Source organism: Protopterus annectens, chromosome 9.part0, assembly GCF_019279795.1.
Source record: "Protopterus annectens isolate FY-2018-M chromosome 9.part0, PAN1.0, whole genome shotgun sequence".
Classification (NCBI taxonomy): Eukaryota; Metazoa; Chordata; order Ceratodontiformes; family Protopteridae; genus Protopterus; species Protopterus annectens.
In genome coordinates, this window is record NC_056743.1 from 68252586 (window position 1) to 68324674 (window position 72089).

The window sequence follows — 72089 nt, forward strand, 5'->3', positions numbered from 1 at the left end:
ATTATGTTTATCCTTCTAATAGAAGACAAATGGTGCAATATTCTTGTTTTTAACTTACAATTAGTTTTTCCAACATTAAAACTCGGACATGACTTGCAGCATGCCAAGTAAACCACATTCTCTGTATGGCAATCTGCATAAAACTCAAATGTGTATTTTTTGTTTGTAACAGGATGTATAAAATAATTTAAACCATTCACATTTGAACATGCTTTGCAATGGCTACAGGGAAAAGTCCCTGTTTTCATGTGTGCAGAGGAAACACTGTTAGCCGCCTTCTTATTTTTCAAACTAGGTTCTATGTATAACATGTCTTTCATATTACTATTTCGCTTGAAGGTAAATCTAAGTTTCTCATCTAAAATATCCTTCAAGTGATTGTCACTTCTTAGTATCTTCCAGTTTTGCTTAATAATATCACATAATCCATGCACATTGTTACTATAACGTAGCATTACCTTGGGTTTGTTGTCATACTTATTAGATGGCTTCAACTCATCTCCCTGCTGTTCTTTATTATCAGAAAACCATGGTCTAGCCCTGGCTTCCCTGTTAGATATTATACCATTCTTAGTTTTTTCTAAATTTTCCTTTGAATACCCCTTATCCTTAAGATGTTCATTTAACACATCATCTTCTTTGTACAACTAATTATTGTCTGTGCACAGCTGAGAAACTCTGCATCCTTGCCCTTGCATAATATTATGAAAAGTATGCCTAGGATGCATACTACGTGCATTCTAATAATGATTTCTCCAGCATGGTTTTCTATGCAAAGTGGTGTTTATCACACCAGTTACATTTTTATTTAATGTGACATCTAGAAAGGCAATGGTCTCATTGCTGTACTCTACTGAGAACCTAAGAAAATCTGTAGTTTTCTCCAGGTAATCAACAAAGTTTAACAGTTCCTCACTGCCCTGTGTCCACAACAAAAAAAATATCAACAAATCTGGCATAAAAATTTGTTGAATTCTTCCATAGATGTTCACATTTAAAAATATTTTATCTTCTCAGAAGGCTAACACTAAATTAGCATATGAGTTGGCACAGGGTGTGCCCATGGCAACACCCTGTATCTGCCTATAATGTGTTCCATTACAAAGAAAGATGTTGTTTTCTAACACCAATGCTAGTGCTTCTAGGATTAAAGTATTGGTATTCTCATCATATATATTAACTGCATGCAGCACCTCTTTCACTGCCTTCAACCCAAATTCATTTGTGATGACCGTGAACAGACTGTTGACGTCCACGGTTACCATCAACACATTCTTCAAATCTAAAGTTTGGCAAGCATCATACAATTTTGATAAGACTTGTGCAGTGTCTTTCAAAATTCTAGGAAAATAAACAAGCAGATTTTTCAGTTGTGCATGGCATAGTTATTCCTGACTCTGTCATTGTGTATGGCATAGTTATTCCTGACTGTGTCATTGTGTATGGCATAGTTATTCCTGACTGTGTCATTGTGTATGGCATAGTTATTCCTGACTGTGTCATTGTGTATGGCATAGTTATTCCTGACTTTGTCATTGTGTATGGCATAGTTATTCCTGACTCTGTCATTGTGTATGGCATAGTTATTCCTGACTGTGTCATTGTGTATGGTGTAGTTATTCCTGACGCTGTCATTGTGTATGGTGTAGTTATTCCTGACGCTGTCATTGCATATGGCATAGTTATTCCTGACTCTGTCATTGTGTATGGCATAGTTATTCCTGACTATGTCATTGTGTATGGCATAGTTATTCCTAACTGTGTCATTGTGTATGGCATAGTTATTCCAGACTCTGTTATTGTGTATGGCATAGTTATTCCTGCCTCTTTTATTGTGTATGGCATAGTTATTCCAGACTATGTTATTGTGTATGGCATAGTTATTCCTGACTCTGTTATTGTGTATGGCATAGTTATTCCTGACTCTGTCATTGTGTATGGCATAGTTATTCCTGACTGTGTCATTGTGTATGGTGTAGTTATTCCTGACGCTGTCATTGTGTATGGTGTAGTTATTCCTGATGCTGTCATTGCATGTGGCATAGTTATTCCTGACTCTGTCATTGTGTATGGCATAGTTATTCCTGACTCTGTCATTGTGTATGGCATAGTTATTCCTGACTCTGTCATTGTGTATGGCATAGTTATTCCAGACTCTGTTATTGTGTATGGCATAGTTATTCCAGACTCTGTTATTGTGTATGGCATAGTTATTCCTGATGCTGTCATTGTGCTTATTCATTACAATGATGTTATGCTGTGGTGTGTTTCGTTGTCATGTATTGTACTGTACTGTATTGTATTGTGTGAGTTTGTGGTACACTTTTCCGGGCTTTCCCCCTTTTTGCCATTGTGGTGTAACTTTGGCGATGGTATTTATAATTTCAAATAACAGGAACCAAATGTTTCATCATTAGGAAAAGTAGGGGGGGATGCAGTACAGTTGTGTGAGTGAAAGCAGTGAGATGTGATTCGGGCAAATGCAGTAAGTACATCTGACCTACTAAAAATGTGATTCTGCCTTTCATGTATAGACTTAAAATTTTATATATAATTAAGGTCACATGTATGCATAGAAATGTTAAAACAGAAGGCATCATCAGGTGTGGGTCATGTGGACTACTATATTTTACAAGAAGTCTGTAGCAAGTATTTTTTTGGTTGGTTGTTTGCCTGGGATAATTCACTTGCAGCATGGGTAACTAATAAACACTAGTGTAACTGAGCGACTCCCTCTGTATCACAGTATTAAAACATCTGAAAACTTGAGCTTCAGGACTACAGGATAACACTCAGAAGGAGATGATAGCCTTAGGTGTGCTTCCTATGTGACTAGAGTACAATGTTCAAAGAGATTTTATTTGGTCTCAATGACTTCCACTAGAAGACACTTCGGAAAGGTCAGAGCAGTCTCTGTGAATAGGAGCTTCTCTGTATTGATTCATAACTTCCTCACCCTCCTTTTTCATAGCATGCTTATTGCTAATGATCATCTTCCTTCTTTCAAAAAATGCTACTTTCCAGTTCTGAGTATTGCTGTGAATTGTATCAGTTTTTCTGTCAAATAATGTCACTTCTGCCAGTTTTTTATAAAGTACACATTGAATTATTTTTTTTTATATTGGCAGAAACAGTTTTTTTTTTCTTTTTCATCCCTGTATAAATGTCTACCACATGTATAATCTATCAAATGTGGGACCTCCAGAACTGTGCGTGGGTGAGATCATACAATCAATGTGTAAATGAGTACTAGTATTAGTAAGAGTGTTAATATTACTAGTAGTGTTAGTAGTAGTATTAGTATTAGTACTAGTACTAATATTAGTATTTGTACTTGTATTATAGTAAATGTTTGGTAAGGGACCCCAGCAGCATTGCAGATTATTTGAGAGCATCAGTTCATCAACATATATTGGCAGGTAACACTTAGCTGATAGCATAAACCACTAGAAATTATTAAAAAATACTCCCTCCTGTTGCAGTCTGCTACAGTGTTGAGCCACGCATGAATGATTTAGCAATTTCATATGTTTACCATTAACTTATTACATGTGCCCTACTAATGTTTCACTGTTCTGTTGATATGCTAGCCATTAAAATGTGCATATGATTCTTCAGTTGTCCTGCAGTGTCAAAAATAAAGCCACTATTTTGAATGTATGGTAGAGCTCTCCTATTGCATTTTAAAAATGTATATAATAAAAACTTCGCTGATGCACTATCAGCCCCCCCATGTTCACTACAAGATGGATATATGTTCACCAACAAGCACGTTTATACTTCCAGCCTGAGACTACTGATCACTACATGCAGGGAAAGACAAACAAATGGATGACGTCATTCTTTCATGACAACAACTATGTGTAGATATGTAACATGCCTGGATAACTACTTAGAATCATCCTCATATCTAAATAACTTTTTTCTATCCCAGATATGTGCACACTAAACAGGGATGCAATTACCACACCGAACTCTACAATATCAGCACTTAAAGCACCATAATCAGAACAGCTAAAATACACAAATAACTCAGATGTGAAACATTGGACATTCTACTGTCACAAAAGCATTGAATGTGTCTGTTTAATATATTGTAATGCTGTTCACCAGTTCTGTCATACTTGCAGTAGCTGCTCATTCTACCTTTTCTTAAAAAAGCTCACCGACACTGATGTAATTCTTGTGCTGTAATGGGAATATGTCATCAGAAATTCATGGATATTGATACAGGTCTCATGCTCTAATGTGCTGTTAGAAATTGTAACAATATTGCCCTTAGGCACATAGCTCATGGTTGAAGACACCAAGGACCATTTTGCTTATCCAATAAACAAAGAATAAACAAATAAATAAATAAAATCTAACATCACTTCAGTGACATTTAAAAAAAAAAAACTCTTCTGTCAATTTTAATTCCATCACCCTCTGTATCTGACTTTTATATTGCATCTGATTTCTTGCTAAGGAAATTAGTCCATAAAGTAATAATTCTGGCCTTAAAATTAATACCCTCTAACAAAAAAAAAAGTCAATCAATCAATAAATAAATAAACTATAGCATCAGCAATAGTGCTGCAGAATATGTATTTGAGTCCTTAATTCCCACAGGTATTAGTGGTGGTGATGTAAATGTCTATGAATGTGCATATTGAAAATAAGTATTTTAACGCACTTAAATATGATGGAAATTCTTTAGTCCACAAAGCAACAACATCAAAGTCCTAGGAAAGGTAGGGATGTCATCAAAGTCATTGTAATGTGCTTTTATTTTTCCTGCTCCTCTAAATGGCATTGATTAGGTATGCTCTAACCTTTTCTTTTATGAGCAAATCATAGTAAAACTAAAACACATATAAGCACAGAGGTACAATGTTTTCATATGAAAATGGCATATGGAAATATAGAAAAACAGGCAAACACACATTTGTGTGTGTGCCTGTGTCTGTGTCCATGACATGATATTAAATATGTATATAACTTATATTTTTGGATGTATAATACTTTCCCATCAGCAATTATGTATGCTACAGCAACTTTGAAACATTAGACAGAGGAACTATTTACATCACAAATATAAAAAATGTATATACTGACAAAAAACAAATATAAAACAACTTAACAGATAATCCATTGTCTAAGCACAGTAATTCCCTCTAGAATAGGTATTATTGCAGACATAATGCAATATTTCTCCAATAACAACCACAATGTCAGGCATTCCTGTTTGATACAGCTGTTAAAATTATGTTTATTGAATGTTTTACAAAATAGAAGACAAAAAGACAAAAAATAAACAACAGTAAATGCAGTCCATAAATAAAGTACTCTTCAATAGTGAATTTCAAGCATTTAAAGATTTGTAAGCCGCATTCAAGGAGTAAGGTAAAGAAATTTCATCAATGGAAATTTTAGGAAAGAGAGCTATATCAACTTATAAAAATATTAAGTTATTTCTTTAAGAATTAGAGATATTATAATGCAGTAATCTGAAAGATAAGAGCAACTATTATATTCTAGATTTAAGAAGAATGACAAAAACGTTAACAGTATATATGACTTCTAAGAAAAACATCAAATGCAATTATTTTCTAGCCTAATCAGACTCCTTTTAAGAGTGGTAAAGTATAACTACCACTGCAAAAAGATACAAAGGGATTGTGTCTAGATCTATAGATAACTCACAAACTATAAGGAACACATCGACAATAAGTATAAACAAAACAGCTTGTTCCTCTAAGCGTACACAGTTCCACACCGACACAAACTGAGAATAAAACACTTATTTAATACAGGTAAAATTCAGTTGAGCGCTTTCATCTAAATTATATAGACTTCTTCAGAACAATTCTAAAACAATACCCCTTTGAGGGCTTTATGGATATATGATCATTGAGTCCAGGGGGGGTAGAGGCGTTTAATCTGATTTGCCATCTGGCCTCAAGTTCAGCAAGTTTCTTTTTAATTTAATGCATCCACCCCTTGGATTCTCCTTGGCCATATCTAATATACCAAAGTAAAACTCATTACAACCATTGGCCTGGGCAATGTGTCTCCATAATGCATTCTTAGTATCTTGCGTTTTGATATTATAACAATGATCATATATCCATAAAGCCCATCTTAGAGAATTTAGCAAATTAATGAAGTAAAGTGGAATTTGAAACTGTATATAAATGAACTTTAAACTGTACACAATGGTTTATTATATATATAAGATAGAAGCTTCATCAATATTAACCTTAAATTGGTTCAATAGTAGTAACTATTTTATTGCAGTAACGTATTAATGTTTATTGATTAAAGTAAAAATAAGGATGGTTTTATTTGAACATGCACACTGGCACTTTAAATATGAATTGCTGAAATGACGTGTAACTTGATTGTTTTTTAAAAAAAGTATTTAAGCAAAGGGGTATTGTTTTAGAATTGTTCTGAAGAAGTCTATATAATTTAGATGAAAGCGCTCAACTGAATTTTACCTGTATTAAATAAGTGTTTTATTCTCAGTTTGTGTCGGTGTGGAACTGTGTACGCTTAGAGGAACAAGCTGTTTTGTTTATAGATCTATAGATGTCGTTATGTTTTACTCTGCCCTCATTGGTCAAGTACTTGAATATAATGCCCTTTTTGGCATGTATCTGTCCAGATACATGCAGCATCTATAGCACTCCCAAAGATAACTTTCTAAAAGGATACAAGGGCTAAACAGTATGTGCTACATGGACCAACTCAAAGCCCTGTCATTATGGTCAGTATCCTATGCACCTCCAAGAGGTGATCTATGTATGGATTACTAGGTATCCTCCAACCCAGTACTGATGGATTTACTGCATGTAAGCAAGTAAAATGACAACAGAAATACTAGTCTGGGGATCTGAACATCTTGTGCAACAGAACAGTTTCTTCTTCCCATACTGTAGGCTGTATCCCCATTATATGACACATCTTGGCCTGCTTGCTGTACTGTGCCTGAATATTGCTGATCTCTGGCTGCATTTTATTTTGAATTGAAGCTTTTCATTTAAGGTTTGATCACTTTTATTTTGTATCTTATTCTTGTATTACATTTTGTTTTGTTTTAAGTTTTCTGTTCTGTTGGAGTTTTAGGAGGTCTTGGCTAGAGTCATTTAAAAAGTTAGCAAAGAATTCCTTTGCAAATAGTGAATAACATCAGTTAATTAGTGGGAGGAGCTGAGAAACAACATTGCTCTTTTAGTTAGAAATATCTCTGTTTAGTTGAAGTGTTTGTTTAGTGGCCTACTTGCTGTGCTGTGCCTGAATATTGCTTATTTCTGGATGCATTTTATTTTTCCCTCCCACCCACTCAGTTGTAGCTCTGTTCTTAAATTCGGTGGCTTTTAAGTTGCCTGCCTCTACTATAAATCTTATTTTGGACACTCCTCCCAGTCCCATCTCATCAGCTTATTCTACCGAGTACAGAGAAATCATGTGGGAAGGCCCACCTCTTAGTTTCTCAACCCTTAATTATCTTCTCTTTCCTCCCTTCCCACTTAACCTAAAAAATTGCACTTTAGCTGCTTTTACTGTATTTGTGTTTCTTCCTAAATTATTATTTTATTTTGCTTTTGCTTAAAAATACTTAATTGCATTTATTCTGCTGCATTTATTACTGCTTGTTAGTAGCCTGATTAAATTGTAACTGTTATTCTAAGCCTTTTGGTTTAAGCACTTGGGTGTCAGACCAGTTGTTTTACATTAGGAAGGTTTGTGGTCTACACTCTTGTGGCAGGGGAGGTAGCTTACATCCTTCTAAGTTAGGAATTGCTGGTTGAAGGCTTAGGTTGCCTATTATTTAAAAAGTGTCTTAATTCTGGCTTAAGTACTTGGGCTTCAGGCCAGTTATTTTACATTAAGAAGGTTTGCGGTCTACACTCTTGTGGGAGCAGAGGGTAGCTTCTTCCCTTCTGAGCTGGGAATTGCTGGTTGAAGGCATATCGTTCCTGCTTATTTGAACTGTTTTTTTCTGAAATTGGTCCACTTTGTTTGCTGTAGCATAGACTAGATTCAGACCTGCAGAGTTTAACTCTGTTTGTTAACTAGAATACTAAACCAGGGCATCTTTTGTTGGAGAGGGTTCCCCTTCACCCTAGTCACAGGTGTGTGCAGTTAGAACTCACCTGACTGAAGGTTGTTGGAACAGGGCTCAGTTTTGAGCTTTTTTATTGTTCAGTTGGTTAATTTGTTTAAATCGGTTTGCTCTCATTTGCTACATAAGCAATTCCAAGCCATCTACACATCTCTGCAAAACCTAAGTAGAATTTTTCACTACATATTGCACTTTTGAACTGCATTTTTTACAATATCTCTGCTTATTTGAACTTTTTTTTTTAAATTGTCGCACATTGTTTGCTGCAGCATAGATTACATTCAGACCTGCTGAATCTAGTTCTGTTTGTATAACTCAAGCACTAAACCAGGCAATCTTTTGTTGGAGAGGGTTCCCCTGCACCCTAGTGGCAGGGGTGTGCAGCTAGAACTAATCTGACTGAAGGTTGCTAGAACAGAGCTCAGTTTTGAGCTTTTTTATTGGTTAATTTGTCTAGATCATTGTTTCTCATTTGCTACATCGCACCGTGTTTGTGCATCATGCACTGCCTCATAGCAGTGGGCACCATTGGTAATTATAAATGCAAACATCTTTGCCTGCAAATTTTTGCTTAGAATTGTTAGTGCTCCATCAGTGAGTTTTCGTGATTGTCCCTCACTGACAGGTGATACATTCAGTGAAGCTCTTCAGGTACCAACACAGATCCTACCACTAGCCCTTCATCATTTTTGTCCACTTCTCCTGTCCTCTACTTTGTGTTTCTACCTGTCCGCGCCTTGTTTTCTAACTACATCAACTTATTTCCCAGCTTCTCCAGCCAGCCTGGTTGACATGGGCATCTTGAGGCAATGTAGCAAGCCACTTCTTTTAGTCCACACAAATTCATTATGTGAGAGATGCATCTATATCAAGAACCTAGAATCCAAGCTCTCTCACTCACTAGTAAGTCCATCTGATAATAAGCAGGTTGTCAGCATGCACGCCTCGCCTCCTGCAACTACCAAACCAACAACACATAAACCGACATACGCGGAACTCCTTATAAGAAGCTTACCTATATATTAGAAACCTCCCAAACACAAGCACGCTTCACATAATACATCCTCTGTAGAACATAGTACACATAATATATCACACACCAGTGTCAAATCAGTCTAACCCCTAAGGCATAACACAAAAACAAACATAATTATAGGTGACTCAGTTGTGAGACAGATCTCCCCCTCACCAGGTTGGATAAGAAAAAGGTCACATCCAACTGTCTGTCAGGTGCCAGAATCCACCACATCACACATGCACTCAAGTCTCTCAACAGTAGGCACTGCTATGACTCTGTCATCGTCCATGTTGGGGTGAATGCTTTGAGATGTACCTCACTAGACTATATGAAGATAGACATGACTGAGATGCCAAACTGTGTGTCTCAGGCAGGTATGTCCTTAGCATTAAGTAGCATTTTACCTTTGCCTGGGATAATACCTCAATATAAAGAAAAAAATATTGACTTCAACAATTAGCTTAGTTCCTGGTGTCATTCAAAGGGGATCTGGCATCTGTCAGCCAGGGATGACATGGTCAACAGATCTCGATGCTTTGCCAAATGGTCTTCGTCTGTCACCCCTGGGATTTCAGTTACAGGCTAAGGCTCTTCCCATCCCCATAGTGTCTTTTTTTAGGCAATGTCACAGGAACAAAATTCCCAACTTAAAAATACCCTTTAAAAACTACCTCAGGGTTATGCTACTAAACACCAGGAGTCTAAACCAGAAACTGCACTTATTGGAAGCAGTCCTAACCCTGGAAGATGTTGACATTTGTGCAGTCACTGAGACCTGGTTTAAGGCTGCAGAGAGCACCCCAGCTATACCAGTTTACATTTCCTTCCACATGTTCAGACCACAAACTGAAGGCATGAGAACTAAAGGAGGTGGGGTATCAGTATTCATTAAAGATAAACACACCTCTAGATTGGTTAAACAGCTCGATTCCCTTGAATTACTTCAGGTGCAATTGACTGTAGGTAAGACCCCTCTTCAGGGCATTGCCACCTATAGGAACCCATGACTCAGGACATCCACTCAGCCTATTTGGATCTACTTGAGTCTATCAAGATGCAACCAAACACACTGGTTTTTGGTGACTTTAATTACCTATGCATAGACTGGGTAAATTATACGTGTTCTAACTCACTTGTCCAAAGGTTCCTGGACTTTGTTAACTCCAATGCCCTGGATCAGCTGGTTAACACACCACAAGGGACTCAAACATTCTGGAGCTGGTGCTTACCAACATGGGAGACCACTGCACCACCCCCAGTGTTTAGCCAGTCCTGGTAAGATCTGACCACAAATCAGTCTCATTAAAAGTAACTATAAAACAAGACCCCCCCTTAGCAACAACTAGACTAAAAACTCAAAGATCAATTACAATGTGATGGTATAAATAGCTTCATAACCCCCCCCCCCCACACAGATGGAACAGACACCTATGTTGAGTTATACACTAATGCCTTATACAAACACCTGTGCAATTGTATTGACTCAGCAGTACCTAATAGAACCAAAGCAAGATCTTCAAGGAAAACAAACCTGTCTGGTGGACAACTGCCATTAATAGGCTATACAACAGGCGAAAGAAATTGCTGTCTATGGGTAGGAAGGAACGGTCTCAAAACTGGAAACACTCCATCCTCAACAAGCAAATAAGACTCCTAGTGAAGTCCTCCAAAGTTAACTACAAATCCAAATTAGCTTCCCTTACAAAGGATAACCACTAGGCATTCTTTATAACCTTAAAGGTAAGGCCCAGATTTGTGCTGAACTTGTAGTTAATGGTACTACATATATAGAACCTGTGGATATAGCAAACTTGTTGGCTGACAGGTTCAGTGAAAACTTCACTCCCCTGTCCCCACACACACATCCCAAACACATGTCCCCTGCCTGTGATAACCCCCTGTACTCCCTTATCAGTCCAGTAATAAAGTACAATGCTCCCTTTGGTATGTTTATTTCCAAACACCTGCAGCAAATGGTTCCTTATGAAGAAAATTCAGGGTCTTCAAATCTGTCTTATGTGAGCAGACTGAAATCCGTCACTTTATTCTGTGTCATACAGACTGCTCAGAGGTAACCTGTGCCTTGCATAGAGAGCAATCTCTGACCCAGCTTTGATGGAAATGCTGCACATTTGCAAGTCAAATGGCACATGGTCACTTGCTCAAAGGACCTTAACCTGGTATGTGACATCAACAGAACTTGCTGGAGAGACAGATTTGTCTCACAGAAGTTGCCCCACCTTTGGAACAAGCTTCCTATTCATGTTAAACAAAGCCCCTCATTGGCCCTATTTAAGTGCAGTTTGGACAACTGGATGGGTAACTGGAATTTCACCCCAGGAGTTCTACCTTTGCCCCTCTTGGGCAGGGACAATGGGTACTGATTTTCGTGTCTGCTTCAACCAGACACCCTTAAGAACACAGGTTGAACCTGGGTGGCTTGCAAGAGCCCTGAGGCCATTAGCCTAGTAGCCTCCTCTAGGCTTGCAAGAGCCCTAGAGCATTAGCTTAGTAACCTCCTAAGATCCTATGACCACTGCAGATTTACAACAGTGCTATACTTACCATCTGCCTTCTCTGAAGACCTTTGGAGAATGTCAGTGTGTTATTTCATGCAGAGCCTTCCACAGCTGCAGTGAACTTTTTTAAACACCCTTATTGAATTATCACTTGTAACATAGGCAAACTCACATATATGTGAAAGAAAACAATGTTAACTTGTTCACAGTCACAAACATTATACAGGATATATAATCTTTTGTACAATATAATCAATCCAACATTACATAAATTGGATAATTCCTTCCCTTAAACCTCCTTCCTCATCCAAACATTTTCTGCATGTATTATTCCCCCAATTTCCATTTGTTCTATGTAATTTGCTCCTACACTTTTCTAAAGCTTCCGTTTCTAGTTATTTTATCTCTGTTACATTTATTACTTCAAATACAGTTGGTTTCGATTTTGATTTCCATTTTCTAGTAAGTGATTTTTTGGCAGCCACCACAATTACACTTAACAAGATCTTAAAATGTAGAGGCAATTCAGATCCTTTATGTGACGCCTGTGCCCTGCCCAAGCAATCAAAGAGCCTCAATCCTCACCACTAACACCAGTGAGGGGCATCTCATATAATAGGGAAGGATAACAGATACACACAGTAAAGTGCAATTTCCCTTAAAAGCACACAGAGATCACAGTCACTCCAGGGCTGGTCACTCCCTTGCTCTCCACGTCCCCAGTAAGACTCCGCACTGGCATAGCTATAGGGTCCAGATCTCAGCCTAGTGGGCAAGCTAAAACCTTCAGCACAGTCTCTGTCCAACCAGTGCTTCATGTCCCTGCCCATGTAGCTGACACACACACATGCACACACACTTTGAGAAGAGGTTATACAACCACACAGACACTCCTGGGGAAGGCTGGCACAGGTTCTCGAGCTGTGCCCCTTTTCTTCCCAGTCAAAAAGGTAGTACCACTTGCCACCACCCACTAATATTTATCAGCTACTCAAAGGCCCTTAAAAGGGTGTCCAATTATTACTGTGCAGTATTATTATTCAATTGGTAGTATAGCCCAGGGCTAAAGCTATTAGAGTGGCTTTGTACAATTTTACCAAAGGCATGCAAGTACTCTTAAGAGCTTAAATTATCTCTACAAAAACTGCCACCATTGAAAGGGTTTCAAAATATTTAATAACAAATAGTCGAAATACAAGACAATACTTTTTACTACACAGTGCTAGTCAAGCATTCAGAGATCACACAGAGATGCTTAAAATAATTCAGTAGTACAGTTCTGACCTCACAAAAAAGCACTTAGTCTAATATTTCTAGTTTCTAGCTATTTCTAAGAGAAAACACAAATCTAAGATAGACTTACATATAGAGCAAGACAGTGCTCATGCGTTGGATGGTCAAGACAAAAATGCTTAATGCTCTCTGATACTCTCTGTTTTTAAAATCACATTCCTGGTTCACATTACATCATTCTTCACACTTCCCTGGGTTCCCAGGCTAACAGGCTACATTCTTTAGTAAGCTCACACTAGGTCAGGAAGCAAAGCCATTAAGGATATTTATGCATGTAAATTCTGGCTATTAAATCTGGCCTTAAAACAATAGCAAGACTTCCTTCACTTAGACAGGCCGGAGACAACTTTAAAGATCAAAGACAGTCATAAAATGCTTTACTTATCTTCCTTACAGCAGAGTGCACTGTTGCTACATTTTTTTTAGTTCTACAAGTAACACTATTTTTACCATTTAAGACAACAATGCTGTGGTTTACATTAATATTTACAGATGACAGAATTATCTCCAAGATTCCATCTGGCTAGGCTGGCAGCCTTCATCTGTCTTCACCCAATCTTCACATATCCCCCCCTTTGAGAATTCAAGCTAATTTTTCAACTGACCCTTGAGAAACACTGCTTGAGGGGGTTAGGTCTATCTGAATATACCTTACTCCATTCCCTATCTTGAAAGCCCATCTACATTGGCATTGCTAATCCCACTGCAGTGCTGCACTGACATATCATGTGCTTGCAACCCTAGGCTCCATCTTAGCAAATTGGCCTTTTGCTGGCTGGCTCTGTTCTTCCTTGTCAGGTCTGTGAGGGGAGCAGCTATGGTACTATAACTTGGGACGAACTTTCTCTAGTACCCTGCTGTCCATAAAAATGCCCTCACCTGCTTTTTAGTAACAGGTGCAGGTCATGCCTAAATGGCTTCCACTTTGGCAGGTTCTGGCCTTATCTTACTACTCCCCACTCTATGTCCTAGGTAGGAGATCTCTGTCATACCCACCTGACATTTGCTCGGCTTAATGGTCAACCCTGCTCTCTGTAGTCTGCCCAGCACCTCCCTGACATGCTGAAGGTGCTCTGGCCATGAATGGCTGTAGATGGCAATATCATCTAGCAAGGACAAACCATCCTGCTCCTGCTAGGATATGATCTACCAGCCTCTGGAAAGTTGCTGGGGCATTCTTCATCCCAAAGGGCATCTTTGTGAACTCATACAAGCCAAAAGGAGTGAAAAAGGCTGACTTTTCTCTAGCACTGGGAGTCAAGGACACCTGCCAGTAACCCTTGGTAAGATCAGTGGTTGTAAGATACTTAGCCCCACCCAGCTGCTATAGGGCCTCATCTGTCCTAGGCATGGGGTAAGCATCGGACTCTGTGTGGCTATTTAATTTCCTGTAGTACACACAGAACCTGGTGCTGCCATCCTTCTTTGGTACCAGCATCACTGGGGAGGCCTAGGGACTGTTGGACTTTTGAATCACCCCTAGTTCCAACATCTCCTGTACCCCATCTCTCATACTCTGTTTGACTCTCTCAGGCACTCTATAAGGGGCCTGCCTAATAGGCCTTTGGGGTCCTGTATGTACCTGGTGCTGCCCCAGGTAGGTGCACCCTGGTTTCCCAGTGAACATGTCCCCAAATTCCTGCAACACTGCTCGGATTTCTCGAACCTGGGTAGGAGATAGCTGCTGGGACATTGCTACACCTTTCACTGAGGTGTCAGTCCGAGCCTCACTGAGGAGATTAGTCCCCAGATTTCCCTCAGCCTCCTCCTGCAATCCACTGCAAATGCTCAGCACAAGGGCTTCCCTATCATGGTAAAGTTTCATCATGTTAACATGGTACAATTTGTGCCCCTGCCATCTGCCTAGCAGTTCCACCATGTAGTTAACATCACTTACCTTTCTTACCACCTTGTAGGGTCCCTCCCAAGCTGCTTGCAGTTTGTTGTGTCTGACAGGAATGAGAATCATTACCTGCTGCCTCACAGCATACTCTCTACCTTGAGCATTCCTGTCATACCACACCTTTTTCTGTTGTTGAGCTTCTGCCAAGTTGTCCTGGGCCAAGCCCATGTGTTCCCTGAGCCTTGTCCTGAGCTTTAGGACTCCTTGTGAGACTCGCACTCACCTTCCCACTCATCTGGAATTAAATCTAGAGGTCCCATCACCCTATGCCCATACAGCAAGTCAAAGGGTGTAAAACCTGTGGATTCCTGGGGAACCTCTCTGTAAGAAAACAACAGATGGGGAAAATATTTGTCCCACTCCCTCTTAAACTGATCTGCAAATGCCCATAGCTTGGACTTGATTGTAGAGCTTAACCTCTCAACAAGATCATTAGTCTGGGGATGGTAGGGGGTGGTTTTCATGTGCTTCACCCCACAGGACTTCCACAGACAAGCCAGCAGATCTGAAATGAAATTGGCACATCTGTCAGTTAGTATTTCTTTGGGGAAACCTACCCTGCTGAAAATCTCTAACAAAGCATTTGCAACCTTCTCTGCCTCAATGGAGGACAAAGCCACTGCCTCAGGGTATCGTGTAGCATACTCCACTACCACTAGGATATACTTTTTCCCTGCGGAACTTCGGGTACTCAGAGGACCACAATATCCATAGCTACCCTCTGAAATGGCTCCTCAATCACAGGCAAAGGCATCTAAGGAGCTCTCACCTTGTCTCCTGCCTTGCCTACCTTTTGGCACTGCTCACAGGTCCTGCAGTACCCTGTTACATTTCTGGAAATTCCAGGCCAATAGAAGTTCTACATATGCCTCTTTGTATGTTTTATGCCTATATGACCTGCAAAGGGAATATTATGGGCTATGGCTAGAAGTGCTAGATGGTAGGCTCTAGGCACTGCCAACTGCTGTACTCTCTCACCTTCTAGCCCTCCCTCAGGGGTCCACCCTCTGTATATTAACCCTTTGTCCCAGTATACATATTCCCCCTTTCCTTGAGAATCAGGTGCCTCCCTAGCTACCTGCCTCAGGCCTTGCAATGTATGGTCTGAGAGCTGAGCCTGTCGCAACTCTCTCCTTGTAACCCTTCCCAGCTCCCCTTCTAGTGGCTTCCCCTGCTACTGGCAGATTCTGTTGGAGCAGTCTGTGCTGCCCACCCTGGGTTCCTTTAGACCCATGAGCAGTACTGGGGGTCCCTTTCCTGTGTAGGGCTGCCCTGTTTGCCAGGTATAGGTCTCCCTTCTTCCCCAACTCATCTGAAGTAGCACATTGTTTATCAGCTAACCAGATCCTCATGTCCTCAGGCAAAGTGCTAAGGGCTTGTTCCCTCACCAAAAGGTCTGCCAGCCCTTCAAAAGTGGTGACTTGACATTCACTCACCCACCTATGGAAATAAGTGCCCAGTTCAGCAACATATTCACACACACTTCAATCTGCCTTGCGTCTATGCTCACAAAACTTTTTCCTATATGTTTCAGGTTTTAGCTTAAACAATTCTAACAAGTGATTTTTAACAGCAGTATAATCAAAACATGCAACATCAGACATTTTTGACAAAACAGTTACAAAACAGTTACAGCTTTACCATGGAGTAAGGAGGTCAGGAACCGTACCCAGAGCCTTTGACAACACCATACTTTTTGCATATCCTTTCAAACATATGAATGGAACTATCAAAATGATCCCCCTCTTAAAACTGTGGAAGAAATCTACTGACATGTTGTGCTTCTGGGGTCCAGTTACTCCCTTCCCCATTAGCTCAGTGACTGTGGTGAAGAGTCAGCATCTCCTTCTCATGTTGCCTCTCATTCTTCTCGGCCTGTAGATTCCACAGTCTCTCAGCTGCTTCTATCTCCAAATGCCTGGCCTCCAACTCAAGTCTCTTTTGCTCCAGATGGATTTTTAAATCCTCTGCAGAAAGGTTGAGCTGTCCATTCTCCAAAGGTATTATAGCTCCACTGCCAGTCTGATAGTCCTCCTGGTTACTGTTTTCTGATGTAGTTGTACCCAAGGCTGCAATCAGGTCTGCCTTAGTCAGGTTTCCATGCACCAGTCCCCTATCCTGGCACATCTCAGCCAGCTGGCTCCTTGTCAGATTTTTGTACTCCTCTGCTGACATGCTGCCTGCTCACCCTGACTAACTAAGCTAAAAAAAGAAATAAAACAATTGTGATCTAAACTCTGAGTATTCACTGCATGGCTGATTTAGAGTGCAAAACACCTTCAAAGCTCACTGTACACAAGCTACAGGAATTCACTCTACCCACACCACTACAAACCAATTAGTATTTGCCACCAATTAATATGTGATGTGGATTTCCCACCAGTGCCAAACAATTAGTATGTTATGTCTGTTCCCTGGCCCAGCAATCAAGGAGCCTCAGTCCTTACCACTAACATCAGTGAGGGGAATCTCATATAGGAGGGAAGGATAACAGATACACACAGTAAAGTTCAACTTCCCTTAAGAGCACACAGAGATCACAGTCAGTCCAGGGCTGGTCGCTCCCTTGCTCTCCAGGTCCCCAATAAGTCTTCCCACTGGCACAGCTATAGGGTCCAGATCTCAGCCTAGTGGGCAAGCTAAAATCTCCAGCTCCCTCTCTTTCCAACCAGTGCTTCGTGTCCCTGCCCAAGTAGCTGACACACACACTCACACACACTTTGAGAAGAGGTTATACAACCACACAGACACTCCTGCGGAAGGCTGACACAGGTTCTCAAGCTGTGCCCCTTTTTTTCCCAGTCTAAAAGGTAGTATCACTTGCCACCACCCACTAATATTTATCAGCTACTCAAAGGCCCTTAAAAGGGTGTCCAGTTATTACTGTGTAGTATTATTATCCAATTGGTGGTATAGCCCAGGACTAAAGCTATTAGAGTGGCTTTGTACAATTTTACCAAAGGCATGCAAGTACTCTTAAGAGCTTAAATTATCTCCACAAAACAGCCACAGTTGAAAGGGTTTAAAAATATTTAATAACAAATAGTCAAAACACAAGACAATACTTTTTACTACACAGTGCTAGTCAAGAGTTCAGAGATCACAGAGAAATACTTAAAATAATTCAGTAGTACAGTTCTGACCTCACAGAAAAAAACACTTAGTCTAATCTTTCTGGTTTCTAGCTATTTCTAAGAGAAAACACAAATCTAAGATAAACTTACATATATAGCAAGACAGTGCTGATGAGTTGGATGTTCAAGACAAAAATGCTCAATGCTCTCTGATTCTCTCTGTTTTTAAAATCACATTCCTGGTTTACATTACATCATTTTTCACACTTCCCTGGAATCCCAGGATAACAGGCTACATTCTTTAGTAAGCTCACACCAGGTCAGGAAGCAAAGCCATTAAGGGCATTTATGCATGCAAATTCTGGTCATTAAATCTGGCCTTAAAACAATAGCAATAATTCCTTTGCCTATACAGGCCGGAGCCAACTTTAAAGTTCAAATACAGCCATAAAATGCTTGACTTAGCTTCCTTACAGCAGAGTGCACTGTTGTTACATTTTTTCAGTTCCACAGGTAACACTATTTTTACCATTTAAGACAACAAGGCTGTGGTTTACTTTAATATTTACAGATGACAAAATTATCTCCAAAATTCTATCTGGTTAGGATGGCAGCCTTCATCTATCTTCACCCAGTCTTCATACTTTATCCTAATTCAAAAAAAGAAAAATAATTTCCTTAATTACATTCATTTTTCACCTGGTATTTATGGCATGGTAATCTTTAGTGAGTTTTTAAAGTTTGCCAACTCATTACACTCCCGGAACTTAAGTTCCCAGCTACCTCTTTCTTCCCCATCACACCTGCAACATTTGCCATCTAGCACAGGAAAACATTTTGGGAGTCTGCTTGGAGTATAAAAATACCTGTGCAAGCACTTCCAAGCAAATATTGTAAATCTTCTAGATTTTATTGCATATTTGGTAGCTATACATATGTCCGTCATTGATTCTTTGTGAATTGCTTATCCAATCTCTTTTCCCAATCTTTTCTAATCTCCTCAGATTGATTCCTATAGTTGCTGTGCAATATTTTATATGCCGTACTAATTATCCATTTTAAATGTCTTGAGTTTTAGATTATACTAAAAACTCGTATCAGTGCAGGTGTTTCACTTAGGACTCCCATATCATTTTCTCTGATATCAATCCCTGATAATGAAGACAGCCTCTAGCCTGCAGTCAAAATGTCTTTTTTGCCTCTTCCCATTCTGTTACCTTTCCCTTTCTAATTATTTGTTCCCAGTACCTTGGTTTCATTGCCAGTTTCCTTCAGTAAATTCCAGCCCCTCTTACCTTCTATGTGTACCCATAATGGCAGTCACCTTCATCACAAGAATCTCTTTTCTTATTTTTAAGTGTCCACTTAGTTCTTTGAATACCCCGCTTTTTGAATATAATATTATGAATGACTGTTGTTATTCTCCTTAAGGATTTGCGTCCAAAATCCCACTCTTTCCTCATTTCATGAATTTCTTCCCATCGTCATCATCATCTCTTTCCACTTTGAATCATAACCTTCTGTTTGTGCTATGGATAAGAGCCTTAACTGTTATCTCAAAAAATTCCCTTTAAATCAGGTAATCCTAAACCATCTTGTTCTATATTAAGGATCAGCTTATCCAACTTGACTCTTGCCCTCTTTTTCTCTCGGATAAAATCCATCATCTCTTTATTAATTGCTATGCACAACTTCTCCTCTGGTTGGGAAAATTATGCTTGACCTGAGCATAAAACTAAAGGGACTAAAAATATTTTTACTGCTTATATCATGCTATCCATATCCATAGACAAGACCTTCCAGTTTCTCAGTTTTTGTATCTTTTGATTAGTCTCTTCCCACATATCCTTAGCTGCCATAACAGAATCCTTTTTAACTCATACTATGAAATAGTTCATTTTATCTTGCCCCCCATAAATATGAGTATTGCTGAACCATTTCATATATGGGTACATGGTTTGCAACTGTGTTTTATCTTCATTAATTTTATATCCTGAAAATTCCATGACACTGAGATATCCTTTTCTGGCTTTCTGGGGTACAAAATAATATTGTCTGCAAATAAAGCCAACATTTGCAGATTGTCATATCAATTATATCCTTGAATTCCTGAGCCCCTTATTTTCTTTGCCAGTAGTTCTAAAAATAATGAAATAACAATGAGGAAAGAGGACACTCCTGCCTGGTTCTTCTCTTCATATACTACTTATCAGAAAGGAGCCTTCCACTTTGATTTTTGCATCTGATCCCTCGTATATCCTCCTGGTAACCTTATTATTTATTAGGGAATAGAATGTGTCATTGTTCTATTAACGTTGTTAAATGTTTGCTTCCCCTCCACAAAACCACTTTGATCTATATATATCATATATATCTATATCAGTTTTAGCAACATGTTTGCCATTTTTTATCTATTTGAGAAATAAACACTTAATAATCATGATTTAAAAATTAAACAGGTTTATATGAAGCTGGATCTGATGGGGTTTTACCATCTTTGGTTATTGTAGCCACCACAGATCTTTTTCCACTTTCCACTTTGATTCTTGCATCTGATCCCTCATATATCCTCCTGAGTAACCTTATTATTTATCAGGGAATAGAATGCTTCATTGCTCTACTCATAAAATCCCAGCTCACTCAGTTGAATGCTTTCTCTGCATCAAGACCCACCGCAGATTTTTCTAAGATGTTGGTGGTTCTCCTCCTTTTAAAATACTATTAAACAAAACTTTCCGGGTGTTTATCACTTTCTATCATCTTAGCTTCCAAACTTCCTCAGGAATACCATCCATTCCTAGAAACTTCCCTGGAGACTGGTTATACGTCACCATTTTTATTTCATCTGCTGTTATCTTAACTGTTAATTGTTGAGCCTCATCTACCTACTTCTAACCTTGGCATGTTTAAGTCTTCCATAAGTATTAATATTGTGTTTTTTTCCTGATTTCCACATTTCTCTGCTTTATACATATTTTCAAAAAATTTCTGAAATACCTTCAATACTTCTACAGGATCTGTAGTTATTTTTCTTGTTAAAGGCACCCTAAGTTTGGCAACACCCCTTTCTACTTTCTGTTGCCTAAGCTGTTGTGCTAAAAGATTTGAGCTCTGGAGTTATTGTCAAAAACAGCTGCTTAACACCAATATTTCTAAATTCAAACATATTATCGAAGTAGTCACTTATTATCTCTTTAGCATTCTGCTGCTGTACATCTTCTTGCAATGTAAGATTCCCCTTATTCTGCAATACTTTAAACTTTGTCAGCCTCTCTAAATAATTCTTGTTAATTCTTAACCATATCTCCTTGTTTTATTTATACACTATTTTTAAACTCCAGTTTCATTCTATCCCACTCACTATCTATAACTTCAGAAGTACTTTCTATCTTCCTTAATAACTACAAAATAATTCCCGACCCATTCCTTAAATTCTTCTCTTTTTAGCAGGTTAATGGTAAGTGCTAGTGTCTCATTTTTACTTCATTACCCTGTATTTTTATTTTAGTTATTGTCATCACGTGTTCTGATATAGTTATTGGATAGTTCTCAATTAAATACAAATGCATAGCTACATTAGGGAATAATATGTAAATTCTCTCTCTTTGGGGTCCTACTACTAAATTCACGTCTTCCATACCACATATTTTCATAAATTTCTTCAGAAGTCTGCCATCTTTTGTTATTTTTTCCCTTCTAGCCCCCTCCCTGAAAAATGCTAACTGTTACAAATCAAATTCTAGAGTCCAGCTATAAGTAATATTCCTTGATGAAAGCTGATTATTTCTCCAACATTTTTCTTAAGCTTATTAATAACAGTGTTAGGTGGAATATAATTATATGCCAGCATAATCCTCTTCCCTTGCAAGTAGCCCCTTACTACCTGAAATATATTATTATTCTTATTTCTTCTTATCACTATTGGAGCTCCTCTAGCAAGTAATATAAGTGCTCCCCTTCTCCTTTTGATATTCTGCTGAATATCGATCCTGAAATTATTTATTTCCAAATGTGTCTCCTGTAGAATCACTGTTTGCACTCTGCATTTCTTAATATAATTCAATGTTCTTTATTTTTGTCTATACCTGTGAGGCCATTCACATTCTGTGATAATATGGAAAGTGTTGTCATTATGATAAGAACTTACTATTCCCACCTATTATATATAATATATTTTCTAGCTGTCTGTTTCCAGATTTTGTGATACATGCACCCATTAATGTTTGGCAGGCTGCTTTTTTATACAATTGTTTCTCGTCATCTCTATTTGAACCTATGTCACATTTTATGAGACATTTTGTTTAAATGAAAACACTCAAATAAAACAAAAAAAGAAACAAGCATACCCCCAGAACACCCCATAACCTGTTACCTCAGAGTACAAATACACAAAACTATGTACATCTTCATACAATGAAGTTTAACCATCTTAGTAGGAAAACTGTCCTAAGTACACAGCTGCAACCACAGGCACAATCTGATGTACATTTAAGATTATCCTTGCTAAGATGCATGTTACTACCTGAACTCCTTCTTGCATTAATTGCTGTCTGTTTCTTTTTAATCTATTCCCCTCCCAGATGTGAAAAATCACTTGCATGCTTTTTGAAAACATTGAATTTTAACATTCAAGAAACCAATGTTGTGGCATTTTGTTACTTTATAATCAGCTGTCACCATGGAAACTTAAAAGAAGAAAAAAAAATTAGCCATCAGCTGCAGGATCCTAAAGACCTGATGAACATTTATTGCTAAATGAAAGCTTTTCATTACATTCAGTGTTCTCTCCTTAACTTGTTTCCACTTAATACTTGTTATTAGCACAAGCCAAGGGTCTTAATACAGACATCCACCTATGCAAAAGTAAGAGAAAACATATCAGCTCTACATATATTATGATCTGTGTCCTTTTACATCCCATTCCCCACCTCAACAACACAAGATTACAACCTATTAACTTGATGCTTTTGTCCAGCCTTTTTTCCTCTTTATCTGCATTGTAATGCTTACATATCTTAATATTAAAAAAGAAGAATGAAAAAGAAAAAAAATAGGCATCTGTTTTCTCCAAGATCGTTATCACATGCAGCAATAGCTGAAAATGCCCACAATGCAACATGTAGTTTATATCATGAAAAGTTTTATAGAAATACAGTTAAGAACAGAAACTGTGTGACTTAGTTGCCTTTTTCTTTCTTCTACCCTTTCCCTTTGTGGCCTTCCAAACATTAATGACATGAACTGAGGCAAATACCTTTCAGCCTCTCATAAGATTAACAAACTCAACAAAAGTCCATTCTTTACACTTTTTCTTGTACAACCATATTTCACAAATGTAATTGTTGCCTTCGGTTCATCTCCATCTTCCAACTCCAGACTTTGCTTCCAATGTACTCCTGATTATTCTAGTCAACTCCTGTGCTTTTCTCTGTCTCTCAAGCATTTTCTTTTGGAACACCGGAAAAGTTTTCACTGGGAAATTCTCTCTTTAAGATTTATTACAAGAAGAATAAGATATAGAGTCCTCTTCTGCCTGATGGCTCACATTTTGTTGGACAAATTTTATATTTCCTCCTTAGCCTATTCTGCATCAAAAAATGACATTAATCCCACAGGAAAAAAATATTCTTATGACAGCTGGATACAGCATATTGAATCTCATGCCTCTCTCTCTTGACAGTCCCTGATTGCTGGAATAAATGTGCTTCTCTTCTGCCTGGTGTGAAATGAATAATCATTTTCCACAAATACTCTACTGTCTATAATTTTTACTACTTTGCCCTGGTACAACTGCATCTTTACTAAGGTCTTGGCTTCTTTTTCATGGCCAGATTTGAAGCATACACGCAGTGTGCCCTTTCAATTAACAAATCTTGCTGTGGAATAACTGTGCCACTGCTTATTTGTGCCTTCATAAAATTAACACATACTTTCCCTTACAATTATTCTGGTACTACAGAAAATCTTAGCTTTTTCTTGCAAGCTCTGACCTCTAATTCTACCATTTTTTGAAACATCTCTTCTTGAGCAGTGTCATATTCAGCCAGCCTTTTCCTCATTTTGACCTCTGATTTTTGCAGTTTTATCGGTTCATCTGAATATCTGTTTATAGCTTCTACTTTTTCCAGCCTTTTGTTGTTTGAGTTGATATACTCCCTCAGTGTTTTGTTTATTTTAATCAGCTCTGAGACAGTTGACATATTTTTCCTCTAGATCACTAGAAGCCATGTCTTGCCCCAAAGCTGAAGCTTGAACTGTTTTTTGCTGAACAGCTGCAGTATGTTTTGCAGTCAGCATTTTGTTTTCACATTTTCTAGTTGATTTTCTTTCAGGTTTTCTAAGTTTCTTCTTTGCTGACATCCAGACAGTGGACATATTATCCAGTAACTGATTTTATTAAAAGTGGTAGCATTCCAGGCTCTCATCTTTCATTTTCTTTTTTTTCACACAGGGAGTGCTGAAGTTAAGCTGTTGATCAGTGTGCAGCCATTTTGAAACTCTAAGTAACAGTAAATTGTTAAACAGAAATGTTTTAAATGCCCCTTCTAGAAACCTGCTGAAAATGACTTGTCTTTGTAGAACTTCTATTTTAAGTAAGCTCTCAAGTTTTCATTAATAATCTCTGTGAAAATTCATAACTGAAATTTTAGCAGTACTTCCAAACACTCTGCACCTACTGACTCTATTTGAATTTGAAAAAAACAGTGACATAAATATTTGTTAAATCCATGTCACATATTGCTTCTGCTTCATTCCCTTTGTCAGTGATATCCACAGTCGATGTAATGTTGCAGAACATGAAATAGATACTATAAGGAAACAGTATGTTTCACAGAGACTTCAATCTCGGGTCCAATTAAGAAACACATAAAGAAAAACTAGGGTTATACTTAAACTAAGCTTCTTTTCAGAACTCATTTGTGAAATCACTGAAGCCCTATTAATAAATCATGAATCCAGTGGTACCTCAGAGGAGTGTTTGGTCATTAATATTGATTTTCTTTCACACTCTCATTACAAGACTTGTGTTATTTATTTTGTTTTTCCTGTCAGAACTGTAGAACTATGATTAAATTATTTGGTGCCTTGTTTGGATCCCTGATCCAATGCCTCCCACCATGTTTATGTCCTCAATCTGTTGCCCCCCCCCCTTAAGTCTAAGTTATGGAGCAAAAAAAAGTCCCCTTATAAATAAGGACCAAAAAACCCACAAAAACAAAAAAAAAACCTCTTCTGCTTTGAAAACTACTGGCTAAAAATGTGACAAGTGGCTTGCTACATTTATAGTATTTCACATGAAGCACTTTAGCATGTTAGGCATGACCGCAAATACCATATTAGCTTTTGCTCCTGAATACTGGTACTTCCCTTCTGTACCGTCACCATCTGTCAGTGTCTCTTACAGATATCTAAGAGGAGATCTTATTCAAGTATATAGGGCATTTAGAGACAACTACCTCTGGGAATGTTTGGGGTTATCAAAAATTACTAGAGAATCATCAGACAACCTGTGTAGAAGATTCTGTATAAATGAGAAGTGTACTAATTGCTTCTCTAATAGAGTAGCTGATGCTTGGAGCAGACTACCAAATTACATTAAAGCAAATACTAGTTTAGATATTTTTAAGAACAGCCTGGACACTTACTATGAGAGCAACTGTTCTGGTATATTGGCACGCTAGAAGGGCATTAATGCCTGTGTTTGAAATATGTGTATGTATGTTTGTATGTAATCCCATCCCAGTGCAACTACCCACACTGCCCTAGCTTCAGCTGTTCTTCCTTTATATCCATCAGTCTTAGGGTTGAGAAAAATTGACATTATATGCATTATATGGCATTGTCATTTAAGAATGAAAAAAGATTTTTTATTTAACCAGATTGATGACTAGGAAAACCACACCTGACAGAAAAAATATTTATTTAGCTTTAACTTCAAGACTGGAAGGCAGTTAAATGTGATTATGTCAGGTATAACCTGCCTATTTGATGTGAGTACATTCATTAGCATACCCAACTGCAGGCTTAAATAACTCACAGGGCTTCTTCTTGGGAACAATCAGAATAAAATAACAGAAATCCATGTTTTGTGCAGATTTGAAAACTCTAGGCAAATGGTAACAAAGATGTATCACATTGCAGGGACAAAGATTAACTGTATAAAATGATTATCTTTAAAGAGGAATAAGTGGTGACTTGTAAGATATTTCAAGAAAAGTAATTACTAATGCACTATACAAACATATTAGTTCCACAGATGAAATGCATCACTTTAATGTTTTTTTTTATTTTGAAAACAATTAATACTTCTGTTAGAGGGGGGAGATATTGTAAATTTAACAGAGGAGGAGGAATTAATGTGGCTCTTACATTTTTGATCACATATACCTCCTGGATTGAATGGTAGTATAAGCATTAAACCTATTTTAAGTTAATTGCATAATCAGATGTAATGTGAATGTCTTTTTAACATCAAATTGATTGATGTATTTGATCATGTGATCTAATCTAATTGTTATATAAGCCATTCTTATTTTGTATTTAACAAACCTGATGAAGTGTTTGTGAAAGTTTTTAACTTGTGTTTTAACTTTGATATTAAATATTTTTATCAGCGACACTCGTGGTTTCAGCAGAATATTTTTTCTTGTGATAGTATTAGTTATATATAATGAAAGATGCAATATCAAAGCAAAATTAGTGGTTAGTCCATAAGGATTTAAAATTTGTTTAGAGAATGGACAACCTGTAAATATCACCCTGAATGGAGAACAAACGTTCTCCAGCAGGGTGTTATTCTACAGGTAATGGCCACTGAAAAACAAGTCCATCGCTTCACGGCAGCACATCAAGCTGCCGTGGAGCTCAGACTGAAAATAAATAATGGATGCCATTATTTTATAGGCATCAAGCAGTGCTTTTCTGTTTAGAGAGTGTAAAATAAGAAAAAAATTAAAAAAAGCATGTGTGTGTGTGTGTGTGTGTGTGTGTGTGTGTGTGTGTGTGTGTGTGTGTGTGTGTGTGTGTATGTGTGTATGTGTGCAGTTGCACATGCATGTGTGTGTCTGTGTCTGTGAGTGTATGCATGTAAAAAAAACAAAACATGAATGGCAGGTGGCAGATATTACAAAAACCAAGTAAGCACTCCTTCAAAAGAATCCACAAATTTATTACATAAAGTGCTTTTCGCCTGACAAATGTTCAGACTTCTTCAGATAATACATTAATCAGGAATTATTTGTTTTAAAGTAAAGAACACAAGTCATGCATTCAACGTTCTCCAATAACATAGATTGTGCTTTCACAGCCCCATCCTTCAACAAATATTACAAGTACACAGTACTAATCCATTCAACCAATAAAATACTTTCCTTAAAAATCCTTATGTAATGTTATAAAAAGAAATGTATAAATTACATAGAAAATGCATAAAAAGTCTTAACTTTTTTTTTAAATAAAATACCATCATCAGTGACCATATAAAAGTGTAAACATCTCACAGTTCACCCTGATCATGTTATTACATTGCTACCCCAGACATATTAAAATGTTCCTATCTTATTAGGCTCTTCAGTTTCATGATGCATGAAATAGAACATGCCTCATTCAGACCTGGGTAGCTGTAGGCATTTACTAAAATTTGTCAGTACAACTCAAGTTCATCTAATTTCATTGAACTAGCCCCCCCCCAATATCTAATGGGATTTAATCTATTACTTGGAAACTGAAGTAGTGGGTACTTTCTTGTTTTACATGTTTGGCCAATGCATTCTCCAATTTACCTCTTGATATAGCGTACTGATGTTCATATATCCATTCCTGGAATTTACGCTCAGTTTTTCCTATATAAAATGCTGAACATAATTTGCATTGGGCCAAATAAACAACCAGTTTGGAGTTACAGTCAAACTTCCTATTAATACTGTATTTAATGCTTCTAATTTGGAATGTGTTGCCTACTTCTACCACTCTGCACTGTGTACACATCCCACATTTATTCATACCTTTAGCTCTTAGTTCTCTATGAAGTGGGTGTTCTAATAAACTTTTTAGGTTCTGTCCTCTATGGAATATAACCTTAGGATTAGAACCTAACTTTTGGCATACTGTGGAGTCACTCATTAACAAGTTCCAATTTTTCCGTCTTGTATTCAAGATGTTACTAGTACCAAAGTTAATGGTTGTAATGAAACTCATAGAAAATTCATTTGTTTCATTACTTGTTTGTGGTACCTTAGTTATTGTTGCTTTTCCTGATTTCTTCAAAATAGGTGAAAAATTACCCTTCAAAAGTCCTAGATCTATATATATATATATATATATATATATATATATATATATATATATATATATATATAAATATATATATAATGTGTGTATACCAACTCCAAGATCACACTACAGTGGAGAAAAGGGCAAAGTTTTGTAGTTGGCCAACTACTTCCTTGCCCTTAGTAAATTTAATGAATCGTGGAAGTGAATGTCACTGAATAGGGGTCAATGGAAAGGTGTTCTCTAAAAAAACTTTTGCAAACTAATATAGATATTTGTATATCAAACAGATGTGTACAGATGCTTGTGTTGGAAATGTATTTATAAAGCTGCTTGTGTTAAAAACATACCATCAGTGGGTCCTGCTGGACAGGAAATAAATACACCTGTATGTCAGACTGGATTGTAACTGTTGAAATGAATATATTGTGACAGAGGATACTGGAAGAGAAGAGGTTAATCTCAGTCCAGCTAACTTTGAAAAATAGTCTGAAATTAAATTACCTAGTTTAGGCCATAAAGATGGCATCTTACAGTTACCAGGACTAGGAATCCTACTGTATTGTCCTTAAGGGTGAACTAATTGCTGCCTGGAAAGGTGGACATTTTTTAAGTGGTTTTATAGCTTCCAGATGCTATAACACATCTTAGCAAAGCTCCATGTGTGTGTATTATGACCCACATACTAGATTCTGGTTTTCCAGTAAAGAGGATAGTGTGGGAACCAGAAGTCAGATGACCAGATGTATGTGATGTTGTTCTGTAATCCAACACTGAACTGATGTTTTAATACTAGATAAGACAGAATTCTTAGGCAGTCTGATTGTGAAACATGACAAGAAGGAAGACCATTCACCTACTTCATCTTGCCTTACTCTAGTAAGTGAACTAGAGGACACTAATTATTTAGATCAGTCAGTTAAGTATTCTTTTTTCTGTGTCTATGTGAACTTTTCCATCTGTGTTATTTTTAATATTCCTGTGATTGAAATGTTGGTGTTTATTGTAAATAGATATTCAGTATTTTCATGTTCTTTTATGATTTACTATTAAATATATTTAAACTTTTCAATGTGGCTGGTCTTTTAGAGAATATTTTAAACTTTGAGAGTACTTATATTTATTTGGTGACATTGTGGCCACTCCTGAAAGTCTGGCTGCATTGGTCAAACACTACCATTTGTATTAGTATTCATTTTACTCAGTATAATTGAGTACACTTGTAACAGCCTTAGAGTAGCTGGCTTTGGAGTGTTCTGGTGGCAGTATCTATATTATAGTCTAAGCAGAGGGAGCATAGCTGGTAAAGCTGTGCCAGCCTTTCCCAAGTGAGTGTGTGTGAAAATCAAATTTGAAAGAGTGTGTGTGTGTGTGTGTGTGTGTGTGTGTGTGTGTGTGTGTGTGTGTGTGTGTGTGTGTGTGTGTGTGTGTGTGTGTGTCTGTGTGTGTGTGCGTGTGTCTGTGTGTGTGTGCGTGTGTCTGTGTGTGTGTGTGTGTGTGTCTGTGTGTGTGTGTCTGTGTGTGTGTGTCTGTGTGTCAGCTACTTGGAGCAGGGATACAGAGCACTGGTTTCACAGACAGGGTGGTGGAGGACTTGGCTTGGAACACTCAGCTAAGGACTCAACTCCAGAGCTGTGGTCATTGTGGAGTCTTATTTGCGGGTCTGGAGAGAGAGAGAGAGAGAGAAACCCAGCCCCAGGACTATGTGCGCTCCTTTTGTGCTCTTAAGGGAAAATCTGCTTGGTGCAGACAGCTGCATCTGAATATACTGTGTGTAAATGTCCCTCACCAATGTCTGTGCTGAGGATTGAGACTTCTTGATCACTGTCATAGGGGAGGGATGTCACAGGGCTATTTATTATTTTATTGCTTATGGTATGTTTTTGCTTGGTAAGGCATGAGCCAAAGCACTGAGTGATGATGTTATAATTTAGTTGCATGGTATTGTCTGCTGGTGATAATATTCCTTTATATCTCATTTGTCACAAGATAATTTATATATAAAAGACTGATTAAGTCATAAACTGTTTATTTTACATAGGTATTCATGGACTATGTGGTAGTACAAAGGTTTGAGAAAAGGGAAAAGTAACCAAGTGGAAATTTGGACAGTTTATTCTCCTAGGTTATTGTCTTTAAGAAAAAAAGTAAATAAAAACTCAAAGGAAACTTTATTAAGACACTAAAGTGAAAGATAAGTGTTTTTGTCCACTAAACTATTTTCAAGAGCTGCAGACTTCCTCAGATCAGCATTCATTTGAGAGTAGTAGTGTTTCTTAACTGTATTTCTTAATTAAATCATGCGGTACAGAAAAATAATTGAACTTTGCTATTTTCAGATCTATTTCAGGGTTCTCATAGGAATGTTTTCCTGGACTATCCTGCTGCTGTCCAAGCAGCGTTCTTGTTGTGACTTCCCACATCCCCACAGGCACCACAAAAGAGCCTTTTTTTAATTTTTTTTTTTTTACTTTGGTGGCTCAATAAAGTTTCCTTTTAGTTCTTTCAAACTGTGTTTTTATTTACTTTTATTAATTCAGTGATATAGTATCCTGAGTCTTAGGGACTATTGTCTGTTTTTTTCTTTCTTAAAGAAAAAAAACAGCATACAGTAAAAGTATGTGTTTGTTTAAATGATAATTTAAATATATGAGTATAATTTTAACATTGCCCATTTTAAAGAGTATCATATAGATAGGCCCAATAGTAGAGAGACAGGACATCCTTTTGTTATGCTGACAGCCCATGTTTGGAAATGGACTCAGGCTACTGATGTGGCTGGAACGTAGACAGGATGAAGTGGCCAGCAAGAAAGGGAAGAAAAAGCATGGAAGAAAGAAAAAAAGGAAAGATAAAAGCCATACTAGGCTGATTGAGGAGTGTAACCAAAAAGTTATGCTTTGTGCTTCCACCTAATATTTTAAAAAGTAGTACATTGCTCTGATGTCTGCTATACATTTATGAAATATACACTTCATTATCAGTTATTTCCATCTACCTTCTGCAACTTTAAAAACTATGGCTTTAAAAAAACTTCCTTTCTCTCAGTTGTGTGCAGACATTAGTTTAACCTCTTCTAGATGTTCTGAACTTGTTGACCTGTAATGTTTGTTACAGCCAGTCAAAGAAATATATTTTACAATGAGTATGCCATATTGTACCCTCAACTTCTTGCTAAAGAACTTTACACCTTTTAACCTGGATCTCTCATCTGTATTACTCAGATGAAGAAGTAAGTATGCTCTGAATTTCTTGTAATTATGAATGTTATGGTATGGTTAATTTGCTGTCATAGACATATACCCTGAATTGATGATCCAGACATCAAGACATGCTGTCATAGCTGTGAAAATTGCATGTTAATCCATGCAAAACCCTTTTTCCCATTTTTACACATGGGGTCAGTGTGTCACTTCAACAGTGGCAGTCATCTAGAGTGCTAATCATTGTACTGTTATTTTTTCTAACTACAGATTAACTAGACTTTCCTGTAGCTATTCATAATTTTTTTTTGAGTTCTGTTTTTGATAGTTCTGGCTCCATAGTGTAGAGGGATGGAGTCCTGACTGTGACCCAGGTAACTAGGTTCGATTATCAGCCTTAGTACTGGAAGAGGCAGACAGGGAGGGGGAGGAATGAAGACATGAGGCACACTTACCTCTCCTTGAGGGGTGGCGAGGGCTGAGTGCATTTTGGGGACAAACTGGGAGGTGTGATTTCCCTTGTGGCAAATGTGGATATCACTGCTATGTATTTCTGGGGGGGGCAGGCCTACTTGGAGGGGATGCTCCTGAAAAAGTATGATGATTGCCTCTGTTGTCAGCTCATTGCATGCTCCCTACCCAGTGTTTTACAAGCTGCCACTCAGTGGTGCAATTCCTGGCTCTAGGTGATTGTCACTGTTGAAGTGACTCCTTGACCCGATGTGCAGAAATGGAAAAAGGGGTTGTGGATGGATGGATATGAGATGGTAAAGTTTAAGTAGTAACATTTTAAATCCCCACAATGGCTGTCTGAATGATGCATCAATTGACCCAGAGCGAGCTGAAGATCAACAGACAGTGGGATAAAAAAAAATTCTTTATATGATAGTATGCTAGATGTCTTTGCTTCATACTATAAGTTTAATTTTCTGTGTGTTTATGCTGTTGTTACATTCTGTATTTTATGTATGAATGCATTTGCCTTTGACCCTGGATGTGGCTGAAATGGATCAGTTCTGGATCATTCTACAACCTCAGTTATCAAACAGCAAACCAAGGTATATGGCCTGCTTCCATCAGCTAAGGACTCTACTCAGTGTACCAATGTTCAATAGATGAATAGACATTGCACACGTGCCTGAAAATTGAAAGGCAGTTATGCTGAATATCAGTCTACAAAAAGGAGCAGGAGAATCCTTTATCTGTACAACTGTTTGCTTACCCAACTGCCCAAACGTTTGCCTCATATTTTTGCTCTTTTCCTCATAAAATTTATGATTTTTCAGGCAAATTGTTAAAGATTGAAATTGTCAGGTGTTGACACACGTTTGAGCTTCAGACTTCATATCTTTCAGAAAATGCATGCTAATGCAAACCCTATAAAATCCGTCCCTGATTTTGCATTTTTGTCCCCCATTATTTTTGGCTAGATTTCTTGTGATAACCCATGGAGATGTATGTTGTTTAGCAGTAATTACAGAAAGCACATTTTTTTTCTATAAACAGCAGTTACCTAACCACCAGCCAGCATTTCAGCAGTTCATTATCAAAGGAGCTATCAGTCAAACATAAAAACAGATGAAATGAATTCTCCTTGTGAGGGTACATGAATATCACATAACATTTATATGTAATCCATGAGTGTTTTGAAAAATGAACTATAGCACAGCAGCAAATTATCTTGTTTAATGTATTTTAGTAACTTTATCTCCTTTCATAATAATTTAAGAATTGCAGTGATAGAGAATTGATAAATGTGCTTAGCTTAAAACTGAATTTATTTAATTTCAGCAGACATTTCGTACATATGAATAACACTCAGTGGCATTATCAACAGTATTGACTTCTGTCTGTATAAAGGTTATTATGTGTTAAAAATGTGTCTAAAGCCTTGATAATATTTACTTTCTAAATGCATGAGACAAGTTAATGAGTTCTGGATTCATTTTAATGTCAAGAAATTGGATTTAGATTAACAAGAACATTCACTTCACAAAGTAATTAAAATGCTGCCAATGCTAACAATTTTTAAAATGAATGCTGCAGTATTTATTGCAAAATATGTCTTACTAAAAGATTTATAATAAACCACAAAACATGTTTGCATTAGGTAAGGCATTTGTATACTGTTACTTGCTGTTTGAAACAGGTGCATTGGCTTATGGTGTGAATTATTTAAAATGACCCACAATTCTGTGTTAAATGAAGCAGGGTCCTTTTATTACTATTATTTTACTTTTTGAGGAATGATACAAACTGCAAAATCCTTTCAGGGTTTTACAGACTACATTTCCAATTCTAAGGGGAGCATTTTTTTTAATTATGATGTACATAATAATTTAGAATAATAGCAGGAACACCATGCACATAAAATAAACAAGTAGATACTGGTATCTAGGCATCAAAATTCCATAATGTAGAATGGATGAAGGATAATAGAAATTGCTGTGTGTTCTGCGCTAGAAATATGAATATGCGGCATAGCAAAAACAAGTGATTTTCATGATTTACCATGGACCTCTTTTGAAAATGGAGATATGCAATGGTTAAACCCATTCTTTAAGGGGATAGGGAATAGGACAAACCCAGAGTCATACAAACAGATAAGTTCACTTTCTTGTCATGCAAAATAATGAGGAAAGTTACTTTGTGGAAAACATGGGACTTGAAACCATATATCAGCATGCATATGTTGAAAAATGTTCTATAATTACCTGCACCATGATGTTCTATAATAACATAACAAGAACTATACATGAAATCTTGTGTTGCGATGTAATTTATATAGACCTATCAGCCTCTGATATGGTCATACATGAAACACTGATCAGTAAAGTAGAACAACTAAGCATTAATGTAATCTTGATAAGATGGATAACTGCACGACTTATAAATTGGACATAAATGAAGTTTGGCCACAAATGAAGTTGTCCCGGAACATCTTCATGGGGGGGGGGTGGTAGGTTAATATTAAGGAGAGTTAAGTGGGTTGGGGAGGTGAAAGAGTTAAGTGGAGGCAGGGATGGTTGGGAGGAAATGAGATAATGATGGGGAGGGGCTTAAGAGGTTTAAGCTAGTGTAGCTGGGTCAAGCAATCACATTTGGCGTGAACTTGCTAAGGTAAGGTACGTCCATGAAGACCTGGAGTGGTGCTGTGTGGTGAGGTATGCCTTGGAAGGAAGGTGGTGGGATGGTTGATTTAGAAATAAAAGGTTTCTTTTCCATTTCTGCGGTATGGCTTTAGAGTGGCTTGGTCAGGTGTTCAGGGCTTGAGGGGCCTTTTGTAAGGGTGATCTTGTTAGTCACCTTAAGGTAAGTTGTGTGTTGCTGATTGGTGGTTGGCTCACAGGGCCTGAACGGCGAAGGAGTGAGTGTGTCGGAAACTTGTCTGCCTGTTATGCTGGGCCTGGCTGCTGCTAGTTGGTATTCATTTGTTGGGGGTGTTGGGTTGTTCTGAGAGGATTAATGGGGTTTACCTGGTTTGAGTGAGTGTGGAAAGGGAGCTTGGGGCCTGAGTTGGTGCCTGACTGGAGTTTGGCACTGTTGTCCCTGTTGAGCGTGCCTGCTGGCCTGATGTTTGGGGCATTTTGGCTCCTGGTGGTGTTGCTTTGACCAGACACGGCAGTGTCGGTGTCGAGGCTTGGTTTGCGGGCTTTGGCAGGTGGCGGTTGCTGTGATTGTGCAGTTGCGGTGATGGTGGGGGGTTGAGCATTGCTCGCAGTGTTGGCCGGCTCATTTTGCGCCTTTCACATGGTCACTTTCGTGTGCGGCCTACTAGGGAATTAGTTTATAGTTTGCTTGTTGGCATATTCTCCAATGCATGTTGTTGATTGTTGGTGAGAATCACTGTCGGGAGAGTGGAGTTCAAGAGGGGATGCAATGCTGTCAAAAAAAAAAGAGGGGGGGGTTATCTTGCAGATTGTTCAGACGGAATGGCTTGCTTGTTGTGTGTGTGGCTTGCTTGTTGTGTTGTTGTGTGTGTGGCTTGCTTGGTGTGCTTGTGTGCATGCTGGTATCTGGGGATAGTTGTTCGGCTGTGATGTACTTGCTGGCGTGGAAAGGACAAGCTCTGCCACAGTCAGGTGGTGGAGTTATGGGCTCTGCCAATCTTTGATTTGTCCGATCTTTGGTTTGCAGCTTTGTCCGGATGCTTTCTCTGAGAGTTTGGCCAGTGTGGTTGTGGCCGAGCTGTGTGATCCATTGAGGTGATTTGTCGTCGGTCAGAGGGAGGACAGGGAAAGAGAAAAAAAAAAACTGAAGCTTTATTTTCTACTGGGCTGAACGACACCTTATAGTAATATATTTAAGAAGTCATGACATAGTTTGAAAAGAACTGTCTAAAAATGAATTAAGGTAGATCTAATATTTGGAATAAAACAAGTATAATTTGCCAATATTCACTGCTACACATAAAACATATTTCAATTAAACTGCAGATTAAGCTCAGAAGTGCGCCCTCTGTTCTGAATGATAAACGTCTGGGAGTGGTGTGACAGGCTGACTAGATTCTAGGCATAGCAAGGGTGTGCATAGCAAGGTGCATAACACTGTAATAAACTCCAGAAAATGCATATATTACAGTAACTCCATGTGAAGATTTGTTCATCCTTACTGAAGAAACAAACCGTGATTTATACAGTATTGTGATAAACAGCAATTATTGATGCATCATTTTAAATTATATACAAGAGGAACAAGGAAATGTTTATGTGATATTTGTCAGCTTCTCTATGCTGTGTATATAATATTAACATTATAATATTGAGGCAGCTGCGAGTAGCTGTGCCATGCTGATCCTTCTTCGGTGTCCAGTGGGTGTTTTGTGGGTTGGTTGTGCCCCCTTTGTGACGTTGGGGATGGTGTGCATGCTCGGCTTGATGTAAAACTATAAAAAAAAAGCCTTTGAATTGGTTTTGTCTTGGGGAGGGGTGCTCTTTTCATCGGTGGTGGTTTTGCGGTGGTCGCTCGGTTCGGAGTTCTCGGATTGGGGTATTGGCCTAGGTGGGGTTGCGGGGGGTTTTCGCGGGCTCTGGGCTGGTTGGTGTGTCTGTTGCCATGCATGCGTGTCATGACCAGCAGATTCTCGGCTGTGTTATGTCCACAATGGGTGGAATGCACAAATTCAGCCTGGAGTTGGGGGATGTTGTTTAGCGGGCCTTGGGGTGCCTGGGAGGGTATGGCTCGTTGTTGCGCATGCCTATGGTGGGCCTCACTGACTGAATAGGGTCTGTTGACAGTATAGATGAGTACATAAAGGAAGCTTGGGAAATATCCTTTTGCAGTAGTCCTCATCCAGAGCTGAGATAGCTCTCATTTGGTGTGATGTGTGTTATTGGCGACCGGGACAAAGCATAGTTAAAAATATAAATGATATGCATTACAGTATAGAACATTTCTAATGTGGAACTGCACCCAAAAACAAGTCCCGTTCTTCCATATCCTTATACAAGCTGCACTGAAATTGCGATATCAGAGAGAAACATGAACTGTGTAACCTGCCAGTCATTTAGAGACGTTTTAAATTATCATAGAAAAGCACAATGAAATGCATTTGGTGAGTCGCACTATTCTCTTTGGTGAAAATTGTAGCTTGATCTTTAAAAGTATAGGTATCAATGAGCAGAAAGGCAGTATATCATTTATTTGCTTGTAGAGGTGTCCACTTGCATTCAATTTGCACTAACTGCATATTTAAATTAAACAGCAGCGGTCATTCGCAGATTATTGCAAAATCCTAGTCTGTATTTCAGAATAGTGAAATGAAAGAAATTATAAGAGAAGGATAAACATCTGCACACTGTTAGCTATAGTATTCACCATCAGGTAAAAATGTATAAAATCTAAGAAAAATACATTCACGGAATGCAGTCTTGCTTTCTGCAGAGCATAATGGTTTATCATACACATCATTTTCTCTCATTTGAAATGTGTGCAATAAATGGATACAAGTCTTACAGATATAATATTATATGCCACTAAAATGAAATTCTTTTGATAGTTTACACATGAGAAACAATACAAGTGACATAAGTAGAAGCAGAATTCCTTATGGGTTTATATTCTTGTTTGCAGTTTTCTCTCTGTCATAGTCTAAGAAACACAGCTTCAGTTATGGCTGCGTTGTCATAGATGGGAATGGCGGTGGTATATTTCTTCCCAGGTTAGCAGAATAGGTTGTCCTTGAAGATGCCTTGGAATGTGTGACGTATTTGGATGTTTTATATGTCTTTTCTTTCTTGCAGATGGGGTTTTGGAATGCTGTGGCTGTAATTTGGAATAGGTGGGTATAAGGTGGAGCCTGCTCATTACTATTAGAGGGTTTAATTTTGTCCTTTTCTTTGTAGATGGTGGTGTGCCGAATACCAGTTGTGGTGAAACAGTGAATTCACAGTCGAAGGAAGCAGTGGTGCGCGAGGAGGTTACACATGGGGAGCACAAGTTGGGCAACAGTTCCTGACGGAAATTGTTGAAGTGCAGAAGGCATCATGCGGTGACTTTACAAGAGGATTTGAAAGGTGATGTTTTGATGGGATGGGTGTTCTTGCCACTTGAATGGGGCTCAAGGTGGGTCTGAGTATTACCTTAGTAAGGAATGTTAGACCTTTGCGTTAATTAGTGGGAGCTGATTATTGGGCTGGGATTTGGGGCAAGTAAAGATAGGTAGGTAGGGGTGCTGAGGAGTGTGGAGATCCCACGGGATGAGTAGAGTCACAACATTCATAGGAGCATATGAACTTATTAGGCTGCAGCATTATGGCTCTTGCAAGCCAATGAAGTTCAATCTTTGCTTTCTTGGAACCTCAGGTGGTTTCATTTACTCATGCAGTTTGAACTTAAGGTGGGGGAAGGGACAATGAGGTATTTGGCAAGATTTTGGTGTTTGTTCCTAATGGATGGTAGCTTTGGGTGTGACAAATTTGTCCCTTGAGTAAGTAGTGTTAATGTTGCATACCAGGTTAAGGTTTTACAGAATAACACAAGGATCATTTCACTTAGGGTTTTGGATGAATTTTGATAGGGTTTAGGAAGCATGGTAGGTTGGTGGCTGTATTGGGGTGGTTTTAGAAACTGGGTGCATGGTTGCAGGGGAGTTAGAAGGTTTAAAGGAAGCTTTGTGGCAGGATAAGGCAGCTGTAGGCAAGGGGTGCTGGTTTCTGCCGACTAAGGTAGGACATTTAAGTTGGAGTTAGACTGTTCCCTACAGTAATGGAGTTTTGCACATATAGGATATGCTGCAGTTAACCGCATCTTGGGGGTGAGACTTGCCACTAGTTGCTTGACTGGGTGCCATTTTGAGTTCAAAGGGTTATAGTTGGTGGTTTTGTTGTGGTATAGGCTGTCAGTACTTTCAGTTTGAGCCATGATTTCAGCTTTGAAGGCAGCAGGCTAAAAGGGTATGTGTTTTCTTGGTGGTGGTTCCAGTGTTACAGCGGGGTCACTGTAATCCTACTTTATTTAGTTTCATTATGGTGTGTTTCAGTGATGGGATGGCAAAGGGGTTTATGATGGGGTTCTAAGGTGCCTTACAGAAGATGGATGCACCAAATGATGTTTGACTTGACCCTTCCCTTTATGGGAAGTGGATTGAACAAATTTGGGTAGTAGGGAGGGGGAACAGCCTGGTCAGGCTGGTTGGCGGGGAAGAGGGATAGGCTTGCCCTCTTCTGCTCCCCCTCTGATGTCTGGATGTTCATTTCAAGGACCTGGGGAAAGGAGGAAGCTTGCTGAATAGTTAAGCAAGTTAAGCAAGCTGAGGGTAAGGATGGTGCCTATTTGGTGGAAGGTAAATTCAACGGATGGTGTATGAAGTGAGTTGGGACACTGCTTCATAAGTAAAGTAAGTGAGCAGAGGTATGGACGCTTGTTGGGCAAGGTGAGTAGGTACACTGCCCTGATTAACATTATAATGAATGGGGTTTGGAGTGAGATGGGATGCTGCTTCATAAGTAAAGTAAGTGAGCAGAGGTATGGACGCTGCTTACTGGAGCAGGGTGAGTAGGTACGCTGCCCTGATTAACATTACAAGGATGTTATGCTGCATTTAGAATCATATTGTGAAGAGTTGTAATTAATAAATTGACTAAATTCACCATTTGGTCAGAGGAGAATAATATGCTGATAAGGCATCAAAAAAACAAGTATAGAAGATTTGAGAGACATAGACTGAAGCGTGAATATTTAACTGTGTGCACATTGATTGAAACTGTGGATTTAAGGACCTTGGTGTATCAGTAGACACAGCTATGCATTTCTTTCTGATCATTTCAACCACTTGTTTAATAAACAATATAAAACTACATCTTATATAAAATGATGAATAAATTCTAGGAAATAATGATGAAATCATTGTTTATAACTTACATTAAAGCCGATGTAGAGTATTGAATTATAATATGAAAATCCTATAAAAAAGCTAATGTAAGTAAATTGGAAATAGTACAGTGGATATATGTCAAGGGAATCCACAGATGTGAAAGCTTAAATTATTCTTAAAGGTTAAAATATCTGAGCCTGTTCAGCATCTCATATAAATATTTAAGATGAGACCTTATTCAGGTATATAGGGCATTTACAAGCAACTACTTCTGGAACACTTGTGGTAATCAAAACTTAGTAGAGAATCATCAGATAACCTGCGTATGAAATTATATAGAAATGAGAGATGTACTAACTGGTTTTGTGAGAGAGCAGCTGACACCTAGAGTGCACTACCAATTTACATTAAAACAATCACTAGTTTGGATAGTTTAAGAATACACTTCAAACATTTTATGGGAATGATTGTTTTGCGATCTGGGAACTTGTGGAAAGGTAGACTATGATAATAATGTGTAGTATACAGCATTGCGAATTTAAACACGCCTATGCCTTCTTGTAAGTTCTCCTCACAAGAGGTGTAGAGGTCAGAAATGCTACCAATGCAGCATCCAACCATGGACCGCCTACCTCACAGAACACACTGTCTCAAAACAATATACAGGTTCAGCTTGAGCTGCTCCACTCTGTGAGCAGAGACTGGCTTCACGGTGAGCACAAAGGAAGAATGCTTAGCCGGTATAAAATTAGCCGGTATACAAAGCAGTCTTCCTCATTTATGCCTTTTTCTATCTTTCGATCACTTAGTCACTTAGTACTCTGTAGTCATTGAGTCTGATTCTAGATGTAAATTCATTCAGCGTACATGAAATATGTTGTTGGAGAAAATAGTTTGTCATGGCAAAGGAACGCAAACAGTCTTTAATGGTACACTGAAAAAGTCTCATTTTTAGAAAAATCACAGACTTTCAGAAGAATGGTAGTGCTAGCATGCTCTGTGTTTAAAGTGAGTTTATTGCTGTTTTAAGTGTTTTTATTACTGTTTTCCCAAAAAAATAAAAAAAAAAAAATTCTGTTTGCTCGTTTTCCAACCATTTTCTGTTACTGGAATAGTTTGGATTCAGATTTGCTGAATTCAGGACTGTGTTGGAATTTCTGAGTTGCCCTGACCTTTCTGTGATACAGGGAAGCCTTTCTGCTTATCAATGGGAGTAGTAAGCACTGAGTAGCCTATCTACTACTAGATGAGTAGTTTCCAGCTCTGAAATTGCACCTTTTTGGCCATTTTGGGCTGCATTCTATCCCTTTTAACTTTCTGCCTTAAAAACCTGTGTTTGTGTAGGTTTGTGCATGTTTTAGCTCAGCAGATCCTATTTTGGCATCCTGCAGACCATAAGAGCAGCAGAAAAGAGAGAGAGAGACTTTGGTTGATTCTAAGTACCTTTGTTTACTTTTTCTTGCTTAAAACTACTTACTGCACTTATTTTAGTTGTTTTATAAGTTATTGTATTTATTTCAACTGCATTCACTGTTTGTTGGCTACACACTCATGTGTGCTAGCCTGCCCTGTGTTTAAAGTGAATTTATTGCTGTTTTAAGTGTTTTTGTAACTGTCCCCCCCAAAAAAAAATCTATCTGTTTGCTCGTTTTCCCACCATTTTTTGTTACTAGAATAGTCAGTTTCAGATTTGCTGAATTCAGGGCTGTACTGGAGTTTCTGAGTTGCCCAGACCTTTATCTGATAGAGGGAAGCCTTTCTGCTTATCAGTGGGAGTGATAAGCAGTGAGCAGCTTATCTACTGCTAGAGGAGTGGTTTCCAGCTCTGAAATTGTACCTTATGGGCCGTTTTGGGCTCGATGCTATCCCTTTTAACTTTCTGCCTTAAAAACCCTTGTTTACATGGGTTTGCGCTTGTTTAAGCTCAGCAGATCCTGTTTTGACATCCTTCAGACTACAAGAGCAGCAGAAAGGAGAAAGAGAGACTTTGGGTGATGCTAAGTACCTCTGTTTACTTTTTCTTGCTTAAAACTACTTACTGCATACCTTATTGCATTTATTTCAACTACATTTACTGTTTATTAGCTACACACTCAAGTGCGCTAGCCTGCTCTGTATTTAAAGTGAATTTATTGCTGTTTTAAATGTTTTTATTACTGTTCCCCCCCAAAAAAAACTTCTATCTGTTTGCTTGTTTTTCCCACCATTTTCTGTTACTAGAATAGTCTGGAATAGTTTGGATTTAGATTTGCTGAATTCAGGTCTGTAGTGGAGTTTCTGAGTTGCCCAGACCTTTCTGTGATAGAGGGAAGTCTTTCTGCTTATTAGTGGGATTGGTAAGCACTGAGCAGTCTATCTACCAGTTTCCAGTGGTTTCCAGCTCTGGTATCGTACTTTATTGGCTGTTTTGGGCTGCATTCTATCTCTTTTAACTTTTTGCCTTAAAAATCCATGTTTGCGTGAGTTTGCAAGGCAGACGGTGCCGCTAAGATAGGGTAAACTATTACCAGTGGCAGAAAGTCTACTCTTCAAATTTTCCTTTAAATCTTGCCAGTTCTCTTCTTTTGTGCACTTAAACTAGCTTATTAAGTCTAGCACTTGTTCAGAAATCTACAAGGCAATGCTCAGATCTGCTCGGAGCTACTACACAATGGTAACTCCTATACTGAGCCAACATACATTGCCAATATACTGGCCGATAGATTCAGTGCCAACTTTACCCCCCTCTCACCCCCTAAACAGCCAATCACAATACCTGAGGAAATGCATAGTCCCAATATTACAGCTGTACAGGTTAAAATCGCACTATCCAAGGCCAAGAATATAGCTTCCCTGGGACCTGACAATATCCCTGGCTGTGTTCTACATGAACTGCAAAATGAACTGGCACCACACCTGAGTGCCCTGTTGAGTCACAGCCTCACTTCAGGCTTTGTCCCCACCAAATAGCGCACTGCTACAGTCATCCCACTCCACAAAGGGGGTGTGACTACAGACCCTGGTAACTACCGCTCCATTAGCCTGACAAGTCTGGTATGTAAGACTCTGGAGCACATCATCGTGGACCTAATTATTAAGGACATAGGGAATAAGGGTAGATCATGTCTGCTCAACTTGGTAGACTTCTTCAAGTCTGTCATCAGAGCTGTGGATGAAGGCAAGGTAGTTTACACAGCCTACCTCGATCTGGCCAAGGCCTTTGATACAATTCCTCACTCAGGAATCATAGATAAACTCACTAAATTAGGCATCAACCCCTATGTCACAAGGTGGGTTGCAAACTGGTTTACTGAAAAATTCACACTGTGAAAGTAGCAGACTCCAAGTCAGAATACCGACCAGTCACAAGTGGAGTCCCACAGGGATCGGTCCTGGGTCCTCTCCTGTTTGGCATCTACTTTTCTGAAGTTCAGGCCAAAACCAAGGGATTCTGGCTGACCAAGTTCACACATGACTGCAAAATGGTAGCCATTATTAGCTCCCCAAATGGTGTTGACATTCTACAGAAAGGCCTCACGGATACCAGTGACTGGTGTCAGAACCATGGCCTTAAGCTCAGTGCCAAAAAATGCATAGTCATTCCCTTTGGGAAGAACACAGTACCCATGAACTACCACATCAATGGTAGTCCACTGAACACCAAAGGTGTTATAAGAGATCTGGGTACACAAGTGGATAGCAACCTCTCCTTTGATAATCACATTGCCACTGTGGTCAGAAATTCCTTCTATGTGGCACATCTCATTACAAAGGGTTTTGCATCCAGGAAGAAAGAGGTCATTGTCTCTCTCTACTCTTCCCTCATTAGACCAATTATAGAGTACAATGCTCTATTTGGCATACCCCTCACTAGACATATGCAACAAATAGAAAGATCACAGAAATACCTCACTAAGAGGATCCTAGGCCTTTAATACTTGCCCTATGCAGAATGGCTAAAAACCTCCAACTTTTATCGGTTTCATATCACCTACTTAGAGGCGATCTCTGCTTGACCTACAAAGCCATGTCAGACCCATAGCTGCTAGATATGCTACATCTAAAGAAATCCCAATCCCTCCATGCCACACGTGCCAGAGACCTCAACCTCATTACCACAATCAGCAGAACTTGCTGGAAGGACAGATTCCTAACCCAGAGACTGGCCATGCTCTGGAATAGATTTCCCTTACACATCAAGCAGAGCACCTCACTGGCCCTTTTCAAAGAGAAATCCTGATGAGTGGATGGGAAAATGAAAGTTCACCCCAGGGATCATTTCAGTGGCCCTGCTGGACAGAGGCACTGGGAAATAACATCAGACAGCATGATGCCAGGGAATCCTTTGGGCTAGTCTTGTAAAGGCTCCATGGCCATTATCATAGTACACTCCTACGAATCTATGAACCTATGAACAAATTTAAACAACCAAATTGGTGCATGTTCTGCTATACGCAGCATGATGGCATGGTTTCAAAGGTGAAAGTTATGAAAGTGCAACACAAAGGCTGTGAGTTTTTTTTTTTTTATCAAAAGTGGCATTCATTTATAAAAAGGAGTCACTCCAGTGATGAAGAGGGATAAAGCCCTGGCTAAGCCTCGAGCAACCCAAGTTTGACTAGCAACTTAGGTGACAAACAGAACAATAGGGGAAATGGAAATACCTATCCTGTGGGGAAGGGTAATGCAATTCATCACTTTACAAGCCATGGTGAGGGCTGTGGCTCAAAAGTATAGAATGCCAGGCTGAGGTGGAGGGAACTGAGTAGATGCATATGCCCTATGGCCAGCTGGCTGACACACACTTGGTTTGGCCCTTTCATGGTCTGTCCCTACCTACACCAAAAGTTGATGCTGGCACAGTGCGGTTGAGTATTAAGCCTGATGAAATGTCCCTCTTCAGATGGATAACAACCCATCTGCTGAGCTAGTCTCGCATACATGCCTGGCAGGGAATCTAACCCTAATAGTCTGCATATAGAAACAGGGCCTACTCATAACAAGAAATGGAAGACCCTCCCAGTGAAAAGAACACTAGTGATTTACAAATGTGGAGACATTGGGTCATAAGGATTATACTAGGCTAATGACCACCAGGGCCTTTATAAGCCTAGCCATGAAACTCAACCCACTTGTGTCCCTTTGAAACATGTGCAGCTTAATGTGGGGGGTATATTAATTAGGAGACTGCTACATCTTTATGTGGAGGGTAAGTTAGTTAGGGAATGTTAACTGTCATCCTTTGTCTAGAAGACACATGGGGCCAGTCCAAGGATGAATTTGTGATATCCTCTTCAATGTTCAAGGTTATACTTGAATGGGGTTAAGCATGGACACTGCTTCACATGGATAGGGAGCCTATTCCAGAGCATGGGAATCCTTTCACTGATTCTATTTATGCAGCAAGCAGAGTACCGATCCTTGGATCTAGTGTTTCTGGTTCTGGTCATTTTGCAGATGTGCTGGATCTAAGTATGCTTTATATGCACAGATAGTCTTTCAACAACTTGTAGGAGACTGAGTGTAGAGACAGGCATCTAAGAGAATTTGTATAGGTCAGTGTATTAATCCCCTGGATTCTTTTCATAGGTTCATAGGAAGGTACTAGGCTATCAGCCCTAGAGCCCATTCAAGCCTAGCCATATTTGTTACAAGTTGCCCTGATTGTTGGTTGATAGGTGAGTAAGGTTCACAGAGGTAAGTGTCTATGGTAGTTAATAGTGGCTTCCTCTGTCTAGGAGAGACATGGGCACCATGCCAATGGTGAATTTGAGGTCACCCATTCATTGATCTAGGTTGCATTTGAAGAGGGCTAGTGAGGGGCTCTGTTTCATGTGAATGGGAAGCTTGTTCCAGAGAAGTGGCAGTCTCTGGGAGAAGTATTTATTTCTCCAGCATGACCTGCCGATGTCAGAGGCTAGGTAGGTTAAGATCCCTGGAGTGAGTGACCCTCCTGCAATTTGATTTACAATGTGTAGCATTTCCATCAGGGCCGGGTGAGAGACTGCCCTGTAAGCCAGGCACAGGTCACACCTTAGCAACCTGTAGGAGACAGTATACAGTGACAGGGCTTTCAGTCTTTCTGCATAAGACTCGTTTTGTGTACCCTGTAATTTTTTGATGAGCAACCTCTGTGGTCTCTCCAATTGTTGAAGGTGTCTGGTGAGGTACATACTAAAGGAAGGATTTTACTTAATTATTGGTCTGATGAGTGCTGAGTATAATGGAATTATAGCATCCTTATATCTAGATTCATTGCCTTTACTTATAAGATGTAATCCAAAAAGCAGGGCAAAATAAAAGGCTTCCACACTCCAAAATGCTTTTATTCCATGTAGTACAACTAAAAACTGCTTCAGTCAAATGCAGTACATAAAAAGGCAACACGGTAGTTAAAAATAATCCAAAAAGATAAGCGCTTTCGTCCCACTAACATATAAAAAGGAACTTCATCAAATAAATTAACAAACTGTCATTAAGCTTCTTAAATGCTCTTAAACCAATCACAGCAAAAATTCAGCACACACCCTTTTTGCATTAGTTAGCCTGACATAAACCAAGCATAGTAAAAAGCATAATAAAAGAAAGCATAGTAAAAGAAACACACCCCACTGGGGATTGAACCCAGGACCTTCTGCATGTAAAGCAGACATAATAACCACTACACTACTCCATTGATAAAAAAAGAATGTAACAGTGTCATACACAATAGTAAACATCCAAAGGCTAAGATTCAACTAAATAGAAAAAAATACATTTTATCTATTTAAAGCTCTTAATTTAAAGGAGACATTTTATATTCTCTGCATCATTTAGCCCTGGCCAAAACCGTGCATTTAGCCATAGCTGCTAGAGCAATTCTGCTTTCTCAAGTAAAATGGGCCAGGCACCTCCACGTTCTGACATTATTAAAGTTTGTAAAACAACAAATTCAAAAGCATGGCCAGGACTAGCAATAATATGTCTTGCTAAAGCATTTATTTCTTTCTTTAGATGAAAGTCACTAAGGTGCCTCATTCTGTTTTTTAATTTGCATTCAGATTTCCCTACATAAAAACATGAACAACGAGAACAAATAGCACAATATACTATCTTACTAGTGTTACAATTAGATCTACCCTTAATGCTCACCTCATATTTATTATTCAATATCTCACTAGTTTCAAGAATATAGTGACAAAGTACACATGAACCACATTTATGCATACAACCTATTTTACAACTAGGCACTAATGTGTTCGAAGACTGATTTTAAATGTTGTCCTTTTTTGTAGACAAAAATGGAGGAAACCACCCAAATGGTCCCTTAAGGTATTTTCTGCAAAATTTCCCAGTTCTTATACAAAATATTCCTAATCATATAACTGTCATTACTAAATGTGGTAAGAAAAGAATGAGAAAAATGTTTATTATTATTATTACTCATTGTTACATCATTAACATTTATAGTAGGAATAATAAAATTATTACTATCCATTGTTGAAACATAAATAACCACCTCAGTCATATCAGTAGGGACAATCCTATTAGGCTTATCACCCAAAATGGGTCTAAAATACCCCCTAGCTCTTTTTTCAATAACATCCTGACTTAATTCATTAACCATCAGGTCGGGATACCCTCTATGTAAGAACATATTTTCCATTTTATCAACCTCATTTAAAAATGATGACCAAGTAGTAACCATCCTCGCCACTCTAACAAATTGTTCTTTGACAACTACTCGCTTTTGTGTATAAGGATGGTTACTACTAAAATGTAAGAAGGTATTGGAATACATCATTTTCAGATAAATTTCAGCTACAAATCTATTATTAAAGATGTCCTTGATGATAAGAACATCTAAGTAAGATATTTGGTCTGTACTAACAGTATGGGTAAATTTCAAAAACGATGTGGTCTTATCGATGTATTCAATAAAATCACAGCTGTACTGGGGCCCTTCCATAAAATAAAAATATCGTCCAAAAAGCGGGTATATGCCACTCAGTAGGTGTACCAATCAGGTGGAAAAAGAAATCTTCTCTCCCACTCAAGCATCACTATGTTGGCATATAAACCTCCAAATGAGGACCCCATAGCTACCCCCTCTTTCTGAAGGCATAGTTCCTTATTAAACAGAATAAAATTTGACTTTAACACCATATCTCATAGTTGTTCAAAGGTGTTAATCTGCTGTTGACCTATACCGTTAAGCCTGAGGTATTCACAGAACCCGTCTTCACCAACATCGTGGGGTATGACTGAATACAGATCTTTGACATCAATGGTGATAAATAATCTGAATCAAAGATTACTTATCCAATTTCCTTAAAAAATCCCAACAAATAGTCTAAATCAAAGATTACCTGTATCCAATCTTCTTAAAAAATCAAATGAGTCTATACACAAATGTGACTCACTAACTACATCTTTTAACTTAGTATCCAGAAATTTAGCAAGTGGGTGAGTGATAGACCCTCTAGCATCAATTATTGGTCGCATAGGAGGCTGGTTCTGGTCTTTGTGAATTTTTGGTACTCCAAATATTGTAGGCGTAACCAGGTATAACATCAACAAGTAATTATACTCGTCCACGGAAATAGACCCATCAATAAAGAGGTCTTGTAAGAAACTTCTAATTCTAGAATATGAGATATTTAGTTCATTCTGTGAACTACGATCATATGTTGCACTGTCCAAAATATTTTTCATCTTACTATTATAATCATTTACATTCATAATTACCAACACCACTCCTTTATCAGGTTTCATTAATCAGATACCAACTGATGACAAAAGCAGGTCTAGATTCAATTTCTCGTATTCAGATAAATTGTTTTTACTTCGTTTATTACCTGACTGAACTAAATGTTTTGATTTAGAACAAATAGACCTAATGTCCAATTCACACATATGTTCAAAAAGCTCCAAGGAAGGATGGAGTGGTGGGTTAAATGTACTAGAAACTGTCAAACTATTGTTTGGACGAGTGTCATTGTGAAATATTAAGTTCAGATTTAATTTATGCACCAAAAATTCACAGAGACTTGAACCAGCCTCCTATGCAACCAATAGTTGATGCTAGAGGGTCTGTCACTCACCCACTAGCTAAATTTCTGGATACTAAGTTAAAAGATGTAGTTAGGAGTGAGTCACATTTGTGTATAGACTCGTGGGATTTTTTAAGGAGATTGGATACAGTAATCTTTGATTTAGATTACTTGTTAGTTAAAAGATGTAGTTAGGAGTGAGTCACATTTGTATATAGATTTGTGGGATTTTTTTAAGGAGATTGGATACAGTAATCTTTGATTCAGATTATTTGTTGGGATTTTTTAAGGAGATCGGATACAGTAATCTTTGATTCAAATTATTTGTTAGCTAAAAGATGAAGTTAGGAGTGAGTCACATTTATGTATAGACTCATGGGATTTTTTAAGGAGAATTGCATACAGTAATCTTTGATTCAGATTATTTGTTGGGATTTCTTAGGGCTTGATAGTTGTTGCTGAAACACCTACCAATAGGAGAAAACGTTGAGAGAAGAAAGGAGCCACTTTTGAGATTTTAAGTATTTTCTTCTGATTTATTTCTTAGAAAAACTGCATTGCCGCCTACTTTTCAGCATTTTCTTGCTTGCAAAAGTTGATATCTGTGTTAGAAACAGTATTTAGAACATACCTAGAGCCTGTTTATTGCATTTTTTGTGTTGCACTTAATTTAAAATCGTTTTTTCTTAAAATTGCATTTTACCTGCCTCTGACCTAGCACACACATGTTGGGGTCATTTATTGCACTGTTCTGACTAGTTTGCTACTTGTGTTTCTCTGCTATCCTTAAACAAAAACAAAAAAAAAATCTTGCTATTTTCCCACTTACTATAATTTAAAAAAAAGTTCAGTTACAGGGTTGCTGTTGTGAACTGTTTGTAAGTTTCTTGGAGGCCAGTGCTTACTTGGGCTAAAGGGAAGTCTCTGTGTTCACCAGTGGCAGTGGTTAACACTGAGCAGCCTGCCTGTCCCTGTAGGAGTGGTTACTGCCTAGAAACTGTAGTTTTATTGGCCATTTTGGGTCAATTCCAAACTCCTTGATCTCTCCCTATTAAAACCCTGCAACTGCATGGTTTTGGCATCTTTCCAGGCTTGATAGTTGTTGCTGAAGCACGTACCAAGAGGTGAAAATGCTGAGAGAAGAAAGGAGCCACTTTTAAGATTTTAAGCATTTTCTTCTGATTTATTTCTTAGAAAAACTGCATTGCCACCTACTTTTCGGTGTTTTCTTGCTTGCAAAAGTTGATATCTGTGTTATAAACAGTATTTAGAATATACCTAGAGTCTGTTTATTGCATTTTTTGTGTTGCACTTAATTAAAAATCATTATTTCTTAAAATTGTATTTTACCTGCCTCTGACCTAGCGCACACGTGTTGGGGTCATTTATTGCAAAGTTCTGACTAGTTTGCTACTTGTGTGTCTCTGCTATCCTTAAACAAAAACAAAAACATCTTGCTATTTTTCAACTTTCTATAATTTAAAAAAAGTTCAGTTACAGAGTTGCTGTTCTGAACTGTTTGTAAGTTTCTTGGAGGCCAGTGCTTACTTGGGCTAAAGGGAAGTCTCTGTGTTCACCAGTGGCAGTGGTTAACACTGAGCAGCCTGCCTGTCCCTGTAGGAGTGGTTACTGCCTAGAAACTGTAGTTTTATTGGCCATTTTGGGTAAATTCCAAACTCCTTGATCTCTCTCTCTTAAAACCTTGCAACCGTGTGGTTTTGGCATCTTTCCAGGCTTGATAGTTGTTGCTGAAGCAACTACCAAGAGGAGAAAACGTTGAGAGAAGAAAGGAGCCACTTTTGAGATTTTAAGTATTTTCTTCTGATTTATTTCTTAGAAAAACTGCATTGTCGCCTACTTTTCGGCATTTTCTTGCTTACAGAAATTGATATCTGTGTTAGAAACAGTATTTAGAACATACCTAGAGCCTGTTTATTGCATTTTTTGTGTTGCAAATAAACAACCAGAAGTTCGCTGGAAACTCCAAATAAGGGCTCGCAACACAAACAGTTGAAGTAGTTTATTGAATAACGCTCACAAATTCATACGTTTTCGACACACTTCTTCTTCAGAATCTAAACATCAAATAAGAGAAAGCGCTAATGTATACCCTGATTCACTAATCATTTGTCCAATAAAAACTGATACTTAATTAACATTTGATCATTAAAGTCATAGGAACAAGCAAAACTTGCTTAAATATTAAAACCAGTACATAAAAAACTAATTACCTACTCCTATAAAAAAATTCAAGAAGAATAATAAATAAATAAAAAGTGTTTTAAAAATTTAAAAATCTAAACATTTTAATAAAATGTGACTTATAAAATGAGTATATATAAAAAACACTCAATACTCCTGTTTCATTACTAGAACACAAAAAGTGTATTGTGTTATACAATACTGCCATCTTGTGCCAGATCTAAAAAGCACATGCATGCATCATAATTTAGCGGATCTCAACTTGAGTACAGATTTGATGGACAAAAAATCATTCAGACCTGGAGGCTTGGTGGATTCCAAAACAATCTGCCTAAACAGTTCCCTATATTCTAATTTCGCCTCCCACATGCATCCTCTTATATCTCTGGGGACAGATTCCAAAACAAAAAAAGAAAATACAGCCTGAGGACAAGTTGACGTGTCTAAATAATGCATTATTAGTATTCTGTGTTCTAATTCCATATAAATGCTCGTAAATATGACACTTTAGTTTCCTCTCCGTCTTCCCTACATAAAAGGAGGTACATTGATTGCATGTAGCAATATAAACTACCCCAAAACTGTTGCAATTGGAAAATTCACTACTTGTAATGCTTCTGTTTCTTGCTGTTATATGTATGTGGTTACCTTTAACAATGTAGGGACGTTGTGAACAAAAACCACACTTGTAAGTACCAAAACTATGAGCACCACAACCTTTAGAGGAGGAAGTACCAAACTCAAATAGTTGTTTAAGATTTAGATCCCTTCGATAAATAAATTTTAGGGGGGGTTGTTGGTTTAATGCTAAATCAGTGATTTGAACAAACCTTCCCCATTCTCTCGTAATAACTTCCTTAATCAGTCCACAGTCTCCTGAGTAGTCCAAGATGTAAGCCCTATCCCAATTATTGGGAATGTTGTTGTTTAAAACACTAGTGGTAGACAAGAGCATGTCTTTCCCCAAAATAGGGGCAAATCTGTCTTTTCTCCCTTGGATTGCAACTTCTAAAACTTCGTCCAATAACTGCTTTGGATATGCTCTATCAATAAACATATTGAGCACTTCACCACATTCAGCTAAAAATTCATCCTCATTGGAGGTCATTCTGCTCACCCTAATTAGTTGCCCTTTAACTAAATTCCTCTTTTGAAAAAATGGATGACCACTTTTAAAATGTAAGTAGGAATTAGAGAAGGTGTTTTTACGATATATCTTTGAAGAAAACCCCTGATTAACCTTGGTTAGGGAAATGTCCAAATATATTAATTCCTCTGAATTAAAATTAAAGGTAAAATCAAAAAATCGGTGGTCCCTTTAATGTAGTTAGAAATTCAAAAAATTTTTCTTTAGTATCGGTCCAAAAAATACAAATATCATCTAGAAATATTTTATATAAAGACCAACACTTAGAAAAGGGGCTGTGAATCACATACAATTTCTCCCACCAGGTTAAAACGATGTTAGCATAAGTGGGTGCGCATTTAGCCCCCATAGCCACACCTTTGTTTTGCTTGAAAAATTCTCCCTGAAAAAACATATAATTGTTGTTCAAAATAATTTCCATGAATAGAAGACAGTTCCTAAAATCATCCTGGGAGAACATACGACTATCCATCATAGACTGCTCCAGTCACTGTAACCCAATGTCGTGTGGGATGGAGCCAAACAAATCCACAATGTCTAATGTAACAAAGGTGAGATTGGGAGAAAATAAGTGGGGTTTAACAGATCTCAAAAAATCCCATGAATCCTTTAAGACCGTATCACCAGAATAGGAAAGCAATTTAAGTTTTTCATCAACAAATTTTGCCAACGGGGTCATGACGGACCCCTCAGAAGAAACAATCACTCTTAAAGGAGGATCAACAGAATCCTTACGTACTTTGAGTATACCAAAGACAGAAGGGACACGTGGTTGTTTATTAAATAAAAAATTGAATTGTTCATCTTTGATAGAGCCCTCCAATAATAAATCATTAAGCAATAAAGAAATTTTGCTATTACCAATATTAATCAATCACCTCCACTAAACTCCGCAAGCCACAGAAACTCAGTAAACTAAAAACGGAAAGCAAGTTCGCAGGACTCAGCTCCTTGGAAGATTAGTTTATTCAAACCACAGATGATGAAACGACAGAAGTTAAAACATAAAAACCACCATAAACTCCATCTGGAGTTTATGGTGGTTTTTATGTTTTAACTTCTGAGTTTATGGTGGTTTTTATGTTTTAACTTCTGTCGTTTCATCATCTGTGGTTTGAATAAACTAATCTTCCAAGGAGCTGAGTCCTGCGAACTTGCTTTCCGTTTTTAGTTTACTGAGTTTCTATTACCAATATTAACCTCATTGATGGAAGACCTAGAATATTTTGAAATATCCTGAAGTAAATCATTCATCTTGGATTCGTATAAAATACTATCCATGAGCACCGTCCCTCCCCCTTTGTCTGGTAGCATCACCCTAACACTTCTATCATGTTTCAAATCACTCAATAGTTTCTTTTCAGTGTTGGAAAGATTGGGGTGAACATAAATCTTAAACAACTATTTGAGTTTGGTACTTCTTCCTCTAAAGGTTGTGGTGCTCGTAGTTTTGGTACTTACAAGTGTGGTTTTTGTTCACAATGTCCCTACATTGTTAGCGGTAACCACATACATATAACAGCAAGAAACAGATGCATTACAAGTAGTGAATTTTCCAATTGCAACAGTTTTGGGGTAGTTTATATTGCTACATGCCATCAATGTACCTCCTTTTATGTAGGGAAGTCGGAGAGGAAACTAAAGTGTCGTATTTATGAGCATTTATATGGAATTAGAACAGAGAATACTAATAATGCATTATTTAGACACATGTCAACTTGTCCTCAGGCTGCATTTTCTTTTTTTGTTTTGGAATCTGTACCCAAAGATATAAGAGGATGCATGTGGGAGGCGAAATTAGAATATAGGGAAATGTTTTGGCAGATTGTTTTGGAATCCACCAAGCCTCTAGGTCTGTATGATTTTTTGTCCATCAAATCTGTACTCAAGTTGAGATCCGCTAAATTATGATGCATTCATGTGCTTTTTAGATCTGGCACAAGACGGCAGTATTGTATAACACAATACACTTTTTGTGTTCTAGTAATGAAACAGTATTATTGAGTGTTTTTTATATATACTCATTTTATAAGTCACATTTTATTAAAATGTTTAGATTTTTAAATTTTTAAAACACTTTTTATTTATTTATTATTATTCTTGAATTTTTTTATAGGAGTAGGTAATTAGTTTTTTATGTACTGGTTTTAATATTTAAGCAAGTTTTGTTTTTTCCTATGACCTTAATGATCAAATGTTAATTAAGTATCAGTTTTTATTGGACAAATGATTAATGAATCAGGGTAAACATTAGCGCTTTCTCTTATTTGATGTTTAGATTCTGAAGAAGAAGTGTGTCGAAAACGTATGAATTTGTGAGCGTTCTTCAATAAACTACTTCAACTGTTTGTGTTGCGAGCCCTTATTTGGAGTTTCCAGCGAACTTCTGGTTGTTTATTCGTGTTTTTTTGGTTTGCTTTCATCTCTTTTTTGACTTGGTTGTGGTTTTTGGATTGAGATGGCCAAAACCCCAGGGGCAGCAACTGATTTGGATCCTCGTAATGACGAGAGAGGAGAACTGAGGAAAGTTATAGGGCATCTTTCCCAATTGGTCGAACTTCTGACTCCAGCTTGTCAGTCAATTGTTTCTTTAGCTTCCGGGCTTAGTTCCGGTTCGCATCATGAACGAGCGGTACGTCAGACTACACAAACTGGATTACCTTTCATTTCATCACCTTTAGAGCAGATTGATGGACAAGTTAATACTATTGACCATGGATTTTCTGATTTTTCCGAGACTTTTATGTTCCAATACACTAGCGGCACGTGAAATGGAACCAGGACAAACTGGCGACGTTGGCGCCAATTCCAACTTTCCCAATCAAGGTGACTTTTCCACTGACATTCAAACTTTTGATTTTAAAGGTTTTATAGGCAAGAATTATGCTTTGTACAATTCTTCTACTGTCACAAATTCGAGCGACCATGTTGTTAAAACCTATAGGGAAAGTTTGGATGACTTATATTTTTACTTGGACAAATATAAAAGACTGGGATGTGATTGCACGTTTCTTAGGGAATGCCTAGATAAACATGTGGTTCCAAAGGGTTTACGTGTCTGCAAATTTCCCAATAGGGTAGAGGAGGGTTCCAAATTTCATTCAGAGTTGTTAAAAATTTTTGACAATTGTGGTATGGATGTTGTTAGAGCTATTCTTAAAGAAAATGAGAGAGTTAGGGCAGCAATTATATTGGAAATGGAACGTATTAATACCAAAATTGTTAATGACCTTCTTTTTCAGGTGGATTATGAGAAAAAAGTATACTTTAAAATCTTTTCCCAGGTGGACTCTGAATGTATTATTAACATAAAGAGGAAGCAGGGGAAACTGGAAAGAGATGTTAGGGACTATAAAGATGGTAAAGCTTACCCTAAGCCAAAATTGTTTAATTCTTTTTTTAAGGATCATACTCCAGGTACAAACAGTAGGGAGTTTGAGTTTCGAAACAATGACCCAGTTGATGTAGGATATGATGAAATAAGTGAAGGTGCGAGGGGTTTCCCTTTAGACCACCCACCTCCTGTACGCCGGTCCAACCGGATTCGCAAGCAGAATCCGGTACAGTACAACTACTGGGGCAATTACAGGAGGTAGATTGTAGTTCTCAAATAATATGCCAGGGAAATGTTTTGGAGTTCAACAACTACAAAAATTTAATTACACTAATGTTGAAGTTCAAGTTGATCATTTTCAGCTATTTTCTAAAGGTTTCAAATTTATTCCAAGTAGGAAGGCAAGTATATCTAGATCTATTATAGATCTAAAGTTGTTTTTGAGGAAACAGAATTTGTCGTTATTATTTCATGACCATGATGTTGCGTTTTCAGGTGTATCCTCACTTAAGAAGAAAAGCACTTTACCCCCCCCCCCTTACATTCACAATTAAAAAATCTGGAAAACCTATTAGAGATGGAAATTAGAAAAACTATTACTAATCATTATGTTCACCCCAATCTTTCCAACATTGAAAAGAAACTATTGAGTGATTTGAAACATGATAGAAGTGTTAGGGTGATGCTACCAGACAAAGGGGGTGGGACGGTGCTCCTGGATAGTATTTTATACGAATCCAAGATGAATGATTTACTTCAGGATATTTCAAAATATTCTAGGTCTTCCATCAATGAGGTTAATATTGCTAATAGCAAAATTTCTTTATTGCTTAACGATTTATTATTGGAGAGCTCTATCAACGATGAACAATTCAATTTTTTATTTAATAAACAACCACATGTCCGTTCTGTCTTTGGTATACCCAAAGTACATAAAGATTCTGTTGATCCTCCTTTAAGAGTGATTGTTTCTTCTGAGGGGTCCGTCACGACCCCGTTGGCAAAATTTGTTGATGAAAAACTTAAATTGATTTCCTATTCTGGTGATACGGTCTTAAAGGATTCATGGGATTTTTTGAGATCTGTTAAACCCCACTTATTTTCTCCCAATCTCACCTTTGTTACATTAGACATTGTGGATTTGTTTGGCTCCATCCCACATGACATTGAGTTACAGTGGCTGGAACAGTCTATGATGGATAGTCGTATGTTCTCCCAGGATGATTTTAGGAACTGTCTTCTATTCATGGAAATTATTTTGAACAACAATTATATGTTTTTTCAGGGAGAATTTTTCAAGCAAAACAAAGGTGTGGCTATGGGGGCTAAATGCGCACCAACTTATGCTAACATCGTTTTAACCTGGTGGGAGAAATTGTATGTGATTCACAGCCCTTTTTCTAAGTGTTGGTCTTTATATAAAAGATTTCTAGATGATATTTGTATTTTTTGGACCGATACTAAAGAAAAATTTTTTGAATTTCTAAACTACATTAAAGGGACCACCAATTTTTTAGATTTTACCTTTAATTTCAATTCAGAGGAATTAATATATTTGGACATTTCCCTAACAAAGGTTAATCAGGGGTTTTCTTCAAAGATATATCGTAAAAACACCTTCTCTAATTCCTACTTACATTTTAAAAGTGGTCATCCGTTTTTTCAAAAGAGGAATTTAGTTAAAGGGCAACTAATTAGGGTGAGCAGAATGACCTCCAATAAGGATGAATTTTTAGCTGAATGTGGTGAAGTGCTCAATATGTTTATTGATAGAGCATATCCAAAGCAGTTATTGGACGAAGTTTTAGAAGTTGTAATCCAAGGGAGAAAAGACAGATTTGCCCCTATTTTGGGGAAAGACATGCCCTTGTCTACCACTAGTGTTTTAAACAACAACATTCCCACTAATTGGGATAGGGCTTACATCTTGGACTACTCAGGAGACTGTGGACTGATTAAGGAAGTTATTACGAGAGAATGGGGAAGGTTTGTTCAAATCACTGATTTAGCATTAAACCAACAACCCCCCTTAAAATTTATTTATCGAAGGGATCTAAATCTTAAACAACTATTTGAGTTTGGTACTTCCTCCTCTAAAGGTTGTGGTGCTCATAGTTTTGGTACTTACAAGTGTGATTTTTGTTCACAATGTCCCTACATTGTTAACGGTAACTACATACATATAACAGCAAGAAACAGAAGCATTACAAGTAGTGAATTTTCCAATTGCAACAGTTTTGGGGTAGTTTATATTGCTACATGCAATCAATGTACCTCCTTTTATGTAGGGAAGAAGGAGAGGAAACTAAAGTGTCGTATTTACGAGCATGTATATGGAATTAGAACACAGAATACTAATAATGCATTATTTAGACACATGTCAACTTGTCCTCAGGCTGTATTTTCTTTTTTTGTTTTGGAATCTGTCCCCAGAGATATAAGAGGAGGCATGTGGGAGGCGAAATTAGAATATAGGGAACTGTTTTGGCAGATTGTTTTGGAATCCACCAAGCCTCCAGGTCTGAATGATTTTTTGTCCATCAAATCTGTACTCAAGTTGAGATCTGCTAAATTATGAGGCATTCATGTGCTTTTTAGATCTGGCACAAGACGGCAGTATTGTATAACACAATACACTTTTTGTGTTCTAGTAATGAAACAGGAGTATTGAGTGTTTTTTATATATACTCATTTTATAAGTCACATTTTATTAAAATGTTTAGATTTTTAAAAGACTTTTTATTCATTTATTATTATTCTTGAATTTTTTATAGGAGTAGGTAATTAGTTTTTTTATGTACTGGTTTTAATATTTAAGCAAGTTTTGCTTGTTCCTATGACTTTAATGATCAAATGTTAATTAAGTATCAGTTTTTATTGGACAAATGATTAGTGAATCAGGGTATACATTACCGCTTTCTCTTATTTGATGTTTAGATTCTGAAGAAGAAGTGTGTCGAAAACGTATGAATTTGTGAGCGTTATTCAATAAACTACTTCAAATGTTTGTGTTGCGAGCCCTTATTTGGAGTTTCCAGCAAACCTCTGGTTGTTTATTCATGTTTTTTTGGTTCGCTTTCATCTCTTTTTTGACTTGGTTGTGATTTTTTGTGTTGCACTTAATTTAAAATTATTTTTTCTTAAAATTGCATTTTACCTGCCTCTGACCTAGCACACATGTTGGGGTCATTTATTGCACTGTTCTGACTAGTTTGCTACTTGTGTGTCTCTGCTATCCTTAAACAAAAACCAAAAAACAAAAAAATCTTGTTATTTTCCCACTTTCTATATTTAAAAAAGTGCAGTTACAGAGTTGCTGTTCTGAACTGTTTGTAAGTTTCTTGGAGGCCAGTGCTTACTTGGGCTAAAGGGAAGTCTCTGTGTTCACCAGTGGCAGTGGTTAACACTGAGCAGCCTGCCTTTCCCTGTAGGAGTGGTTACTGCCTAGAAACTGTAGTTTTATTGGCCATTTTGGGTCAATTCCAAACTCCTTGATCTCTCTCTCTTAAAACTCTGCAACCGCGTGGTTTTGGTGTCTTTCCAGGCTTGATAGTTGTTGCTGAAGCACCTACCAAGAGGAGAAAATGCTGAGAGAAGAAAAGAGCCACTTTTGAGATTTTAAGTATTTTCTTCTGATTTATTTCTTAGAAAAACTGCATTGCTGCCTGCTTTTTGGCATTTTCTTGCTTGCAGAAGTTGATATATGTGTTAGAAACAACATACCTAGAGCCTGTTTATTGCATTTTTTGTGATGCACTTAATTTAAAATTGTTTTTTTTTAATTGCATTTTACCTGCCTGTGACCTGGCACACACGTGTTGGAGTCATTTATTGCACTATTCTGACTAGTTTGCTACTTGTGTGTCTCTGCTATCCTTAAACAAAAACAGAAAAACAAAAAAATCTTGCTATTTTCCCACTTTCTATAATTTAAAAAAGTTCAGTTACAGAGTTGCTGTTGTGAACTGTTTGTAAGTTTCTTGGAGGCCAGTGCTTACTTGGGCTAAAGGGAAGTCTCTGTGTTCACTAGTGGCAGTGGTTAACACTGAGCAGCCTGCCTGTCCCTGTAGGAGTGGTTACTGCCTAGAAACTGTAGTTTTATTGGCCATTTTGGGTCAATTCCAAACTCCTTCATCTCTCTCTCTTAAAACCCTGCAACTGCATGGTTTTGGCATCTTTCCAGGCTTGATAGTTGTTGCTGAAGCACCTACCAAGAGGAGAAAACGCTGAGAGAAGAAAGGAGCCACTTTTGAGATTTTAAGTATTTTCTTCTGATTTATTTCTTAGAAAAACTGCATTGCCGCCTACTTTTAGGCATTTACTTGCTTGAAAAAGTTGATATCTGTGTTAGAAACAGTATTTAGAACATACATAGAGCCTATTTATTGCATATTTTGTGTTGCACTTAATTTAAAATCATTTTTTCTTAAAATTGTATTTTACCTGCCTCTGAACACGTGTTGGGGTCATTTATTGCACTGTTCTGACTAGTTTGCTACTTGTGTGTCTCTGCTATCCTTAAGCAAAATAAAAAAAAACTTGCTATTTTCCCACTTTCTATAATTTAAAAAAAGTTCAGTACAGAGTTGCTGTTCTGAACTGTTTGTAAGTTTCTTGGAGGCCAGTGCTTACTTGGGCTAAAGGGACGTCTCTGTGTTCACCAGTGGCAGTGGTTAACATTGACCAGCCTGCCTGTCCCTGTAGGAGTGGTTACTGCCTAGAAACTGTAGTTTTATTGGCCATTTTGGGTCAATTCCAAACTCCTTGATCTCTCTCTCTTAAAACCCTGCAACTCTCTTTTTGCACAGTCTTGCGCACAGAGCAGCGTTGGGCAGCGCCGGTTAGCTGGGGTATACTATTCCTGGCTCCACAAAGTCTGCACTGCAAATTTTCCCCTTAGAACTAGGCAAGCCTCAACTCAAGTGCTTCAGATCAACTGCTCATTTGCAGCACTTGCGTAACCCAAATCAGCACTTGTCCAAATCTCCTAGACAGCACTATTATTTTCCAAATCTCCTAGACAGCACTATTATAATACAGCATAAGACCCTCGATTGTCCGCAAGACAAGTGAAACTCGCTTTTCTAAGCATGTCCAGAAGTCAGCTTCAGGTGTACTCTCCAGTTCATCTGGTGGAATTGGGCATCCTGAGGCAATATCACAACTGCCTCATGTATACAGACAACCCTCTCCTCTTACCTCTAGACACAAACACTTGTGAGAGATGCAAATACACAGCCAGACTGGAAGCTAAGCGCTCTCAACCCATGACTGTAACAGACAGTCAAGAGGAGAAGAGACACACTAGCATCACACCATCAGTCACACATGGATCTAGAAAACAAGCACCAGCAAAACATACACATAAATACACAAAAACATATTCTGAGGCACTAGGTACCAATCTGAAAAAGAAACAGTGCCCTCCAAAGCAGACAAGCAAGCAACCTGCACCTCCAAACACAAGCCAGAAAACACATAATTCACCTCAGCAGTGTGCCTCACGACAGCTCCTAAGGCAAAACACCATACCCAACACGCTAGTAATAGGAGACTCTGTAGTAAGGCACACAAATGTTCCACTCACCAGGCTGAAAAAGGAGAAGGTTACTGTCAGCTGCCTGTCAGGTGCTAGGATCCGCCACATAACACAGGCACTTAGGTCACTCCAGAACAAGTACAAGTATGACGCTGTCATTGTACATGTTGGTGTGAATGATCTAAGACGTACCTCCCTGGACTACATGAAAAGAGACATTGAGGAGCTCTCTGATCATGTAGCCCAAGCTGGTATGACCCTGACCTTGGGTAGCATACTACCTTCACCTAGAATGATACCACAATACAAAGACAAAATGATCAATTTCAACAATTGGCTAAGCTTCTGGTGTCATTCTAAGGGGATCCAGTGTCTGTCTGCCTGGGATGACATGATAGACAAGCCTTGCCGTTTCACCAGAGATGGTTTGCACCTGTCACCCCTAGGCTTTCGAATACTGGCCAAGGCTCTTGCCATCCCCATAGTGCCTTTTTAGGCAAGGCTCAAAGGACAAACCAACCACCGTGACCAGCACAGGTAACCAAAAACTAAAGGTAATGCTACTCAGTGCCAGAAGTCTCAACCTCAAAATGCACGCACTCGAGGCACTCCTCAGTATGGAGAAAATCGATGTTTGTGCAGTGACGGAAACCTGGTTCAAGGCTCCAGAGAGCACCCCAGCACTACCAGGTTACAATCCATATCATACCTTCTGGCCACAGTTACCGGACCGCAGTACAAAGGGCAGAGGTGTATCCATATTCATCAAGGATACCCACATCTCCAGGTTAGTGGCACAGCATAATGCCCCAGAGATCATCCATGTGCAACTATCAGCAGGCAAAACCACATTTCAAGTCGTAGCCTGTTATAGATCGCCCACCATGTCCCAAGATGCTCACTCAGCATTCCTTGAGGCATTGGAAAATATAAAGGTCCTACCCAACACCATAATTTTGGGTGATTTCAACTACCCTGGTATAGACTGGGTGAACTACCAAAGTTCTAACTCCTATGCCCAGCGGTTCATAGAATTTATAAATTCAAATGCCCTTGAACAACTGGTATGTTCTCCCACTAGAGGGGACAATATTGGATTTAGTCATCACAAATATGGGTGCCCATTGTACTACACATGTTAACACTCCCTCTCTGGTCAGATCAGACCACAAACTGATAACCCTGGACGTCCTCACCACACCACCTCCCCCAGTCAAAGAAACCATTGTAAAAAACCTTTCCAAAGCAAACTTCAAACTACTTATGTCAGAAGTGGAAAGCTTCACTATTCCCTTGCAGAAGGATAATGGTATCCAGGATGCAGAATCCCACACCAAGGCACTTTATATACATCTTCAGATTGCATGGACCATGCTATCCCAAATAAAACCAAGACTCCTTCCTCAAGCAAGAAGAAACCAGTCTGGTGGACCCCGGCCATAAGCAAACTATACAATAAAAGGAGGAGACTTATACAAAAAAGGCCAAATCTCAAGTAGAAAAATCATCCCTGATCAGCATTAGTAAGAAATTGAAATGAGGGCCCTCATCAAGTCAACTAAAGCCAATTTCAAAAAGAAGGTTGCCAAGGATAACCATAAGGCCTTCTATGGTTACGTCAAAAACCTAAATGGCAATGCTCAGGTCTGTTCCGAGCTAGTACAAAATGGAACAAAATACACTGACCCCACTGACATTGCCAACATCTTGGCTGATAGGTTCAGTGCAAATCCCTCCCCCCACCACCACCTACAGGGCCTATTACTATTCCAGGGGATTGTGTAACTCCAATTATTACTGATACGTTGGTTAATAAGGCTCTATCTAAAGCTAAAAACACTGCCTCCATGGGACCAGATGGTGTCCCGGGCTGTGTCATATGCGAGCTTCAAAATGAATTAACCCCGCATCTGAATTCTCTGTTCAGTCTCAGCCTCTCAACAGGATATGTGCCCATAGAATGGTACACAGCAATGGTGGTTCCGTTGCACAAGGGTGGGCCCACAACCGACCCTGGGAACTACCGACCAATAAGCCTGACCAGTCTGATCTGTAAGGCAATGGAGCGAATCATTATGGAACTCATAAATAGAGAGATTGGGAATCTTCAAACACTTGACCCCACACAGTTCGGCTTCGTCAAGGGCAGATCATGCCTCCTGAACCTGCTGGACTTCTTTGAGACAGTTACTCAGGCTATAGATAAGGGAAAGGAGGTACACACGGCTTACCTTGACCTTGCTAAAGCATTTGACACCATTTCCCATTTGGGTATTATTGATAAACTCACCAACCTGGGCATAAACCCTTATGTCACAAGATGGATCACAAATTGGCTCTCAGACAGATTCCACAAAGTAAGAGTAGCGGGATCTATGTCCGAATCCAGACCAGTAATGAGCGGTGTGCCTCAGGGCTCTATCCTGGGGCCCCTCCTGTTTGGCATATACTTTTCAGAAGTACAGGCAAGCACTGAAGGGCTGTGGCTGACCAAGTTTGCAGATGACTGCAAACTGGGTGCTATAATAGAGTCTCCGGCTGACATGGATATCCTCCAGAAGGGCCATAATGAGACTGATGCATGGTGTCAAAGCCATGGTCTCAAGCTAAATACTAAAAAATGAGTAGTAATCCCCTTTGGAGAAAACAGAGTACCCGTGAACTACCACATAGGAGGTAACCCCCTGAAATCTGAAGAAGTAATAAGGGATCTAGGGACCCAAGTAGATAGTCAGCTTTCCTTTGATAACCATGTTGCCAAGGTGGTTAGAAAATCCTTCTATGTGACCCATCTGATCACGAAAGGGTTCGCATCAAGATCTAAGGATGTAGTGGTGCCCCTCTACTCTTCCCTCATCAGACCCATTATTGAGTACAATGCACCAATTGGAATGTACCTGGCTAGGCATCTCCAGCAGCTGGAGAGACCACAGAGGTACCTCACTAAGAGGATTACTGGCCTCAAACAGTTGCCTTATGCAGCATGATTGAAAAAACTAAGGCTTTTCTCTGTTGCATACCACCTTCTCAGAGGCGATCTCTGTCTAACATACAGAGCCATGTCCAACCCAGAACTGTTGAACATGCTCCATCTTAGCAAAACAAAATCTACTCGAGCTACACACTCTAGGGATATAAACCTCAGCACAACAATGAATAGAACATGCTGGAGGGATAGATTCCCTTCGCAAAGACTTCCCTTGCTATGGAACAAGGTCCCGATCTACATAAGACAGAGCCCCTCACTATCACTCTTCAAAAGGAACCTTGACGAGTGGATGGGTAACTGAAAGTTCACACCAGGGATCATACCAACAGCTCTACTAGATGGGGCCAAGGGTACTAGCTGCTAGATCTAGGGCCTAGGGAACTAACCAAAGGGGTGGTGAATACCTCGCAACGTGGCTGGGCTAATATATACCTTCAGGCAGATAGCCCAGTACCTACCTATGAACCTATAATGTTTGAGTCAGATTATTTGTTTATCACCATTGATGTCAAAGATCTGTATTCAGTAATACCCCAAGATGTTGGTGAAGACTGGTTCTGTGAATACCTCAGGCTTAAGGGTATAGATCAACAGCAGAGTAAAACCTTTGAACAACTATTAGATATGGTGTTAAAGTCAAATTTTATTCTTTTTAATAATGAACTATGCCTTCAGAAAGAGGGGATAGCTATGGGGTCCTCATGTGGCAGTTTATATGCCAACATAGTGATGCTTGAGTGGGAGAGAAGATTTCTTTTTCCATCTGATTAGTACAGCTACTGTGTGTCTTATACCCACACCTCAAGCAACACATAGCCCTTCAAAACTCACACCACCAACACCCACACATAGTAACACTAAACCCACTTATGCGGAGGCCCTTAACATTAACCTGCCCATGCAACAAGGACCTCCGAAGCTGAAGTGCAAACAAACACCAGTCACAACGAAGGTGTCACATAGCTCACAACAATAGTGTGCCAACCAACAACAGCCCCTAAGGCAAGACAATATACCCAGCACTTTAGTCATAGGTGACTTTATAGTCAGGCACACTGATGTCTCACTCACCACGCTGAACAAGGAGAAAATTACAGTCAGCTGCCTGTTGGGTGCCAGGATCCGCCACATCATGCATGCACTCAAGTCACTCCACAACAAGTACAAGTATGACTCTGTCATTGTCCATATTGGAGTGAATGACTTGAGATGAACCTCCCTGGACTACATGAAAAGAGACATGGAAGAGCTATCCGATCATGTGGCCCAGGCAGGTATGACCCTAGCCCTGAGTAGCATCCTGCTTTCACCCAGAATGATACCACAGTATAAGGACAAAATTATTGACTTCAACAATTGGCCAAGCTTCTGGTGTCATTCATAGGGCATTCAGTATCCGTCTGCGTGGGATGACATAATCAACAAACTATGATGCTTTGCCAGAAATGGTCTGCACCTCTCGCCCTTGGGATTCAGGTTACTACCTAAGGCTCTTGCCACCCCTATAGTGCCGTTTTTAGGCAAGTCTCAAAGGACAAAACCACCATCATAACAGATATAAGCATGCAAAATCTGAAGGTAATGCTACTCAGTGCTAGAAGTCTAAACCTCTCTCGAAGCACTCTTAAAAATGGAGAACATCGATATCTGTGCAGTAACTGAGACCTGGTTCAAGGCTCCAGAGAGCACCCCTGCAATACCAGGCTACAACTCTTACCACACTTTTCAGTCACCAAACCAGGACCAAAGCACTAAAGGTGGAGGAGTGTCCATATTCACCAAGGATAGCCACATCTTCAGGCTACTTGCCCAACACAATCCATCTGAAATTCTACAGGTGCAACTAACACTAGGTAAGACTGCAATCCAAACTGTAGCTTTCTACAGATCCCCAACCATGCCCCAAGAGTCTCACTACACCTTTCTAAACGTACTGGAAAATATTAAGATACAACCAAACACCCTAATACTGGGTGATTTCAACTACCCTGCCATTAATTGGGAAAACTACTCGGGTACCAACACCTTTGCCCAACGGTTCTTGGAATTCATAAATTCCAACGCCATGGATCAGTTAATCCAAAGTCCCACCAGGGGCTCAAATATCCTAGACCTGGTCATTACCAACATGGGAGATTGATGCTCCACATCAGTGTTCACTCCACCATTGGTCAGGTCTGACTATAAGCTAATCACCCTTGATGTCCACATCCCACCCCCATCCGCAGTAGTGAAACATCCATAAAAAACTTCTCCAAAGCTAACTTCATGCTACTCAAGTCAGAAGTCACAAACTTCATGACACCCATGCAGACAGGAACTGAAAGTTCAACTGCTGAATCCTACACTAAGACACTGTACGAGCACATCCACTCGTGTATGAATCGTGCCATTCCAAATAGAGCCAAGACACTCTCCTCCAAAAAAAGGTAGCCAATCTGGTGGTCCCCTGCTATAAACAAACTATACAACAGAAGGAAGAAACTGTTGCAGAAAAGAGGAAAATCCCAGGATGAAAAATATTCCCTTACCAGCTTCAGTAAGAAGCCGAGATCCCTCATAAAATCCTCCAAAGCTAGTTACAAAAATAAAATTGCCAAAGATTCCAAGGAAAACTACAAGGCATTCTATAATTTTGTCAAGAATCTTAATGGCAATGCTCAGATCTGCTCTGAGCTACAACAGAATGGCATTAAATATACTGATCCCAAGGATATTGCCAATATCTTGGCAGATCAATTCACTGCCAACTTCACCCCCCTCTTACCCTCTAAAGAGCCCGTCTCAGTACCAAAGGATTTCCAAATTCTGGTAATCACGGCCACGTGGGTAGAAAATGCACTCTCCAAAGCAAAGAATACAGCATCCATGGGACCAGATGTCATCCCAGGCTGTGTACTACATGAACTACAAAATAAACTGGTACCTCACCTAAATGCCATGTTTAATCATAGCCTCACCTCAGGCTTCATGTCCAATGAGTGGCGCACAGCTACAGTTATCCCATTCCACAAGGGGGGGATCCACCTTGGATCCTGGGAACTATCGTCCCATTAGTTTGATGAGCCTGATCTGCAAAGCCCTGGAATGCATTATCATGGAACTTATAAACAAAGACACTGGCAACTTTCAAACACTGGACTCCACCCAGTTTGGTTTTGTAAAGGGCCGATCCTGTTTCCTCAACCTGATTGACTTCTTCGAATCAGTCTCCAGAGCTGTGAACTAGGGCAAGACAGTCCACACAGTGTATCTGGACATCGCCAAGGCATTTAACACCATCCCCCACTCTGGAATCATAGGTAAACTTACTAAGCTGGGCATTAATCCCTACATCACTCGATGGGTTGCCAACTGGCTTACTGATAGAACCCACACTGTAAAAGTAGCCATCTCAAAATCCAGCTCCAGACAAGTAACAAGTGGACTACCTCAGGGTTCAGTCCTGGGACCCCTCTTGTTTGGCATTTACTTCTCTGAAGTACAGGCCAGAACTAAGGGACTCTGGCTAACAAAGTTTGCAGATGACTGCAAAATGGGAGCCATTATTGAATCCCCAAATGATGTGGATATTCTACAAAAGGGCCTTACAGAAACAGATGCTTGGTGCCAGAGCCATGGGCTCAAGCTCAATGCCAAGAAATGCATAGTTATCTCCTTTGGGAAAAACCATGTACCCATGAATTACCACATAAGTGGCAGTACACTAAACACCAAAAGTGTGATAAGGGACTTAGGGACACAGGTGGTCATTGGTCTCACCTTCGATAACCACATCGCCACAACAGTCAGGAAATCCTTCTATGTGGCACACCTCATCATTAAGGGCTTTTTATACAGAAAAAAGGAGGTCATTGTCCCACTGTATTCATCCCTCATTAGACCCATTATAGAGTACAATGCCCCGTTTGGTATGTACCTCACAAGACATCTGCAACAACTGGAAAGGCCACAGAAATACCTCACTAAAAGAATCACAAGCCTAAAGCAGATGCCCTATGCTGACCGCCTAAAAAAACTTCAGCTATGGTCTGACGCATATCGTCTACTCAGAGGCGATCTCTGCTTAACATACAAGGCCATGTCAAACCCAGAGCTGTTGGACATGCTATACTTAAAGAAATCCCAATTCCTCAGAGCCACACACTCCAAAGATCTAAACCCGGTCATCACAATGAACAAAACATGCTGGAAGGATAGGATCCTGACCCAGAGACTCCCCATACTCTGGAATAGACTGCCCATACATGTCAAGCTGAGCACCTCTTTGGCTCTCTTCAAATTGGAACCTTAACGATTGGATGGGAGATAGGAAATTCACCCCGGGGATTACGTCAGTCACCCTGCTAGACAGGGGACCAGGGAAGTAAATATGTGGGAAGAAATATCCAGGGAATTGTTATGGCTAGGCTTGTATAGGCCCTAGGGCCGATAGCCTAGTACCAACCTATGAACCTATGGAAGGGCCCCAGTACAGCTGTTGTTGATTTTATTGAATACATCAATAACACCACATCATATCTGAAATTTACCCATACTGTTAGTACAGACCAAATAGCTTACTTAGATAGTCTTATCATCAAGGATATCTTTAATAATAGATTTGTGGCCAAAATTTATTGGAAAATGACATATTCTAATACCTTCTTACATTTTAGTAGAAACCATCCTTATACACAAAAGTGAGCAGCTGTCAAAGAACAATTTGTTAGAGCAGCGAGGATGGTTACTACTTGGTCATCATTTTTAAATGAGGTTGATAAAATGGAAAATATGTTCTTACATAGAGGGTATCCCAACCTGATGGTTAATGAATTAAGTCAGGAAGTTATTGAAAAAAGAGCTAGGGGGGTATTTTAGACCCATTTTGGGTGATAAGCCTAATAGGATGGTCCCTGCTGATATGACTGAGGTGGTTTCTTATGGTTCATCAATAGATAGTAATAATGTTATTATTCCTACTATAAATGGTAATGATGAAACAGTGAGTAATAATAATAATAATAATAATACAAATTTTTCTCATTCTTTTCTTACCACATTTAGTAATTACAGTTATATAATTAGGAATATTTTGTATAAGAATTGGGAAATTTTGCAGAGAGAAAATACCCTAAGGGACCGTTTGGGTGGTTCCCCGATTTTTGTCTACAAAAAAGAACAAAATTTAAAATCAGCCTTCGAACACATTATGCCTAGTTGTAAAATAAGTCATATGCATAAATGTGGTTCATGTGAAGCACACTGATGTCCCACTCACTACATTGAATAAGGAGAAAGTAACAGTCAGCTAGCTGTCAGGTGCCAGGATCCACCACATAACGCACGCACTCAGGTCCCTCAACAACAGATATAAATATGACTCTGTCATTGTACATGTAGGTGTGAATGACCTGAGACATACCTCCCTGGACTACATGAAAAGAGACATGGAGGAGCTCTCAGATTATGTAGCCCAGAGGGGTATGACTCTAGCCCTGAGCAGCATCCTACCATCACCCAGAATGATATCACAGTACAAGCAGAAAATGATTGACTTCAACAATTGGCTAAGTTTCTGGTGTCATTCTAAGGGGATCCAGTATCTGTATGCCTGGGATGACATGATTGACAGACCTAGATGTTTTGCTAGAGATGGCCTGCATCTGTCACCCCTGGGCTTCTGGATACTAGCCAAGGCTCTTGCCACCCCTATAGTGCATTTTTTAGGTGGTGTTACAAAGACCAAATTACCACCCTAACAGCTACAAACAAATGCAATCTGAGGGTCATGCTGCTCAGTGCTAGAAGTCTAAATCTCAAAATGTACTCACTCGAAGCACTCCTTAAAATTGAGAACATCGACATTTGTGCTGTAACAGACCTGGTTCAAGGCAGCAGATAGCACCCCTGCACTACTAGGCTATAACTCATTCCATACCTTCCAGCCCCAGAACCTGGACTGAAGCTCCAAAGGCGGTGGTGTTTCCATATTCATAAAGGATGCACACACCTCCAGAATGATAGCCCAACATGATGCATCAGAGATACTTCAGGTGCAAGTGAAAAAAGAAAGCTGCACTAAACTTACACATCCTCCACGTTTATTAACAAAAAATAAAAATAAGATAATGTTAGCGCTTTCACGACTTATGGTCTGATGAAGCGACAAGAGCAGTTGTGAAAGCGCTAATGTTATCTTATTTTTATTTTTTGCTAATAAATGTGGTGGTTGTGTAAGTTTGGTGCAGCTTTCTTTTTTCACTTGGTCTTGCTATTCTGCACCTCTCTGCACTCTGAGCCATTTAGTTTATTTTCATACTTCAGGTGCAGCTAACATTGGGTAAGACAGCAATTCAGTTTGTAGCCTGCTATAGCTCCCCAACCATGACACAAGACTCACACTCCACGTCCCTAAGCACCCTGGAGAATACTAGGGTCCAACCTAACACTGTCATACTGGGCGACTTCAACTACCCCTCCATTAACTGGGAAAACTACTCATGTACCAATACACTTGCCCAACGTTTCCTGGAATTCATTAATTCCAATGCCTTGGATCAGCTCATTCTTACCCCCACTAGAGGTAGAAGCATCCTTGACCTGGTCATTACTAACATGGGTGACCGTTGCTCTGTACCATTAGTCAACTCCTCCCTGGTTAGATCTGACGACAAACTAATCACCTTGGAAATCCACATCCCTCCCACCCCCCACCCCCCGCAAAGGCAACCACCATGAAAAACTTCCAAAGCTAACATTAGGCTCCTAAAAACAGAGGTGGCTATTCATGGCACCCACACAAGTGGAGGACAGCTGCATGACTGCAGAATCATACACTAATGCCCTGTACGAACACTTACACAAATGCATGGATCTCACCATACCCAATAGAACCAAGATACTCTCCTCCAACAAAAGGAAGCCAATCTGGTGGTCCCCTGCCATAAACAAATTCTACAAAAGAAGAAGGAAACTGATGAGAAATAAGGTAAAGTTCTATGACTGGAAAAACTCCCTTATCTGCCTCAACAAAAACTTCAGATTCCTCATCATATCCTCTAAAGCTAGCTATGAAAACAGAATTGCAGCAGATAGTAAAGACAACCACAAGGCCTTCTATAGCTATGTAAAGAATCTCCACGTCAATGCCCAGATTTTCTCAGAGCTGTTGCACAATGGTTCCTCCTATACTGAGCCAACAGATATTGCCAATATACTGGCCAACAGATTCAGTGCCAGCTTTACCCCTCTCTCCCCCACCAAAGGACCAATCACAATACCAGTAGATTGCCAGGCACCCAGTATTACTGCTGCACAGGTTAAAACAGCACTGTCCAAGGCCAAGAATACAGCTTCTATGGGACCTGACAATATCCCTGGCTGTGTTCTACATGAACTACAGAGTGAACTGGTATCTCACCTGTGTGCCCTGTTCAATCACAACCTCACCTCAGGTTTTGTCCCTACCAAATGGTGCACTGCTACAGTCATCCCTCTCCACAAAGGAGGAGCAACTACAGACCCTGGGAACTATCGCACCATTAGCCTGACAAGTCTGATATGCAAAGCTATGGAACGCATCATCATGGACCTAATAAACAAAGATATAGGGAAACTCCAAACCCTGGATCCCACACAGTTTGGTTTTGTGAAGGGTAGATCATGCCTGCTCAATCTGGTCGACTTCTTTGAGTCAATCACCATAGTTGTGGATGAACACAAGGTGGTTCATACAGCCTACCTTGATCTGACCAAGGCATTTGATACCATTCCCCACTCAGGAATCATAGAAAAACTCACTATGCTAGGCATCAACCCCTATATCACTAGGTGGGTTGCAAACTGGCTCACAGATAGAACTCACAGTGTGAAAGTAGCTGACTCCAAGTCAGACTGTCGACCAGTCACGAGTGGAGTCCCACAGGGTTTGGTTGTGGGTCCTCTCCTGTTTGGTATCTACTTCTCTGAAGTTCAGGCCAACACAAAGGGACTGTGGCTGACAAAGTTCAAAGATGATTGCAAGTTTAAGTCATAACTCCCCAAGTGATGTTGACATCCTACAGAAAGACCTCACTGTGACCAGTGATTGGTGTCAGAGCCATGGCCTTAAGCTCAATGTCAAAAAATGTGTCCTCATCTCCTTTGGGAAAATCAGGGTTCCCATGAATTAGCACTTCGA